This window comes from Pleurodeles waltl, chromosome 10 (assembly GCF_031143425.1).
Source record: "Pleurodeles waltl isolate 20211129_DDA chromosome 10, aPleWal1.hap1.20221129, whole genome shotgun sequence".
Classification (NCBI taxonomy): domain Eukaryota; kingdom Metazoa; phylum Chordata; class Amphibia; order Caudata; family Salamandridae; genus Pleurodeles; species Pleurodeles waltl.
Window position 1 is genome coordinate 200,843,796 of NC_090449.1, and position 72,089 is coordinate 200,915,884.

Sequence of the window (72,089 nt, forward strand, 5' to 3'; positions counted from 1 at the left end):
ACATTGTCCTCAAATTCACGGAAATGTCAAAAGCTTCATTAACTTTGATTTTAATGACTGCCAGATCTTCCACTGCCTCTGTAATGAGAATTGCAACAAACAGTGGTTCTGTTGTAACCACTTGGGTTAATTGGGAAATTCCTCCATCATTGCGATGCTCCATAACTTACATTATTGCTCGTTTTGTTGGGGTGATCAATATATAACATGCGATATGATACCAGGAAAAAAAGAATTGTTTTGCTTTATGTGAACATGCACAGAACCAGTTGAGGATAAATTATTTATTGTTTGTTTCTATCGAAATGGAGAATACAACTACAGCTGTTCAGTGTGAAAACTAAATATATGGTCGAAGATTTCCTCTCAATCCCATCATGCATTTAGATTTTTTCCTATTCACAAACATTTCCAGTGGTACCCCTGGAAAACGGCCCTAGCCGTATATTTTCAAAATCATTGGACTTGATTCTGTGAGCAATGCTACATAGCATAAAAATTCCACACAGGGAGAATGGAAAAACCTGTGCAAATGCATATTTTATCTTCGTCAAAAAACATTTTTCATCGTTTCCATGATGGAAAGAGTTTGGATCAAAAGTTGGAAATGCCCACAAATGTATGTTTGTGGGCATTCACACATAGGAACACCCACATCATAGCCCTTGAGAAGTATTTGCTAATGGAAAAGCTCTGCACTCGTGGCAGAGACATCCTTTACACTTTCCAAGAATTCCTTTGTGAATTTCTGGCAGATGTGCATCAGGTATTTTCGGCTGTAAACGATTGTTTGTGGCACAAAATATCTTTGTGAACAGGCCCGAGATGGTATGAAATGAATTCAAATCTTATATGGAAAGTATATAACAAGTATAGTATTTAATTATTCCAATAGTTTGTTGGCCTACACAATTTATTCAATTACAAAGTTCCAAGATAACCCCCTAAGTACCATAAATGTTGATAATTATTATTTCTGTGCTAGATATTCACCACATGTGAGGGATTTGAGTAACTTTGTTGGCAATTATATTTGTATTGAAACATATGAGAACAGTTGTCAGGGCTATGGGTTTTTTGTAGAGTTTGTTGGAAATGGGAAATCCACCCACAAGTGGAAGATGTCCCATCCTCCACATTTAGAGTACCATTTGCATCAATGTACTTGTAATACAGTGGGCAGGACAGTTCCACTTTTGTACAGATGTGCTACATCCACCAAACTCTAGTTAACCCCCTTAATATTTATTATTCTTAAGGACTTGTCAGGTTTGCTATAGTACACTGGAACAGAATGTAATTCAGTGCCCCACCAACCTTGGTGCAGCAGCCACGAATCGGAACTATGGCTCACACAGCAAGATTACTAGGGAAGTGATCAGGGTAGGGACTCCGGTGAATGCAGCCTGTGGAATATGAGGAAGAGTTAGTTCTATCTTCTTCATCTTGCAATTTGCACTTAATAATTTTGTCTGCTTGTGGAGGACTCTGGATTTCCCAGAAATTAGTTGGGGAATACTTTTAAGTGAAGGTGGGAGGGTGTTTAGGTGGCGCTGAGACCCTGCAAAAGACAGTGGAATTAGTAAAAGCACTACAGTTTTGACATTGACAGCCAAAGTATTTGTGTTATGCTAAATCCTGAAGTACTATGACTCACGTTGTCTTTTTCTTCAGACGGTCCCTCTGTAAGATTTCATGTTGAATAATGTTTTGTTGAATCTTCACAAGACTCACTCACCATAGTCTAGCAACTTTGTCCCTGCAAGTGGCCATCAAAATACCTCCTAAGTAACAAGTCAAGTTCCATGGAAAATACCTTTTGTAACAAACTTTCTTATTTCAAAAGTTACCAAAAAGTACATGGGATTCAACTCCTTTTGAAGCAGGAGGTACCTGGGAATCTTTCCTCTGACCTTGAATCCACGCCAGCTGGGGCAGTCACGCAAAAAACACAGGTTCCTTTTATAGGTTGCTATCTTTCTACTAACCTGCTGAGTGTCAAGACTCTGATGCAATATCCGCCTGGGGTTTTGATGAAGGCGGGAGCAAACTCCTCCACTCGCAATGAAGGCTCTCAGTAACTGGTAGATGTACCTGGGTGTTGCTCTCTTTTATAGTAGAACTTCATCAAAGATAGCCCGCATCATGAAACCATGCATAGGGTTACAAGAACTTGTGAATCTGGTGGGAGTTTTGGGCCTTCAAAGAAAATTGTATCACCATGTCTGTAGTTTAGCATGGGATACCGCTGAGCATACTTTCACACCACTAAAGGAGGATCCAATATGTTTCAAGCCACAATCTATTTGCTTTTTCCCACGCCCACAACATCCTTGTTGTGCAGCACGACTGGGCAATGCCCTTAACTGTGGTCTGGCCCTGCCCAGGAATCGTGCAAACTAATCAGACAATATCGGGGGCAGATCTGAGTCATGACAGGACCTCCACTCAATGATTGGTAATGGCCCCATTCATTTTGCACTATGCCATCTGGTTACATCTCCTGGCACCACTAACCTCGAAAACCGTCGCAGCTATCTTGTCACTGTGGAGCTTTTTATAACTGATTAGCATTTATTAAAGATGTTTGTTCTAAGATATGTCTCAGGCACTTTCACTGTACATAAAAATGTTAGATCTTGCAATAAAATAAAAGAAGGTTGAAAGAAGCATTCGTGGGTCTCCTCTTAGATGAGAGGGAATCCCAAGATATATTGCAACCCAATGTGGGATGGTACATGTGACTACGGACAGTTTCAGACTTTGAATTATATTTACCATTGGTGAAGAATGCATACAAAAGGTCTATGGTGGCTAGAGTTGGATTTGGGCCACAAATTTCACGAAGATTTACCTGCTGCTGGTGTCATCCCATTCAATGGGATTAAAACAAGGCTGCCTTGTATGACACACAGCCTTGCACCATGATGCAGAAGTGTGTTTCTGCTGACTACCATAGAATTTGTGTTGGAGGCATATTCTTACAATACTAATCTCTATGCATACGCACTCTTAGAAAGTTTCCACACATTAAGGGGAGATTAATCAACACTGTGCCTGGTTTCCATCATGAGAATGATGTGAACCCAATGCAGAATATTGTGTTGGGATTTACTCTCCAACTCAAATCCTGATTTGCTTTGGGAAGTTGCCTAAAATAATCCAAAGTAGTGCTATGTGCTACTTTCCACTACTTTGCTCCAAGGGGGCGTTCCATGAGTTGCTTTGGGTTGCTGCGCTGCATTGCACCAAAAATTAGTAAATGTGCCAGTGGATGTTTGTATGCAATGTGTCAGTTTGAACATATTTACCCTTATTTGTGTCTGCTTCAAGTAGAGTTAGGTTTTGACAAAAAGTACAACCTGACTATATTAGTAGTTTAGGCTTGCATCAAAACCTATGAGTTTTCTCACAAATATGCTGCAAAAATCCCCCCTTGAAGCTGAAATCTGTGGGCATATTTATCAGTGTTGCACAGCTCTTGCGCCATGCAACGGCGTGCAAGAGTGATGCTACTTCAGTTAGATTTACTTATCTATCCAAGGCCACCTTTCGTGGCCTTGCCTGGCTTGATAACTCTTGAGTAACACAATGCAGAACAATTTGCAGTGTTGCATTACTCTGCCCATTACTCTGCATTCTGAAGCACACATGGAAAGAGGAAAATGCCTCTGAGGATTGTTTTTCCACAGTAAGGTGCCTCTTTCTGCAGAAAAACGATCCTTTTTGTAACCCAGGCACCCCTGCACTAGGGTGGAAGGGTGTCTGCTTTTCTAATAGGCAGCACTTTGTGTGCAAGTACAGGAAAAAGACCTGAATACGCTGTACAATGTTAAGTATGGTGCATTCCTGCCCTTTCTCTATCGCACAGCACATCAAGGTGTCTTGCTGCGTGATTATTTGATGAATGTGCCCCTGTGTTTTTATGCTATTAAAACCGCACTTGTTGAGCGAAAAAAAACTTTTGTGTTGGATATTAAATAGCATCCACCACTTTGCTTTGCAAGGCCTTAGTAAACCTGGGCCTGCTTTCATTAGATATGTGCTGTGTTGCTCTTTGGACTGGAGGCAAACTATTTTTCCCAGCCTTTCTCCATGTGACCATATATCACTGCAACTACATTTGCATTTTGTGTTCTGCATGTTTGTATATAATGTTTTTTTTTTTTTAAACGCATGCAGAAGATAATGCAGGCATGCCTATCTCAATTTAGGAATGTTAAAAAGGTCTTGATTGCTGGGGATTTGTAAGTTCTTAAAAGCTGCTGTGAAATTAAGCAACCAAAATGGAAGTAGTTTTATTCAAATGGCATATTTAAAATCACTTTGTCTTATGTGTCGCAAAATTGGTGCTTCTGTCGAATTATGTGAGCACTCACATAAAATGTAATTTTGACATAAAAGTCCTGTTGTGCAATGATGGTTTTTAATATAACTTGTAAAGTTTGTAATTAATTTGGCATGTTTTAAGACTTTTAATATGTAAAAAATAAACAGTTTTTACTGGCTGACTGATACATACAATGTGAAACAGATTTTGTTATTAAATTAGGGCTGAGCAGTAATATCCTTTTGCTTACCTGGACAAATCATAATTCAGTGATATAATGTGCTCAGGTCTTTGTTCTTAAGAGTGAAATAATATTGAAAAACAATGAAAGCAATTTCCTAAAAAGTATTATTGCTTTTGTTTTCAACTCTGTTCATATGTAATTGTTTGTTAGATATCCCCAGAAGGTTTTTATGAGGTCTGGGAATGTTTGTGGTTAATACTCTACCAGCAACATAAACCGTATTCTTTTAGGCTTCGGGTATGTCATTCTTTGACAATGAATGTTTGACCTTGAAAAAGCATACTGAGTGTGAATTGTAAACCATTCTTTTTGCAATATTTATTGAAATGTAATACTTTTCAAAGATCCCCTCACACATAGGGGGTGATTCTAACCCTGGCGGTCGGTGTTAAAGCGGCGGCCAACCCGCCAACAGGCTGGCGGTAAAAAAAATGGGATTCTGAGCCTGGCGGGAACCGCCAACACAGACAGCCACCTTAACACTCCGCCCGCCACAGCGGAACAAACAAACAGCGCGGCGGTCCCCGCCAACAGACAGGCGGGAGACAATGTACCGCCCACACTATTCCAACTCACCAATACGCCACCGTTTCCGGGGCGGGAGCATCGCCGATAAAAACACGGCGGAAACAGACTACGGACGGGAAAACGCTCACCACTACGCACTCCAGGAGGAAGGAGGACAGCATGGAACCCGAATTAAACATCCTACCTGCTCTCGTCTACCTTCTCATCTACCACGAGTACGAAGTCCGGCGCAGACGACAACGGTGAGTACTGCACCTACGACACACGGGAGGGGGAGGACGAAAGGTCACGGGCACACACATATGCGACCCCCCCCCAACTATGTACTCACCAATGCAGAGCACCAAGTCACAGTGACACCACCCAAACACCCCTGAAAAATGCCAGGACGTAATCATATTTGGAATAAATATTTATGTACCAAAAAGCTCCAGAAAATTAGCGTACAACCATGAAAGATATCCACAACAAAACTAATGACATACACATCAGTGTATAACTGAAGTAACAAGTCCTGCACATCCTACGAATTCAGCATGTCCGTGGGCCAAAGTCTTGAGAAACAAGGGCAAAGCCCACACAGGAGACCTGAGTCCTTTGGAGAGAACACTGCAGGGGCATCAGATGTAAAAACTACAGGCACCTCAGGGGAAGGGAAGGGGGGGGCACCACAGCCACATGAGTCCACGACGCCAGATCCACGAGGAGCCACCATGCCCACTGGACCATCCTGGGGAGTGCAAAGCCACAGTCTCTCAATGTCTCTACAGTGGGTGGGCTGCCCACTGGACCATCCTGGGGAGTGCAAAGCCACAGTCTCTCAAGTCTCTACAGTGGGTGGGCTGCCCACTGGACCATCCTGGGGAGTGCAAAGCCACAGTCTCTCAAGTCTCTACAGTGGGTGGGCTGCCCACTGGACCATCCTGGGGAGTGCAAAGCCACAGTCTCTCAAGTCTCTACAGTGGGTGGGCTGCCCACTGGACCATCCTGGGGAGTGCAAAGCCACAGTCTCTCAATGTCTCTACAGTGGGTGGGCTGCCCACTGGACCATCCTGGGGAGTGCAAAGCCACAGTCCATCAGGTGGATGACAGTCTCCACTGGTCAAGGAGGAGGCATGGTGGGCACAGTGAACCATAAACGGTGCTTGAGACGGCGGTGCCCAGCGGAGCAGTGCTTGAGACGGCGGGGCCCAGCGGAGCGGTGCTTGAGACGGCGGGGCCCAGCGGAGCGGTGCTTGACAGGAAGGGCCCAGCGGAGCGGTGCTTGAGAGGAAGGGCCCAGCGGAGCGGTGCTTGAGAGGAAGGGCCCAGCGGAGCGGTGCTTGAGACGGCGGGGCCCAGCGGAGCGGTGCTTGACAGGAAGGGCCCAGCGGAGCGGTGCTTGAGAGGAAGGGCCCAGCGGAGCGGTGCTTGAGAGGAAGGACCCAGCGGAGCGGTGCTTGAGACGGCGGGGCCCAGCGGAGCGGTGCTTGAGAGGAAGGGCCCAGCGGAGCGGTGCCTCAGAGGAAGGGCCCAGCGGAGCAGTGCTTGAGACGGCGGGGCCCTGTTCAGCGGTGCTCTTCCCCACGGCGGGCCCTGTTCAGCGGTGCCTATCTCCACGGCGGGGCCCTGTTCAGCGGTGCTCTTCTGCACCGCCGGCCCTGTTCAGCGGTGCCTATCTCCACGGTGGGGCCCTGTTCAGCGGTGCTCTTCTGCACCGCGGGCCCTGTTCAGCGGTGCTCTTCTGCACCGCGGGCCCTGTTCAGCGGTGCTCTTCTCCACGGCGGGGCCCTGTTCGGCGGTGCTCTTCTGCACCGCGGGCCCTGTTCAGCGGTGCCTATCTCCACGGCGGGGCCCTGTTCAGCGGTGCTCTTCTGCACCGCGGGCCCTGTTCAGCGGTGCTCTTCTGCACCGCGGGCCCTGTTCAGCGGTGCTCTTCTGCACCGCGGGCCCTGTTCAGCGGTGCTCTTCTGCACCGCGGGCCCTGTTCAGCGGTGCTCTTCTCCACGGCGGGGCCCAGCGGAGCGGTGCTTGAGAGGAAGGGCCCAGCGGAGCGGTGCCTCAGAGGAAGGGCCCAGCGGAGCGGTGCCTCAGAGGAAGGGCCCAGCGGAGCGGTGCTTGAGAGGAAGGGCCCAGCGGAGCGGTGCTTGAGAGGAAGGGCCCAGCGGAGCGGTGCCTCAGAGGAAGGGCCCAGAGGAGCGGTGCCTCAGAGGAAGGGCCCAGCGGAGCGGTGCCTCAGAGGAAGGGCCCAGCGGAGCGGTGCTTGAGAGGAAGGGCCCAGCGGAGCGGTGCTTGAGACGGCGGGGCCCAGCGGAGCTGTGCTTGAGAGGAAGGGCCCAGCGGAGCGGTGCTTGAGAGGAAGGGCCCAGCGGAGCGGTGCTTGAGAGGAAGGGCCCAGCGGAGCGGTGCTTGAGACGGCGGGGCCCGGCGGGGCCCAGCGGAGCGGTGCTTGACAGGAAGGGCCCAGCGGAGCGGTGCTTGAGAGGAAGGGCCCAGCGGAGCGGTGCTTGAGAGGAAGGGCCCAGCGGAGCGGTGCTTGAGACGGCGGGGCCCAGCGGAGCGGTGCTTGAGAGGAAGGGCCCAGCGGAGCGGTGCTTGAGAGGAAGGGCCCAGCGGAGCGGTGCTTGAGAGGAAGGGCCCAGCGGAGCGGTGCCTCAGAGGAAGGGCCCAGCGGAGCGGTGCCTCAGAGGAAGGGCCCAGCGGAGCGGTGCTTGAGACGGCGGGGCCCAGCGGAGCGGTGCTTGACAGGAAGGGCCCAGCGGAGCGGTGCTTGAGAGGAAGGGCCCAGCGGAGCGGTGCTTGAGACGGCGGGGCCCAGCGGAGCGGTGCTTGAGAGGAAGGGCCCAGCGGAGCGGTGCCTCAGAGGAAGGGCCCAGCGGAGCGGTGCCTCAGAGGAAGGGCCCAGCGGAGCGGTGCCTCAGAGGAAGGGCCCAGCGGAGCGGTGCTTGAGACGGCGGGGCCCAGCGGAGCGGTGCCTCAGAGGAAGGGCCCAGCGGAGCGGTGCCTCAGAGGAAGGGCCCAGCGGAGCGGTGCCTCAGAGGAAGGGCCCAGCGGAGCGGTGCTTGAGACGGCGGGGCCCTGTTCAGCGGTGCTCTTCCCCACGGCGGGCCCTATTCAGCGGTGCCTATCTCCACGGCGGGGCCCTGTTCAGCGGTGCTCTTCTGCACCGCGGGCCCTGTTCAGCGGTGCCTATCTCCACGGCGGGGCCCTGTTCAGCGGTGCTCTTCTGCACCGCGGGCCCTGTTCAGCGGTGCTCTTCTGCACCGCGGGCCCTGTTCAGCGGTGCTCTTCTCCACGGCGGGGCCCTGTTCAGCGGTGCTCTTCTGCACCGCGGGCCCTGTTCAGCGGTGCCTATCTCCACGGCGGGGCCCTGTTCAGCGGTGCTCTTCTGCACCGCGGGCCCTGTTCAGCGGTGCTCTTCTGCACCGCGGGCCCTGTTCAGCGGTGCTCTTCTGCACCGCGGGCCCTGTTCAGCGGTGCTCTTCTGCACCGCGGGCCCTGTTCAGCGGTGCTCTTCTGCACCTCGGGCCCTGTTCAGCGGTGCTCTTCTCCACGGCGGGGCCCTGTTCAGCGGTGCTCTTCCCCACGGCGGGCCCTGTTCAGCGGTGCCTATCTCCACGGCGGGGCCCTGTTCAGCGGTGCTCTTCTGCACCGCGGGCCCTGTTCAGCGGTGCCTATCTCCACGGCGGGGCCCTGTTCAGCGGTGCTCTTCTGCACCGCGGGCCCTGTTCAGCGGTGCTCTTCTGCACCGCGGGCCCTGTTCAGCGGTGCTCTTCTCCACGGCGGGGCCCTGTTCAGCGGTGCTCTTCTGCACCGCGGGCCCTGTTCAGCGGTGCCTATCTCCACGGCGGGGCCCTGTTCAGCGGTGCTCTTCTGCACCGCGGGCCCTGTTCAGCGGTGCTCTTCTGCACCGCGGGCCCTGTTCAGCGGTGCTCTTCTCCACGGCGGGGCCCTGTTCAGCGGTGCTCTTCTGCACCGCGGGCCCTGTTCAGCGGTGCCTATCTCCACGGCGGGGCCCTGTTCAGCGGTGCTCTTGTGCACCGCGGGCCCTGTTCAGCGGTGCTCTTCTGCACCGCGGGCCCTGTTCAGCGGTGCTCATCCAGCAGGTCAAGGGAGCCAGACCTGGCCTCGACTCCCTGCTCAGTCGCCCTCGGACCGTGACGTTTCTGGACCCTTCGGGGACGGACTCCTGGCCTCCTTAGTGTCCTCCTTCCCAGCTGGGATGTGGCATGTGGGGTCCACCTTCTCCGCGCTCCTGCTGCCCTTCCGCTCCTTTGATGGGGCTCTCGGGCCCTTGCCTCCCCTAGATGGTGTGGGTGGTGAAGTGGCCGCACATTGCTCCTTGGGGGCAGCCCTGTCGGTCCTCGCACGGCGGTCCTTGTTTTTGCGGGTCCTCTTGCCGGGGGGGGGGCTGGACGTGTCCTTGCTGCTGATCGATGTGTCACTGCTGGCAAAGGGTGGGCTCCAGAACCCAGGCACAACAGTGACACCCGAAGCTGGGCTGGTGGTGGCTGCGGTGCTCTTGGGACTCTTTGAAGATGGATGGGGGAGGTCATCGGGGGGAAAGAGGTTAAGGTTAGCCAGGAAAAGTTTTTTAGGGCCAAGGTAAAGGGTAGGAGAAGTGGAGATGGAAGTGGAGGTAGAGGAGGTGGTTGTAGGAGAGTCAGGTGTGCTGTCATTGGGTGAAGGTGCTGGTGCTGTAGGCTGTCGTGAGGTGGATGGCTGTTGGGTGGGTGGCTGCCTGCGTTTGTGTGTCTTGGAAGAGGGGGTGACAGACACAGTGGGAGAGGACACAGGGGACGTGTACATGGCAGTGGGGGTGGTGACTGCACGAGTGTGGACTGTACTGGAGGGTGAGGTGGTGATGGAAGCACTGGCTGATGTTGGGGTGCATGCAGGTGTGAGTGTAGACGTCACAGGGAGGGAGGAGGGAAACGAGGAGGAGGGGGACACAGGGGTGGCAGTGGCTGTTGGCATGTCTGCATCTGGGTGTTGCTCGGGTGAGTGTTTGCGGGATCTGTGGTGCTTGTGTTTGGATGAGCTGCTCTTGGGTGTTGAGGTGTGTGCAGGCTGGTCTGATGGTGTGGATGGGATAGGCTGAGGAACAGGAGACAGAGACAGGCTGGAGGCAGTCAGAAGAGGGAGGCTGAAAACAGGGACAATGGCTGCCGTCAGTGCTGAGGCCAGAGCAGTGAACGCTCGTTGATGGCCAGCCTGACCCGAATGAATGCCCTCCAGGTACGCATTGCTCTGTTGCACCTCCCTTTGCACACCCTGGATGGCATTCAAAAGGGTCGTCTGCCCAACAATGAGCGTCCTTACCAGGTCAATGAGCTCCGCACTGAGGGCAGCAGGGGCAACAGGGGCAGGGGCTGAGGTGCCTGGTGCGAAGGAGACGCGCGCCTTCCTGGGCGAACCGGCACGGAGCGAAGACTGAGGGGCTGCTGGGAGGGCGGGGCTGGTGCGCTGGGTGGCGGCTGTACCTGTAGAGGCGGGGGGCACGGATGTTGCCGCCACCCCTAGGGAGCTCCCATCCGAGGACGTGTCGCTTTCGCTGCTCTCACCAGCGGTCCCCGTCGTGGTGCTCCCCTCGCCCTCCGGATCACTGGTGCCCTCGGTGTCTGTTCCTGGGCCCACCGGGGCCTTGTGTCCTGCAGCTCCCTCGTGCTCCGATGCCATATCTCCTCCGCCTGATGATGCTAATGCACACATGCACAAGAAGATGAAGAGAAAGGGTGGGGGGAGAAAAAAGAAGACCAGGTTGAGTGCATGCAATGTCAAGACCGTTGGCGGAGAGGACAGACACAGGTGCCTAATGCACTAAGCCGCGCATTCGGGGTACACTACTCAGTACTACTGACTAAGACAACAGGCCAAGAGACGTCAAACGCGCACATGGGAGATGCTGGACCTTCAATGGCTGTACTTGTCACCCTACAGAGGTGGGGGCCGGGGGCACAGGGCCATGCCTAAGGGAGAGGACTACACTACAGAAAGCGCCCTGGCCTAATGTCACCCACAGCCCTCCTCCCCCACCCAGACGCCTCCACTGCGCAGAAAGATAGGAGAATGTGCTGATACTCACCCCCTTGTGTCTGCTGTGATGTCTTAAAGCGCCCATCCAATTCAGGGTAGGCCACCGCCAGGATCCGGGACATCAGGGGGGTCATGGTGCGACTGGCACCCCTCCTAGGTTGGGAGGCCATCCCCAGCAGTGTTTCTGCGGTCTTCCTTGTTCCGCGGCGGATGTCCTCCCACCTCTTGCGGCAGTGGGTGCCCCGTCTGTTGTGGACCCCCAAGGTCCGGACTTCCTTGGCGATGGCACGCCAAATCTCGATCTTCTGATGGGCGCTGACCTATTAGACATGTACAGGGTGGAAAGGAGGAAATCATCAATGACCTGCATGTTAGATGTAATTGGCCCCCACCCACCCACTTTGCCATATGGCACATGCTCTCATCTGTCGGGCGTTGCACTCCTCATTCGCCACCCACCCCACCAACTTACATCCACCCCAATCCACACAGGCATAGCCCATTCCATTAGCACCCGGTGTACTCACTTGTTGGTCTGGAGGACCTTAGAGTAGCGCATACTGGGGGAGGACCCCATCCACGAGCTTCTCCAACTCTTCAGACGTGAAGGCAGGGGCCCTTTCCCCAGTCGCAGCAGCCATTGTATCTTCCAGACCGAGGTCACAGCAGCACTTGCAGTATAGGTCCTCTCCTGTGGATGATCAGGTCTCGAGTGATTAAGCTGATAGAAAATGGCGGTCACGCCCGCGGCGGTGCGTACCGCGGCGGTGCGTACCGCGACCGCCGGCGCACTTCGTCATTGGCTCCTGAAACCCATAGGCTTCAATGTTAACCAATGCGGCTTTGCGCCGCGGTCTTCGACCGCCTACCGCCACGGTGTGCCCCGCCAGCGCAGTGACCTCACATCCCATTGTCCCACTTCACAGGTCAGGCAGCCGCCATTTCAAGGGCCCACATGGCTTAATTTTGACTGCGACACACAGGCCTAGGCCTTGCATTGCCACACATACACGCCTTTCAACCCATTGCCATTCTTTAACTGTGCAAGCTGTCTGTACGTACCTGTGGTTTGCCTGACTCTGTGCTCCATGTTGTCCTTCCTAGGCACCGTCCGCTGGGACTTGCGAGGAGAAGGAGGAATCCTCGCGTGTACCGACCGCTGGTGGACCTGTCGACAATGGAAGAACGCCATATAATACTTCGATACAGACTTGACCGTGCCACTATCCATGAACTGTGTGCCCAGCTGGAGCCAGCCCTGATGTCCCCCATCCGCCAACCCACAGGGATTCCCCCTCTGGTGCAGGTTTTGTCAGTCCTCCATTTTTTGGCCAGTGGGTCATTCCAGACCACAGTGGCCATGTCATCTGGAATGTCTCAGCCTATGTTTTCTAAGATTTTGAGCAGAGTGTTGTCTGCCCTGATGAAACTCATGCGGAGCTACATCATTTTCCCCGAGGGGGGTGACTTGCCTACAGCGAAGGGTGATTTCTATGCCCTTGGACATATCCCCAACATCATTGGTGCCATTGATGGGACCCATGTGGCTTTGGTACCCCCAAAAGACGATGAGCAGGTGTACCGAAACAGAAAAAATTATCATTCGTTGAATGTCCAGGTGGTCTGTTTGGCTGACCAGTACATCTCCCATGTAAATGCCAAGTTCCCAGGGTCAGTGCATGACGCGTATGTGATGCGAAATAGCAGCATCCCCTATGTGATGGAGCAGCTACAGAGACAACGTGTGTGGCTAATAGGTGACTCTGGTTACCCCAACCTGCCGTGGCTACTGACCCCAGTAAGGAATCCCCGGACAAGGGCAGAGGAACGCTACAATGAGGCCCATGGGCGTACTAGGAGGGTGATTGAGCGAACCTTTGGCCTCCTGAAGGCCAGGTTTAGGTGCCTGCATATGACAGGTGGATCCCTAATGTACTCACCAAAGAAGGTGTGCCATATCATCGTGGCGTGCTGTATGCTTCACAACCTGGCTTTGCGACGCCAGGTGCCTTTCCTGCAGGAGGATGGTCCAGATGGTGGTGTTGTAGAAGCCGTGGAGCCTGTGGAGAGTGAAGAGGAGGAAGACTCAGAGGACGACACAGACAATAGGGACAGAGTGATACAACAGTATTTCCAGTAACACCCAGGTAAGAATCACCCACGCCATTTCACAATTGCTTATAGCCTCCTGCATCTGTACTTTCTGTAGTTCCCCACAGATGTTTTTCATTGATTTTTGCCTTTCCCTTCCCTTCTCAGTGCTGTCTGACTCAGTACCTGACTTCTGCTTGGTTCGCCCATGAAATACAGCATATTGACATTGGTATGTTGTCATGACTAATTGACAGAACAGAAATCGAACAGTAATATGTAATACATTTGTCAATAATACAGCATGACTCAAAACAGATTTGTGTGCAAAATGTGATTTATTTACAGTGCTAGATATCGGTACATGTGATTCTTAGGGTGATGGGTGGGGGTGGAGGAATATCCATGGCAGACTCCAGTTCTCAGTCTCACAGGTGCATTGTCCTTTTGCCTGTGGAAGGATGGAGCATAGGCAGTTCATGGTTGGACAGGGTGGCAATGTGGGACAGTGGGAAGACTTGAGGGGGTATGTCCTGCAGGCGGGGGTCTTGACATCCTACTCTGTCTTTTTCTTTGGTCTCAGGCTCCTCTTACGGGGTGGTTGTTCTTCAGCAGGAGGTGGGGTTCTGGGGGGCTGTCGAGGTGTTGGGACCTCCTGTCCACTAGCGCCGGCGGAGGTGGTAGGCTGTTCCTGGTCCGGGCTAGTGACAGGGGCCCTGTGTGGTGCACCATGGTCCCGCAACGCGTCCTCTATCCTGTGGAGGGCCAGGACGATGGTCCCCATTGCGGTGCCGATGATTCTCAGCTCCTCCCTGAAACCCATGTAGCGTTCCTCCTGCTGTGCCTGGATCTCAGTGAACCTGGCCAGTACCGTCGCCATCGTTTCTTGGGAGTGGTGGTATGCCCCCATGATGGTGGTGAGGGCCTCTTGGAGAGTGGGTTCCCTGGGCCTCTCCTCCCCCCCCTGTCGCACAGCAGCCCTCCGAGCTGCCCGGTTTCCCCCGGCCTCTGTCCCCTGGACGGTGTGCCCGCCACCACTGCCCCCAGGTCCCTGTTGTTGTTGGGGTGTTGGGTTAGCCTGGGTGCCCTGTAGTGGCAGACACACCGCTGATTGAGCTGTCCTAGAGACAGAGGCATGGGCCCGCTGGGTGGGAGCTGTGCTGGTGTCGGCAGAGGGGGTCGGGTCTGGTGTGGCCTGTGGCTGCCTGAGGGGAACCGACTGCCCAGAGGTCCCCGATGGTCCGGGCTGGTCATCAGGTTCACTGTCGACAGAGCTGCTATCCTCAGTGTGGGCCTGTTCCGGTGGTGGGATGGACACTTCTGGACCCTCCTGGCTGGTGTGTTGTCGTTCGGGTCCTGCATGGGGTAAGAGAGTTTGGTTATTATTTCTGTGTGTGCAATAGCATGCGTGTTGTGGGTGCCCTTGTCCCCCAGTGCAGGCATTCCCTGGAGGGAGGTGTTGTGAGGGTATTTAGTGGGGGGGAGGGGTTAGTGCAGTGGTCATGCTTAGGTGATGGGTGCCCATGATTTGTGTTGGCATGCAGGAGTTGGTGTTGGGATGGGTGGGTTGTGCTGGTGAGACATTGTCAGGGAGGATGTGTGCTGGGGGTTGGGGGTGAGGGTGGGGGGTGTGGGTTGGCATGCTGGTGGGGTGGGGGGGATATAGTAGTTGAGATTGGATTTACCAGAGTCCATTCCTCCGGCTACTCCTGCGAGGCCCTGAGGATGCAGGATGGTCAAGACCTCTTGCTCCCACGATGTAAATTCGGGAGGGGTGGGTGGGGGTCCGCCGCCAGTCTTCTGGACCGCGATGTTGTGCCTGGAGACCATCGATCGGACCTTCCCCCGTAGGTCGTTCCATCTTTTGCGGATGTCCTCCCTATTCCTGGGATGCTGTCCCACCGCGTTGACCCTGTCCACGATCCGCTGCCATAGCTCCGCCTTCCTGGCTATACTGGTGTGCTGCACCTGCGAGCCGAAGAGCTGGGGTTCCACTCTTAGGATTTCCTCCACCATGACCCGGAGTTCTTGGTCCGAAAAGCGTGGGTGCCTTTGGGGTGCCATGGGGTGGTGTGGGTGAGGTGTGGGGTGGTGTATGTGATGAGGAGTGTGTTGGTGAGTGGTGCTTTGTGCTACTATGTGGTGTGTGTGATGGTGTAGTGTGCCTCAGTGTGTCTTGCTGTGGATTGTCTGCTGTGTCTCTCTCTCCTTCTCTCAGTAATTAGGGTCGCAGGGGTTTGTGGGTGATGTGGGTGTGTGTTTTATAGTTGGTTGATTGTGTGGGAGTGGTGTGTGTATGTGTATCAGGTGTGTGTATTTCAAATTGTCCAATGTGGCTGTGTTTTGGTGATGTGTGTGTATTCTGACCGCGGCGGTGTGTACCGCCAATGAAATACCGCGTTTGAATGACCGCCGTGTGGATTCGTGGGTCGTAATGGCATGGGCGTATTTCTGTTGGCGTGACGGTGGAGGTTTGGTCATCTCCAGTTTATCGCTGCCCGCCGATGTGGCGGGCTGCAGTGGAGGACGGATTTTTGGAGGTTTGGCCGTTGTGGGTCAAAATGACCGTGGCGGTTGACCGCGGCCGCGGCGGTGTTATGGCGGTCTTTTGACCGGCGGTAAGGGCATTTTACCGCCGAGGTCAGAATGACCCCCATAGTATTCATGTTCTGTCAATGAATTTGGACCCTTTGAACCCTCTGGAACAATTTCTGCAGTCTTCATCAGGGCTGGGCGAAGCTCTGAATGTTTAACGGGATATTTAGTCACTAGAGTCACAATATGTTTCAAAACTCATACAGACATCAACAAACAACTGAAAATGCATAAATAATTATTGTTGGTGATTGTTAGAGGAGGAGAACTGCGTGAAGAGAGCAGTTATTTTTTCTTCACTAGATGGTCCCTTTAAAAGAAATGTTCAGTATGTGTTTCAGTCCAACGGTTTCTCAATATTTATGTCCCCATTACCATCACAAATGTCATTTACATGATTGAAAAGGACGTTTGAACCACTGAAGACGTTTTTCCTAGGTGGACTAGGTTGTATACTCTGAAGGAGAGTGGTAGATCAATAAAACAGATAGGGATCCCACAATTTATCCCGGGTGAAACATATGAAAACAAGTATGCTTTCACTCAACACCATAGAACTCTGACAATAAAGAATATTTGGGAAACACAGGGAGATCTTGTCAAATAAGTACTGACAGTGTATCCTATGAAGTTGCATGAGAGTGCCATTTAACGTCCGCCGCTGCATGAACTTAGGACTGGCCACATTGTAGGTGGAAAAAATAGCCAATGAACATTGTCACGTACTATCAAATCAGGTCTCCTAAAAGTTATTGGGATCAAAAGATGTGCAGTTTGATTGACCATTGGTGCTTGATAGAAAGAAGAAACCTCAGAGAGCAACTATATTTGGTGCATTGCTTTACCTTCAGAAATAGTATTTTGTGGAAAAATGAAGAATTACTTGCACCAACATTTTGAGTCTCTATTAGCCTTCAGTGTGCCCCTTCAATCAGTCAATCACAGATTTGTAAAGCACTGCAAGTCAGCCATGAGAGTCTCAAGGCACTGAGGTTGCTGCTTTCTTAGTGGTGATTCATTCATTTGAACAGCTAGGTCTTGAGTCCTTTCCTGAACTGCTGAAGCGATTAGGTGGTTTTGAGGTGCAGGGGAAGATCGTTCCACATTTGGCTGCCAGGTGTGAGAAGGAGCACCCTCTTCTGTTGCCTCAGCGGATGCAAGGGGTGTCTGCGAGAAAGAGGGAAGTGGATCGTATGTGCCTGTTTGGTTGGTGGAAGGTCAAGCATTTGTTGATGTAAGCTGGTCATTCGTTGTGAAGGGCTTTATATGCGGGGTCAACATCTTGAACTGCCATCTCTTCTGGATTGGGAGCAGTGTAGCTTCTTAAGCTAGGGTGTGATGTGGGTTTGGCTGCGGAGGTTGAAGATGAATGTGGTCACTTAGTTTTGTACTGTCTGTAATCTCTTCAGGAGGCGTGCAGTGATTCCTACGTAAAGTGCGTTCCCGTAGTCCAACCTGCTGGTGACGAGGGCCTGTATGACGGTCCTTCTGATGTTTACTTGGAGCCATCATCACCACCACCAACACAAGATGTTGTGGAGCATGTGGAAGGTGTGGAAGTAGGCGGATGTGACTGTGTTTACCTGTTTCTCCATGGAAAGCGTACTGTCCAGGATGATACCAAGGCTGCATGCATGGTCTGTCGGGTCAGGGGATGTTTAGCAGGCCAACATGCATTGTTCCAGGGAGATGTATTATTCTAGAAGCTAAGGACTTCTGTCTTGTCTGTATTGAGTTTGAGACAGTTGTCCTTCATCCAGTCGGTGACGTTCCTCATACATCTGCGGACGTTATCTCTGGTGGTGGAGTGTTCTTCTGACAGCAAGATGATGAGCTTGGTGTCTTTGGCACAGGAGAAGAGTCTGTGATATCTCACAGTGCAGGCTAGGGGGTGTAATTTATGTGTTGAAGAGGGTGGGGCTAAGGGATGATCTTTGGGGAACACCTCAGAAAATCTTGCATTCCAAGGTGAACAGTGGGAGGCTGATTCTCAGGGTTCTTCTGGTGAGGTAAGTGGCAATCCATTTAAGGGACTCTCGCTGGATTCCGATGTTGTGGAGTCTGATAATTAAGTTGTGATTGGAGACGGTGTTGAAGGTGGCTGATAGGTCCAGGAGGATGAGGGCTGCCATTTTTCTGTAGTTCAGGAGAGCCATGATATTGTTGGTGGCTGTGATCAGGGCCGTCTCAGCTCTGTGGTTGGCTCAGGATCCCGATTGAGAGGGGTCCAGGAGATTGTTGTGTTCCAAGTGTTTGGTAAGTTGCTAATTGATTGCCTTCTTGAGAACGCTTGCTGGAAAGGGGAGCAGGGAGATGGTTCTGCAGTTCATTGGTTCTGCTGTTTCGGTGGATGGTTTCTTCAGAAGGGGCCTTACTTTGGTTTGATTCCAGTCATCGGAGAAGTAAGCTGAGGTGATGGAGGTATCCAGGAATTTCTTGAGCTTGTCCCCAATAATTTTGTTCCTGAGGTTGAAGACATGATGTGGACAGGGGTCCGTGGGTGTAACCAAATGCAGGGAGTTCATGATGGAGATTGTGGCTTGTGTTGTGAGAAGGTCTCAGTGGGTGATCAGGTGTTTGGGGTTTGTGTTCGTGGGTGTGGGTATGAGCAGACTGATGCTGTCAATGGCAGTGGGTTGGGGTTTGAAGTTTTTGTAGATGACAGCGATGTTTTTGTGGAAGAGGTCTGCCAGGGTGTCACATTCCTCAGAATTGTATTATAAAGGACGAAAATATCAGAATAACATAAAGGGGGTCATTACAACCCTGGCGGATGGTGTTAAAGCGGCGGTGGTCTTTTTTTCAGTATTATGACCATGGCGGTTACCGCCATGGTCATCCGCCGCTTCACCGTTCCGCCCGCTAGGGCGGAGATGACCGCTGGGCTGGAGACCTGGGTCTCCAGCCCGGCGGCCGTCACAATACCGCCGCCGGTATTTCGACCCGGCTTACCGCCGTGGATTTCCAGCAGTAAGAACCGCCATGAAATCCATGGCGGTAAGCCCTATCAGTGCCAGGGAATTCCTTCCCTGGCACTGATATGGGTGTCCCCAACCCCCCACCCCCACCCCGACTCCCTCCCCTAAACCCCCACCACCCCTGCCCGACCCCCAACATCACATAACTCACACACACATGACACGCACGCAGGCACCACCAACACACATACACGCACACACACCAACATACATGTCTACATCCACACACTCAGTCTGACACGCACACCCATATACAGACATACACGCACACATCCATACAGACATACATACAGACATACATGCACTCATTCCCAACACACGTAACACACCCGCAAGCATCCACGCGCTCACACCTCCCTCTACATACACAGACGCACACCCCCATGCACCCACACAACACCCCCCACCCCCCCTCCCCTAACAGACGATCGACTTACCTGTTCCGTCGATCCGCCGGGAGGGGACAGGAGCCATGGGGGCAGCTCTGCCGACACCACACCGCCAACAGAACACCGCTGCACAGAATCACAGGACGTGATTAGCTGGGCGGTGTTCTGTTGGCGTGGCGGTGGAGGTGGAGCAACCTCCACTTCCCCGCCGCCTGCAAGTATGGCTGTTGGCGGCTCTCTGTTGGAAAAACGACGGAGGGCAGCCAACGGTCATAATACGCCGAGCGGCAAACCGCCACTACTTGTTAAAAGACCGCCGAGGTTGTAATGACCACCCAAATGTCTTGCTAGTGTGAGGTGTGGAATTTGGCATTTGACAGCTGGCAAAGTGTTTTTTTTTTAATTAGACAACTTTGGCTACCTTTACCAAGCTATAGTTCAGTAGTTCTGTATCCCTCACGTAAGGCAAAGCAATGATAAGTCATGCAAATTGGTGAGGGGTGTGGCCAGCCTGCATAAAATGACAGCTGAAAATTAGCTCTGTTCCGTGTTGGAGACCCAAAATCTGCATACAATCACTGTGATCCATGCTTCTACAGGCTAGATGAGTTGCTGAGCAATTCATTGAGTGGAAGAGGCAAGGACGAACAAAGACTGGGGCGGTGGATCATGCATGCAGAGTCTACATTAGTCACCTTGGCCTAGACCCACATGGGGCCTGCGCTGACTGAGGCAACCAGGACATGACACCCCTGATCTGTGCTGCCACTGATCTTGGAGGAGCTCAGAGCTCCCAAAGGTGTTGTAGAGCTGACCTTCTCCAGTAGAGTGGTGAACGGATGCAATTGGTCAGTTCGTCATGACTGGTTGGTGACAGGGAAGTGTGGTCCAAGCCCCAACCGGAAGACAGCAGTTCCGCAGCGAAAGGATGCTGATGGGAAGAGGCCTCAGGAGAAGAATGCATGTGCTCACCCGAAAGCATTGCAGGGTGCGCGGTACTGTACCGGGAAATCCCCTAAACTGTCACTGAGGCCCAGGACCCATAGTAGGGGACTTCTGGCTGAACAGGACCCAGGCGGCACCTCTGTAGGACACTGCAGTAAGTAGACGTTTGCCTGGGGAGCTGAGCAGCCAGACTTCTGGCCTGTGAGGCACTGGCACAGCCTTAACTGGACCATTGTATATGTCCTGTAATACGATGCATGGCCCCAGGGGACTAGCGTGTGCTGCGGGTATTGAAATGAGTTCCCCTCCAGCAGACTTACCCACGAGAGCAAGAAGAAGAGACTGATACAGCTGCCTTGATTGGCATATAATACCCTTGAGGTGACAAACTGGAGTCTGTGACAGTGCCCAGGGAGACCGTAGGCACTCAGCACTAAGAAGTCCGTTGGCTGGAGCTCACAGCCCGGGACCTGCTTCCTGACTCTGTAGAGGTGTATATGCATATATAGAGGTGTGATTGCAGAACAGTCCCCGAACAGATCTTGTTGACAGGGGCCCCCTGCTGCAGGCCTATGGACAATAGTGAAGGACGCTAAGGATATTGCCAAACATTCTGTAGGACCACCAGGGACAGTGTCTTCACCAACTTTCTAGACCCCCCCAGGTGTTCCTAGTGGCTGTCATGTTGAGGTGCCTAGACTGCTCATGCCCCCTTCACTTCCTGTTTTATTGGGATGCTGAGGGTGAGGTGGATTTCAGCTTGGTAGCAGCCCAATACCATTCACCAGCGAGATTTTACACCGTCTACTGATATGCTTACTTAGCGGTGCAAGACACAGTTGGCCCCAGAGCAACTGTGAAGAGTAGTCGTCAGCTTACCCTCCCCACCAGCAGCAGGGGAATCTCCTGGACTGTGCATCCCACCCTGTATCCTTACATGCTCCGAGGGGACCAGGGGTCTAGCGGGTTCAGTGAAGCTGTAATCACTGAAGGGGATCGGCTACCCCTCGGAGGAGAGGGGCTTATTTTTCAACCCAGAACGGATATCCACCCTTAGTTTCTCACAAGGGTGCTTGTAGACACAAAATGGGGTGAAAAGAAGCCACAGACTTCCTTTTCAAAATAAAGAAACCAACACCACCCGTCCGGAATTAGAAATCAAGTCAACAGAATCGTTGGCGTCATCCACTGAGATGAATCCGCATAAGACAGTTTCCACAATAGCCAACACCAAACAGTAACTCTATGGCAGGGTCAATGCAGTTGCAATAGAATGGGCCTGCTCAGAGAAGACCAAAGAATACTCACAGCCAGAGTGGACAATACTGAGAATGCCATTACCAATCTCAGGCCCGCACTATCAGAGCTTGCAGCAACAGTCAAAACCCTCATGGCCATGGTGTGGGAACTTGAACTCAGAGCCGAGATTCTGAAAGAAAATGCTGACGCAACAACATCCAAATAGTAGGTTTCCCTGAAGGAGCAGAGGGGTTGAACATAGTACAGTTTTTTGAAGAATGGCTGGACGATATAGTGGCGCATACCAAACTTTCCCCACACTTTCTGAATGAGCTACCCATTGAGTTCCCACCCAGGAACCACCATTAGTGGCTCATCCCAGGCCTATAGTGGCAAAAGTGATGAATTACTGGGAGTAAAAAACTATACTTCAAGTGAATAGAGATGCTGGATCCATCCACTATGAAAACATGAAGATATACCGCTTTCCGGATTACATGATAGCAGTACAGCATAGGAGATCCTCATTTTTAGGTGTAAAATGGAAGCTCCGCCAGGTTGGTCTCTGTTACACATTATTATTCCCAACGAAACTTAAGATCATGGCTAACAATACCAGTAATTTCTCCACAAGCCCTCAGATGCCTGGGACTGGGTGGAGCAATGTCAGTTTAAGGCAGGTCCCCAGTCCTCAACAACATCCTGTGAAGATAGATCAAGACAGAAATACAGCCATCAACACTGAGATCACAGACCTGTGCAGCTGAGTGGTACCTCACACATGCAAGCAAAAAAAGTTCAGTTTCAGGCACTATCTACAGCTACTTCGTGGTGGGCAGAGAGGTGCTCCCCACTGTCGAAAGTCGCAGATGACACCCTTTCAGAGGCAGAATCACGTATGTCACTCAGTAGTGCAGCGTCATTGATCCTTCCAGACATTACGCCTCAAACAGCCTATAACATGATATCAACACTCTGAGCTACACCAGCTACTGACATGTTTGCCATTGAGCAGTGCCCACTTCTACAGCCTATGTCGACAGATACTGCCACAGCATCTTGTAAGTTTTTACTCACATCGGTGGACTAGCACCAGGACATAGGCACTAGCACACTGGTCTGTGACAGATATGGGCTGTGACCTCCACAGCACACCGTCCCCCACAGATTGAGTGAGTGATCAACTGCCTTCATAACTGAGTCGACATGGGTCTCCTTCGAATCCCTTTCCTCCCTCACTCTTTCATTGCTCTAGTGACTCCCAATAGCTGGGGGTCACTTTCAGTAGCCACATGTATTACCCCCCTACAATCTCCATTGAGATGACATTGGCTTTGTAAGAGCATGCTACAGCTTCCTAATTATGGGACTGTTGGTTTAATGTTTGGGTAGTCGCCCATTTGGGAACTGCCCTTGGGGGGGAGAATTGAAGAGTTTTCTGTTAGTTCAAGTAACATGGATCGAACAATAAGAGCGAGCCCAGCAATTCATAGTGCCCCTTCCCGGGGATTAATGTGTGCAGGCATTCCCAGTTATGTCCTCCTATCCACTTGCCCTTCCCGTGCTAGCCTGCCACCTTTCCCCCCTTCCTTAGTTCCCTTTCCATGCTTGATTATGCCTGATTGGGGCTTTAACTTGGAATGTTTGGGGAATGGGCCCAACACACAATTGCCTTGCAGTGCAGCAATGCATCAGGAGGCGGGGAACGCAAAGAGCACTACTACAGGAAACCCACATAGCTAAAGGTGAGGAGATGCACCTACAAAAGCACTGGCGGGGCAATGGTATAGCACTACATATTCGGGCTTCGCAAGAGGAGCGCTTATCTGGATCAGGCCAGGAGTTCCCTTTCAGCATACCGTAGTGGAGGTGGACCCTGAGGGTCGATATTTACTGGTTGAGGGGGGCTTTGCAAGTAAGCTCCTACTCTTAGGGAGTATATATGCACCAAACACAGCACAGCCAGCATTCCATGTATGTGTCTTACTGCCACTCTAAACCACTGGGCTCATAAACCTTGGAGGGAAATGTTAATACCGTACTTTACCCACAGTTGGACATGTCACATCCTCCATTGCCAGCTTCCCCAGTATTGTCGACTGCCACCTCCTTTGCACAATGGCTAACCCCCTGGTCCTTAAATAACAGCTGAATCCAATAGTCAGAGAATATTACCACTATTCAGCCCTGCAAAAGTTGCATGTGCAGTAGGACCACATTCTCTGACACACTATTCTCCAGGCAAAAGTAATAGGAGCAGAACACTTGGGTAAAACATTTTCTGATTACACCCCTTGGCAGGTATTTCTTCAATGAGGTACACCAAGCTCCCCTGTCCTCATGTTGCTGCTACAGCCGACCATGTTGGAGGATCTAGGCCCTCATTACAACCCTGGCGGTCGGTGATAAAGTGGTGGTAATACTGCCAACAGGCCGGCGGTAATAAATATGAAATTATGACCACGGCGGAAACCGCTCAGACAGACAGCTGCTTTAACACACCGACTGCCAGGGCGAAACAAACAGGCACCACCGCAGTAACCGCCAACAGCTAGGCGGAAGACAATGTACTGCCCACAGTAATATGACCCACCTATCCGCCACCTTTTCCGGAGTGGTACCAATGACATCAAAAGCCTGGCGGAAACACTGCACAGAAGGGAAACAACTCACCTCTGGAGACTCAAGGAAGAACCATGTTGCCATGGAGCCCGAGTTGCATGTCTTCTCCGTGCTCTTCTACCTTCTGCTCCATTATGAACACCAATGCTGGCGAAGATGACCACGGTGAGTACAGCAGCCTAGCACACAGGGGAGGGGGGAGGAAAAAGAGAGTGACACACACACGCAACACACAACACCCCCACCCCCAACACCACACACACACAACCAGATGCAGTATCATAACATATACACCCCGTACCCCTCAGGAATAATGCAAGGACAACCACTATTGTGTACAAAGGCTGTAATCAGATAAATATAGGTGAAATTTGTGCATCCAAATCAAAAAGTATATACATATTTACAATGCAAGGGACACTGCCCAGTCCTCAATGTCTGTGGGCCACAGGGCCTCATCACAGAGTCCAAGGCCCAACCTCACTCCTTCAACAACACGGAGAAAACACTGCAGGGGCATCAAGTCGAAAATAGACAGGCACCTCAGGGGGGCAGGAAATGGGGGGGCACCTCAGCCAGAAGATGGTACAATGCCACTGGTCCTGGAGGGGGCAACATACCCATCACTCTTTCCTGGGGAGTGCAAGGCGACAGTCTCTCAAGTGGGTGACTTGCTCACATGCTCTGGAGGGGGCAACATGCCCTGTGCCTGGTCCTGGGGAGTGCAAGGCCAAAGTGTCTCAAGTGGGTGATTTACCCACTGCTTGGTCCTGATGAGTGCAAGACTACAGTCTCTCAAGTGGGTGATTTGCCCACTGTTAGTCCTGGGGAGTGCAAGGCCACAGTCTCTCAAGTGGGTGATTTGCCCACTGCTTGGTCCTGAGGAATGCAAGGCCACAGTCTCTCAAGTGGGCGATTTGCCCACTGACTGGTACTGGGGAGTGCAAGGCCACAGTCTCCCAAGTGGGTGATTTGCCCACTGCCTGGTCCTGGGGAGTGCAAGGCCACAGTCTCTCAAGTGGGTGACTACTTCCACTGATTCTGGAGGCGGCATTGTGCCCAGTGAGCTTCATCCTGTGGGAGGATGGGGTGAGTGGATGGCTTCTTTCACTGGTTCTGGAGGGAGTATTGTGCCCAGTGAGCTTCATACTGGTTAGGATGGGGTGAGTGGATGGTTTCTCCACTGGTTCTGGAGGGGGCATTGTGCCCAGTGAGCTTCATCCTGTGGAGGACGGGGTGAGTGCATGGTTTCTTTCACTGGTTCTGGAGGGGGCATTGTGCCCAGTGAGCTTCATCCTGGGAAGGATGGGGTGAGTGGATGGCATCTCCACTGGTTCTGGAGGGGGTAACATGCCCTGTGATGCAGATCTTGGGGAGTGTAAGGTCACAGTCTCTCACCTGGGTGTCAGACCCACAGGATTTGCTGGGGCCAGGCCGCACAACAGCCCATGGACACAGGACTACACACTGTCCGCCGGCGGTGATGGCTGCTCAGTGGTGGCAGTGGCAGTGCAGGTGTTGGTGCTGGCAGTGGTGTGGGGAAGCTCCAACCCTTCCCCTGCAGCCTCGGACGGCTGCCCACTGAGGCTGCTGCTGCTGCCAGTGGTGCTGGTGGCGGTGCTAGTGGCAGTGCTAGCAGTGGTGGGGGGAGGCTCCAGTCCTTCCCCTGCAGCCTCAGACCGCTGCCCACTGGGGATGCTGCTGCTGGCAGTGGTGCTGGTGGCGTTGCTGGTGGTGGTGCTAGCAGTGGTGGGGGGAGGCTCCAGCCCATCCCCTACAGCCTTGGACGGCTGAACCACCATAGTTGGTGGTTGGGGCTCCGACTGAGTCCCAGCATCAGGCCCCTTGTCCTTTTTGACTGCTGGTGCAAGCCCCTTGGCCTTCCTGCCAGCAGTTGGGGATGGTTTCTTACTCCTTTTGGCAGCAGCTGGGGACTGCTCCTTGCCCTTTCTCTCAGCAGCCGCAGATTTCTCCTTGCCCATCCGTTTACCAGCTGGGGGTGCCTCCGTGCCTTTCCTTGCAGCAGCTGGGCTGCCTTTCCTTGCAGCAGCTGGGGTGCCTCCTTGCCCTTCCTTGCAGCAGCTGGGGGTGCCTCCTTGCCCTTCCTTGTAGCACTTGGTGCAGGTACCCTATCAGTGTGGCTGCCTGGTGCCCGGGATCCTCTCCCACCTGGTGTAGCTGTGGACACTACTGTGGCCCTGGACTGGGTGGCTGAGGTGCTTGGCCGGGTTCTGACCACCCTGACCTGACGTGAGGGATGGGGAGGGCTAAGGAAGAGGTCAATGTTGGCGAGGAAAAGCTTCTTAGGGACATTAGGGAGGGAAGAGGGAGATGGTTTGGGAGTGGAGGAAAAGGGAGTGGTTGTAGAAGGTGTCTGTCTGCTGTGTTTGAGTGCAGGTGCATGGGCTGGATGCTGTTGTGAGGTAGATGGCTGTTAGGTGTCTGAGTGCTTGTGTTTGTGTACTTTGGGAGGAGGGGGTACAGACACAGTGGGAGAGGACACAGGGGACGTGTGTATGGAAGTGGAGATGGTGACTGCCAGTGGGGGGGGCGTGTGCTGATAGGTGTGCTGGTGATGGGAGTAGTGGATGAGGATGTAGTGCATGCATGTGTTAGTGTAGACGCAACTGGGAGGGAGGTGGAGGACGAGGAGGATTTGGCCACAGTGAAAGCTGATTTCTATGCAATGGGACATATCCCCAACATTTTTAGGGCAATTGATGGTACACATATTGCATGTGTCTCCCCCCTGGCAAAATGAACAGGTGTTCAGAAATCGAAAGAGCTTAAAAACCATGAATATGCAGATGGTGTTCCTGGTGGACCAGTACATCTCCCACGTCAATGCAAAATATCCTGGGTCTGTGCATGAAGACATTATCCTGAAGACCAGCAGTATCCCATATGTGATGGCTCAACTCCAGAGGCACAGGGTGTAGCTAATAGGTGAGCCATGGTTCCACCCAGTATATGTTTGTGCATGGTATGGTGTGGGCCCTAAGGGTTGGTGTGTGACTAACAGTTGTCCCTCGATATTTGCAGGTGACTCTGGTTCAATCAATCAATCAATCAATATATTTATAAAGCGCACTACTCACCCGTTAGGGTCTCAAGGCGCGGGGGAGGCTACTGGTCGAAGAACCATGTTTTGAGGCGTTTCCTGAACGTCAGGAGGTCCTGGGTCTGGTGTAACTGGAGCGGTGACGAGTTCCATGTCTTGGCGGCGAAGGGTCTTCCTCCGGCGGTGGTGCAGCGGATGCGGGTGATGTGGCGAGAGCGAGGCTGGTGGAGCAAAGACGGCATGTGGAAGCGTGAAAGGTGAGTCTGTCGCTGAGGTAGGCTGGACCTGTGTTGTAGAGAGCTTTGTGTGCGTGGGTCAGGAGCTTGAAAGTGATCCTCTTTGGTATGGGTACCCAGCACAGGTCTTTGAGGTGGGGGGAGATGTGGTTGCGGCGTGGGACGTCGAGGATGAGGCGGGCCGATGCGTTCTGGATTCATTGTAGCTTTGATTGCAGCTTGGCTGTTGTTCCTGCATATAGGGCATTGCCGTAATCCAGTCTGCTGCTGACCAATGCATGGGTGACAGTTTTTCTGGTTTCGATGGGGATCCACTTGAAGATCTTGCGGAGCATGCAGAGAATGTTGTAGCAGGAGGAGGAGATTGCGTTGACCTGCTGTGTCATGCTGAGAGTGGAGTCCAGTATGAAGCCCAGGTTGTGTGCGTGGGTGGTGGGCGAGGGTGCGGTACCTAGAGAGTTGGGCCACCACGAGTCGTTCCAAGCTGAGGGGTTGGGGCCGAAGATGAGGACCTCAGTTTTATCAGTGTTAAGCTTGAGGCGGCTTGATTCCATCCAGCTGGAGATGGCATGAAGTCCGTTGTGAAGGTTGTTTTTGCAGTTGTAGGGTCTTTCGTAAGGGAGAGGATCAGCTGGGGGTCATCTGCGTATGATACTATGTTGATGTGGTGTGTCCGTGCGATGTTGGCGAGTGGGGCCATGTAGACATTGAAGAGCGTAGGGCTGAGGGAGGATCCCTGGGGGATGCCACAGATGATCCTGGAGGCCTATGACAGGAATGGCAGAAGGCGGACTCTCTGGGTTCTGCCGGTGAGAAGTGATGCGATCCAGTTGAGAGCCTTGTCGCGGATTCTGGCGTTGTAGAGACGTGTACGTAGGGTGCGATGACATACCGGGTCGAAGGCTGCAGAGAGGTCCAGCAGGATGAGTGCTGCGGTTTCGCCTTCGTCGAGCATGGTCCTTATGTTGTCAGTGGCAGCGATGAGTGCGGTCTCGGTGCTGTGATTTTTTCTGAAACCAGATTGGGAGATATTGAGCGCCTTGCTGTCTTCTAGGAAACGGGAGAGTTGAGCGTTGATGAGTTTTTCGATGACTTTGGCCGGGAAGGGGAGGAGGGAGATCGGCCGGTAGTTCTTAGGGTCATCAGGGTCTGCCTTGGGCTTCTTCAGTAATGCGTTGACTTCTCCGTGTTTCCAGATTTCTGGGAATGTGGCTGACTCGAAGGAGCTGTTGATGGTGTCACAGAGGTGGGGGGCGATGATGTTGCTCGCCTTGTTGAAAATGTGGTGAGGGCAGGGGTCCGCTGGGGATCCGTAGCGGATGGAGGCCATGGTGTGTGGGATGTCATCTTTGTTGACAGGGGTCCAGGTGTGAAGGAGGTTGGTGTTGCTCGGGGTGTCGGGTATGAGGGTGTCTGTGGTCTGAATGGGGTTGAAGCTTTCGTGGCTTTCTTCTATCTTGCAGCAGAAATGTGTGGCAAGGGAGTTGCAGAACTCTTGTGTGGGAGGGGTTCATTGGAGCAGGTCCTGGGGTTTGAGAGTTCTTTGACGATGCCGAAGAGTTCTTTACTGTTGCAGGTGTTGTTGTCTAAGCGGTTTTTGAAGTGGGTCCTTTTAGCGGTGCAGATCAGCTGGTGATGCTTTAGAATGGACTCCTTGAGTGCGATGTGGTTGTGTTTGGTGGGATCTAGGCGCAAGGCCTTGTCTCTTTTGCGGCATTCTCGTTTGGAGTTTTGTAGATCTGGGGTGAACCAGCTGGGTTTGGTGCTGTGCAGGGTGTTTGAGGGTTTTTTGAGTGGTGCGAGGGTGTTGGAGCAGTCAGCTAGCCAGCGATGTAGGTTGGTAGCGGCTGTGTCGGGGTGCGTGGTTCTTGGCGGTGGGGTCTAAGCGAGGGTGGAGATTAGTTCTTCTGTTGAGATTTTGCTCCAGTTGCGTTGGGGAGGTTGTGTGCGGTGGTGGTCGGTAGCTGGTTTCTGGTCGGAGAAGTGGATGCAGCGGTGGTCTGTCCAGCCGATTTCGGTGGTGTGGCTGAAGGAGACGTGACTGTTGGCGGCGAAGATGGGGTTGAGTGTGTGACCTGCGGTGTGAGTGGGTGAAGTGACAAGTTGTTTGAAGCCGAGGTTGGCGAGGTTGTCCAGTACGTGGTTGGTGTTGCTGTCATTGATGTTTTCTAGATGGAAGTTCAGATCGCCGAGGAGGATGTAACCTGCTGAGGCAAGGGTGTGGGCGCTGATGAGGTCGGCGATGGTGTTGCAGAATTGTGCTCGGGGGCCCGGAGGTCTGTAGATCAGTGTTCCTTTGAGGTGGTGTTGGCGTTGACGTAGATATTGAAGTGGAGATATTCGGCAGAGTTTAAGGTGTCGTTGGTGCTGGTCGAGACTTTGATGGTGCTTTTGTGAACTATGGCGATTCCTCCTCCTGGTTTATTGGTGCGGTCCCTCCTGGTGATCTTGCAGCCTTCAGGGATGGCAATGGCAATGTCGGGTTCAGAGGCCGAGCTTGTCCACGTTTCGGTGAGGAAGGCGATGTCCAGTGATATGGAGGTCAGCAGGTCCCAAAGTTCGATAGCGTGTTTGTGGATGGAGCGGGTGTTGAGTAGAATGCAGTTGAGGTGGTTGTTGGCAGGTCTGTCATGATGCTTTAGGGTGCAGGTGAAGAGCAGGCTTGGCAGGCAAAGGGTCCTTTGGTGGTCCTAGGGGTAGACTGGAAACAGGTGGAGGAGCGTCCTGGGTCGAGGGCGTGGAGCTCGTTGGAGGTGTAATGGCGACTGGTGGTGTGGGGGGGCCGCGGGCCAGAGGGACTGGTGCTGGGCGCGGTCCAGGCACAGGCAGGCTTAACCCTGGCGCGCCTCTGGCGTGCCCGCTGCACGCGACCGCCATTAAGAAGGGAGGAGCAGCTGGGAGGCGGGAGGGGTAAGCAAAGCTGGGAGGCGGGAGGGGAAAGCAAATGGGGGCGCGAGGGGGTTGGGGCCGCAGGGACGCGGCAGTGGGAAGGCTCAGGCAGAGGAGCGCACAAGGGGCAAAATGGAACAAAATACCCTGAAGCAGGCAAAACAAGGCACCATAAAAACGATAGAAACAGTCACAATAAAACAATGCAGAAGTCTAGGGACGCTTACCTGCAGCCCACTAGACACCAGGGATGAGGCGCAGGCCGGTGCCTGCGGGTGGAGGAGGGCCTTGAACACGCAAACAGTAGCGTGGGTGGGGGTCAGGGACACGGGCCCAGCAAGGTGGTGCTGCAGCGTGGGGGAGTGAGCTCCTAACCAAACGCAGGTCGGAGGTCACTCCCAACCTCTCATGGCTAATGACCCCTGTGAGGAATCCTGTGAGGAATCCCAGGACAAGGGCAGAGGAACGTTCCAATGAGGCACATGGGTGAACAAGAAGAATTATAGAGAGGACCTTTGGCCTCCTAAAGGCCAGGTTTCGGTGCCTCCATCTAACAGGTAGATCCCTGTACTACTCACCCAAGAAGGTCTGCCAGATCATCGTGGCATGCTGTATGTTGCACAACCGTGACTTATGTCGCCAGGTGCCTTTTCTGAAGGAGGATGAGGCTGGAGATGCCTGTGTGGCAGCAGTGAACTGTGTGGATAGGGAAGATGAGGAGGCAGAGGATGAGGACAACAGAAGTGCAATAATTCGTCAATACTTCCAATGACACACATGTAAGACAGTGTAACTTCACATTTAATTGACAGTTTTGTGTTTGACATTGTCACTGGCAGGCTGATTTTCCCACTTCTATGGCCACTCACTGTAGCCTTTGGCATCTCTATTTGCAGATATTTATGCCCTCTATCGCTCCTGGTGTGTTGACTGCAGCCACCTACAGGTCATTCCTACGTATACATTTCTGTACAGTTGATTTTCAATGTTTGAACCTTGTTAAACGAATACATACTTAAATTATTTGACATGCTCCATACTTGGATTTCTTCAAACTGATTTTATTTGAGTACTAAGAGGTAGAGGGGGATGTGCAATGGGCTGGGGGGATGATGGCGGAAAGTCCAGGTTAGAGTCCAGTCTATTTGTATCACAGGTGCATTGTCCAAGGGGGCATAGGAAGGGGAACAATGGCAGTTCAAGGTGGACAGGGTGACAGAGTGGGACAAAGGGTGACAATCAGGAGAGTCTTATTTCCTAGCGGGGGACTTTGCAATAGTCTCTGGCTTCTGCCTGGATCACAGGGAACATTTGCGGGGGGGTTCACCTTCTGCAGGGGGACGGGTGCTGGTGGCCTTTTGTTCCTGTGGAGGGGCCTCCTGTCCACTAGCGGCAGCGGAGGTGGAGGGCTGTTCATCGGTTTGGCTAGTGGCAGAGGCCCGATAGGGTGCCACTGCCTTCCTCATCATGTTGGCAATGTCCGCCAGCACCCCTGTAATGGAGACCAGGATGGTGTTGATGTCCTTCATGTCCTCCCTGATCCCCAGGTACTGACCCCCTGCAGCCTCATGTTCTCCTACAACTTGTCCAGTATCTGGCCCAGCATATCCTGGGAATGTTGGTATGCTCCCAGGATCGTGGTGAGTGCCTCCTGGAGAGTCGGTTCCCTGGGCCTGTCCTCCCTCTGGCGCACAACAGTCCTTCCAGCTTCCCTGTTGTCCTCTGCCTCTGTCCCCTGAACCGTGTGCCCACTGCCACTGACCCTAGGTCCTTGACCGTCCTGTGTTTGTGGGGTGGCCTGGGGCCCCTGCAGAGGTGGACACACTGCTGATTGACATGTCCTGGGGACAGAGGTATGGGCCCGCTGGGTGGGTACTGTGGTGGTGTTTCCTGAGGGAGAGGCTCTGTGGTGGTGTGAGAGTGTGCCTGGGTAACCGACTGTCCGGAGATCCCTGATGGGCTAGGTTGATCATCCAGATCCAGGCGAGCAGAGCTGCTGTCATCACTGTGGGCCTCTTCTAGGGTGGACTGGAAGTTGGTGGCACCTCTTCTCGGTGACATTGGCTGGGGTACCTGTGGGGATGTAAATGCAGTGTTATTGTTTCTGCGTGTGACATCATGTGCATGGGTGTGTTGCCCTCTATGGTTGTTGTTGCCCTGGCAGATTTGCCTTTGAGTGAGTTGCTATTTGGTGGGCTAGGTGATTCTCTCCAATGTGCATGCAGTGGTGATCGGTGTCCATGCAGGTCTGTGAGGGGTGTCCCTGCATTGGTGTTACACGCAGGGCTTGGTATTGGGATGAGTGGGTTGTGATGGTGGGGTATGTGGAAGGTGGTGAATTGATGGGAGTGAGGGTGCAGGTTTGTGATGGCATGCAGGTAGGTGGGGTGATAGTAATAGGGATTTGACTTACCAGAGTCCAGTCCTCTTCCTACTCCTGCCAGGCCCTCGGGATGAATGATTGCCAAGACTTGCTCCTCCCATTTTGTTAGTTGGGGGGAGGCGGTCGGGGTCCACCCCCAGTCCTCTGTACAGTTGGTTGGTGTCTTGCTGCTGTGGAACGCACCTTCCCCCATAGGTCGTTCCACCTCTTCCTGATGTCGTCCCTTGTTCTTGGGTGCTGTCCCACGGCATTGACCTTGTCCACAATTCTCCGCGATAGCTCCATCTTCTTAGCAATGGATGTCTACTGCACCTGTGATCCAAATAGCTGTGGCTCTACCCAGATGATTTCCTCCACCATGACACTCAGCTCCTCCTCAGAGAATCTTGGGTGTTGTTGTGGTGCCATGAGTGTAGTGTGAGTGGTGTGGGTGAGGGTGTGTGGGGTGATGTGTTCAGGTGAGTGATGTAAGGTGCGTGGATTGTGTATAGGTGATGATGTTATGTGGCTCTAGTTGTGTGGGTGCTCTTGCTGTCTCTCTCTGGTGGCAATTCTTTCTAGTCATAAAGGGTTGTGGGTAGTGTATGTGTGTGTTTTATAGTGGTGTGGGTGTGGTGTGCGTATGTGTGTCAGGTGTGTGTAGTTTGAATTGTCCATTGTGGTGTAGTTTTGTTTGAGTGTGCGTATTTTGAGCGCAGCGGTATGTAGCACGAATGGTTTACCACCATTGAATGTCCGCTGCGGTTATTCATGGGTCATAATGCTGTGGGTGTAGTTCTGTTGGCGTAACGGTGTGGGTTTTGCTACCACCAGTTTATCACTGACCTTTGGGCTGGCGGACTTGTGTGTGTGGCTGTATAATGACGGATTGGTATGTGTGTGTCATATTATGCTTGGCGGTTATCAGCTGCGGCGGCGTTATGTTGGCGGCAGTCGGCATGACGGTAAGCGAGATTTATCTCCAACGTCATAATGAGGGCCCAAGTCTTCGGAGAAAATACGAGAGAAGCCATATCCCATTATTTTACAGAAAATTGGGGTTCCACCACTTCTAGGCAAGATGAGTGGGAGGCGCTGAAGGTGGCAATCAGGGAACACTGCTTTGAGGTGGTGGTGGGGTCTAGAGTAGATATTCACAGAGAACTAATGCAGACCGAGATGTTGCTAAGTGCTTTGGAGAGGGTGGCAAGGTCTAACCTAGTGGCATGACCAGCCTTCGCAGAACCATTAGAGCTCCATGCTTGCTTGATAGAACAATTGAGCTGCATGCACTTTAGCGCTTACCAGGCAAAGATGCATGCTGAGGGGTATAAATCAGGCAGATTGTTAACATGACTCCTCCACTCCACCACAAACTCCCATCACCAAAATCACCATGATTAGAGAGACACCGACATTCATCCTCACCAGGCAGGCATACACTTAGCCTTTACCACATATTACTGAAAGTTATACATCCCTCCCCACACGGATTGACAACCGCATATTGCCGAGTTCTTCCACGACATGGAACTGTCTACTCTAGACCCTGTTGTGGGTTCTTTCACTGTGAACATAGATGGCGCTCTTAGACGAAAGGGATGCTTTGATATTTTTTTAAGTTTGTTTTCTTATACTCCTTTATGTGCTTTTTGCAGGTTTTTTTGTTTCTGCTCTTCTCAAATCTTTCTTTGTTCTTCTGGCTTGTCTTCTTTATTTCTCTTTTTCTTTCTTTACAGAAAAGAGCGGCATTGATGACATTCCCCGAGGAGAGAGAGAAAATAAAATAAAGGTAAGGGTCTTGTTTTTCAGACCTTTTTATTTTGAGGGGTAGGGGGTGTGGGATATTTCACCGAAAAGCCAGTAGAGATTTCCCAGTGAATAGTCTTCAAAAAGAAATTATCTCTGCTTTTGGAAAGGAAAACGAACTTCCTTGGAGTGAAGACACAAAAGGGTCATCAGGGCTCATTAGGTTTAACCCTGTGTCTAAGCTCACATTCCTTTTTATCGACAGCGGTATGACAGGGGAGGAAGACAAACCCAAACAAAAACAAATACCCAGTGATTAAAGGAAAAAGTGAATTAAACAAACGTAGGGAAAAAGGAGCTATAAAGCCCCTTTTACCAATAATACCCCGAGGAGTTCAGCATGCAGGCACGTACCTGCCAAAGCCACATCCCTCCAGGGACATGGCTGGCACAGTGGCGTGTGGAGTTGTCCTCCGGTGATTCTTCCCCAGGAGTCGTCACAGGCATCGTTCTCCACTCCTCTTTCCTCTGATCCGCATTCGTCTTCCTTGTTCGGCGTCTCTGTCTTCTGCTCGTCAGCGGCGGTGGCGCCGGATCCTGGAGTTCTGATGATTTTAATCCGACATCCGGGTCATCGTCAGATGACGTGACTTCCAGTGTAGGAAAGTGCCCCCAGGGGAATGTTTCACACGTTCTGGGGGATCGGTTTGTAGCAGAGTCGCGTCGGCTCTGCTACAGACCGCTTGGAGAGTGTGGAACTAAATACCCTTCTCACTATCCAGGAAATTCGGGGGGCCATCAGAGGCATAGCCACTTAAAAAAAAAACTCAGGCCTTGTCGCCCTAACTGTCAAGTTCTATAAAGCTTATGAGACTGCTGGCCCTGAAACTCTTGGAATTATATCAGGCTGCTCTTGAGGAGGGCCATCTCCCGCAGTCTCTCTGGAAGTCGCTAATAGTGTCCCTTTCCAAGCCAGACAGATATCCTCTGGGGGTAACATCCTATTGTCGGCTATCAAAGTTGGGAACGGACTACAAAATCCTTAGTAATATCATAGCAGTCCACCTACTAATGCACATGCCTCACCTTGTACACTTGGACCAGAATGTCCACCGTTCTAAATACCTGCCATGGGAGATTCATCCTTCTAAATATCCACCAACTGCATAGGGTGATGGAGGTAGTCCAGGCCAGTTGGCCATAAGCAACTTGTTTCGGGTTAGACCTTGAAAAAGCCTTTGACATGGTGGACTGAAGCTACCTCTTCTCCACATTGACTAGGCTGGGCATTACTGGAACATTCCTGAGACTCATCCGCCTATTCTACATAGATCCCACTGCCCAAGTGAAAATAGGATAACTCAGCTCACCATCCCTTCTGGTGAGACAAGGGACCCGGCAGGGGTGCCCCCTCTAGCCGCTCCTCATTGCCCTGGTAAAGAAGCTGCTGGCCCAGCAGCTTTTTAAACAGGGCATGGAGTGGGGAATACTGTTGAATGAAGAGGTGCATATAGTCTCACTATATGCAGATGACATACTCATATATGTCTGTGACATCCGTGAAGGGATTTCAGGAATTACACAGATCCTTTCGGAGTTTCACAGAACGTTAGGACTAGGAGTAAATTGGACCACATTGTGTGTTTTCCCACTACAATCGACAATCGGGTTGCCCCCCACAACTGCTACAAGTGGACTCCCACCCCCTGTGCTGGGAACCCCGTTCCTTTCAGTATCTTGGCATCCGTAGTAAACATGATGCACAAGACCTAATACCGTTTGATCAACTGCAGGAGGAATGTGACTTACCGGTGGGGCATATTTTGCCTCATGGGAATCTAGTGGCCAAATTGGACCACCTATGGCACATGACAGATACTGAACTGGAGCAACATCTGCTCGTACATATTCTCCATATTATAGGCAGTGGTTGCCGGCTCAGCACCTGTTTTACCATAGCAATGGCACACAAAACCATATACCTCTTACTGGCAACATGGAGATGCTGAGAGAGGGATATTGGGTGTGAATTGACAACAGAGGGATGGGAAAGAGTGCTACACTACCGGCGATAACACTCACAAAATGCTAAATTTTCTATTTAGCATAATATCCTTCACAGAGGTTACCTTACTCCTGTGAGTCTACATAAAATGTATGGCTCCCCCTCCCATTACAGTGTGCCAAATGCTGATATGGAGTATTTGTTTTGGAGCTGCCTCGACGTTGCATCATTGTAGAGGGAGGTCACAGAAGCGCAGTCAGAATCAATGGGGCGCAGCAACCTACGCACAGTGGAAGGAGTGTTATTCAGTTTATATAAGAAGAGAAACGCCCAAAAAGCAACCAATACATTCATAGACCTTGCATTTCTCATCGTCCGCGCTCTGTAGCAATGCACTGGAAAACGAACGCCACCCTGTCCTTACAATACTGGTGCACAGCAATGGTAAAGTAGAGAATAGCTGAGGCCATAGCGCTGAGGCGAGAAGAGGTCCGAGGGTTGTGCAAGGTCCCTATCGCAACACCGTGGGAAACACTGCTGTATGATTTGCAAACATACCCATGTGCTCCTAATACCTAAAAAAGGGTCTTCCAATAGAATAGCCTTCACTATAGAGTTGTCGCCCGCCACCCACTGGCAGACCCACCCTTGCATAAACAAGTGAGAAGGAACAAGACTGTGGGAAGAGCTATTTTAAATCGATCTGCTTACATAATTGTAAAAGGGGCCCATTCCCTGGACTGGACACCTATTCTATGACATCCTTTTTTAGATGTGATCTGTAGTTCGAAAATGTTACTGTATTTTGTTTCTAAACCATCATTACTTTGTGTCTGTGTATATGATATCAACAGACGTGATATTTCCTGCACCGTATCTTGTCGAAAACTAATAAAAATGATTTAAAAAATGTCATGCAAAGTGAATTCAAATGCCATCGTTGAAAAATTGAGCACACAAATTATTTTCTGAGCCTTGATGTGAGTGCTGCGTAGTACCAAACAACCGATAATTCCTGTAAAGTTATTACTATGGAGTGGGAAAATTACAAAAATCGCCAGGGTTCCATTCATGGTCGATCATCTAAAATTGTGTGACCTAGCTTTGCGTGAAAGCCTAGCGACAAACCAAAACAGGTGTAAACAACGGACAAAAGGAAAATCACATGATTTCCCCTGTGCCATCTAATGTGTAGTGAATGATCCATATTGTGCCGTTATCCTTGACACGTGCGCCATTGCCCTTGACACTGGCTGATTTAGAACACTCTAGATTTCTGTTCTGCACTGCATTGGGTGAATTGTGGTAAATCTTGGACTTACAATTTAACCAAGTGTCACTTCCCACAGTGAAACAGGACCGTTGAGAGTCTTTTCGCAGTAACATTCTCAAAATACGTATTATGTGATGCAAACAAGTTATGTGAGTGGAAGTTTTCATGCGTTTCCTTCTTTTTGTGCTATGTTTTAAGCATGGACCTCAATTCAGCAAAATGCCAGGGTGTCAGAAATGGCATCACACTCCCTTCGATCTAAGTTTTCGCACACACATATACACCTGCACACAAATTCACACTGACTAGCACACTCTATTACGTAAGCACACACTCACAAGCAAAGCTTTTTTTCTTACCTCCGCTGCCATGGAAAGGAATAGTCCAGCTAATTGTACTCCACATATATTACACTCACAGAGAATAATATATTATGATTCGCTATTAGTGAGATAAAAAATTGTTAGACAACAAAGAGTGGAGTCCTTAGGTATGAGGCACCACTGGGTTCCTGGCACTGAATTTGCCACCTCTGAGGCCAGGGGTCGCAAAGGCAGCACCAGGAGTAGCAAAGGGCAAGCCAAGTGTCATAGCTGCGACCCCGGGAGGCCCCTAAATGACAGGCATGGTTTTAAGCAACGTGTATACATACAGTAGAGTTACTGATACAGTTCCATAATCACATAATTGCAAAAGGTCCTCAAGTCCGCCCCTGCCCCACCTTCTTACAAGTTAAGACAGGTATGCAAAACCTGTTGTATTAATTGTGATGCATGTTAGGGATAGGATACAATAGTGATAACATACAGCAGTGTCCAGCAGATGATAGTGATAACTCCTCTGTAGAAAATTAGAATAAAAAGAATCATAAGTACTAATCATTAACACGAGAATCAACTGCTAGGCTCAAAAACTGTGGCTTGAACATTTAAAAGCATGCTCCGATCTTTGCCTAACCCGTGCTGCATGACTTGCGAAACTTGCTAGACTGGCATAAAAAAAGCAAAAAATAAACACATTTTCTTCTAATTGTTACTTTTATAACTTCTTCCTGACCATATGTAATGACATCTTTGTGTAAAACAATATAAGCTGTATTACTTACACTCTTACCCACCTAGTAAATGGTTTAAAAAGTGGAAACATTAACATTGCATGAATGGTGTGAACGACGTGGTTGTTAAATTCATAAATACAAGTTGTTCTTTCAGAAACTTAAGGCGTATGAGAATGAAAGGAATGAAACCAACCTTGCCATCCAACAATTGGTATTATTTAATCATAGAACATCATCTGAATATTTTTTCATTGTAAACAAATGTATCAATCAAATAATTATAAAAGGTGTCCCAGAGAGAGCCAGAGAGAGGCCAGTGCGGTGTGATGCAATGGTTCTTGATTCCGAGACGAGAGAATATGGTGCTATGCAGAAAGACTCAGAGACGACTACTTGCTGCTGCTGCCGCCGATGTTGAGAGCAATAGGTGAATATATAGACAAATGAATTACAGAAAGATTTAGCCACTTCAGAAACAGAACATATTGAGCTGACTACATTGATTTAGGGAAATAGAACTGAGTGGAGACGACACTGAGAATTTTTCCAGCTACTGAGCTGTTAGATACAACAGAGGTATCAATTCTATTGCAAGATTGTATTAGGTCTTAGCAGGCGTGGCTCCTCTTCTGGCGGAGGAGAGTTGCCCCCGCCAGCAACAGCAGCTGCCAAACTTGTACAATAAAGTGATAATAATCTATGTTTATTATTATTTTATTGCAGAATGGGTGGGGCCACGAGCTGTGACAAGAACAGTGTGGGGGTGCTCAGCACTCCCCCTCAGTGCGCATGTATGTTTGGCCGGCCGTTTCGGGCTGGCCAAACATACATGAGCACTAAGCTCTGTTCAACCCAGCAATGTGTTGGCGGGTTGGAGAGAACTGGCAGACATTCCTAGTCTGCCTTGGGGCGCCCTGGCTGGGCGTTCTGACCAATCCGGAACCCTACTGTCATGCTGCCAGCAGTATGACAGCAGTGTTCAGATTGCCCGCAGGGCAGGCTGGGAGCCTGTGTCTGCATCTTGCAGCGAAGGAAAGAGGAGCGACGCGGCAGTGGTGGCCATTCAGGTAAGTTTTATTTTTCTAAACTACATTTTTCTTTCCCAATACCCCCCGCACACCTCACTGCCACGTGGCGTGAGCCACATCTGAGTCTTAGAGCGAGCTGATAAACTCTTTCAGTATAGTTTGTTAACTATAAGCACATGAGACAGATAACCACAAGAATCGTGTGTTTTTTAACAGATTGAATGTTCTTTTCCAACTTTCCCAGACAAAGAAACTATATTGTTCAGACATACCACATTTGTAAAGCAGAGGCGAATATGGTAGGGACAAAACAGGGATACTCTTTATGTATGTTTCTGTAATTTGATATTCCTAGTTCTTAAACTATGCTAAACTCTTTTGAGAGTAAATTATTCAAAACTATTAAAACTCTATTAACTTTAAGAACGTAGGCCCAAATGTACGTAGCATTTCCTAATGGATCGAATTGTCATTTCGGGCTGTTAGCAAATGCAAAATCCACATTCCTTATGTACAAATGCCTAAAACCCAGTCGCAAAATACGATTCCTACACTGTAGGAATCGTATTTAAGAAATTGCTAAAATAACAAATCGCTATTACCGATTTCCTATTTCTGAATCGCAACTGCATGCATGAAAAAATCGCAATTTTCGACTGAACCAAAAAAGGCCTGTTTAAAAATTAAATTAACACTGACATGACCTGCGTGGTAATCATGTGCAAACAATAAAAAGAGAGCCAAAATGCATCTGGCTTTTTCACAATGGCAGCATTATACATCCTAGCAAGGCAGAGAAGTATCAAGGCTCTGAGAGACAGGAGGAGGAGGTGACAGGAGAGGATATTTAGGGTGAGGGTCATCCTCTTTAATCTAACAGAGGAGGAGATAATAGACAGGTACAGACTGTCTAGCCAGGTCTTACTTGACCTAATAGCTGACAAACAGTCCCAGCTACAAGCCCCTACACTGCAGAGCAACCCCATATTGCCCCAGGTGCAGGAATTGTGTTGCCTACATCTCCTTGCATCAGGGAGTAACTAGTCAGGCCTAGTAGTTGGAAGGGGGGTGTCACAGAGCACAGTCTCAAGGTTCCTCCACAAGTTCATGGATTTAACAGCAAGTAAGCTGCACCAATAAATCTCTTTTCCAAATACCCCCCTGCTGCAGACAAAACTCAGTTTCTATAGGATGGCACAGCTCCCAAATGTCATTGGCTGTGTAGATGGATCAAATATTGCCATATGCGACCCTTCAGCATCAGAATATATTTACAGAAACAGGAAGAGCACACACTCCATGAATGTGGAGGTGGTGTGTGACGCCTCCTGTGTCATCACTGACCTTGTGGCCAGGTAACCAGGCAGCACACATGATTCATTCATGTTCCACCACAGTGGAATATGTTGGACTATATAATGCACTGACACAGGAGGAATTTGGAGATTATTTCTGTGTGGTAAATTCACCCCTAAATCATTGCACACACTGACTAGGAATGCATGAGTCAACTGACACAATGTTTCCCCACTCATGTTCCAAAGATGACAGTGCCTATCGCTCACCCCCGTGGATCCTCACACCTTACCTGTCCTCTGGACACCAAGTGAGAGACAATACAACAGGACACACAAAGCAACACAGTCAGTTATTGAGCAGACATTTGGCATACTTAGGTCCCACTTCAGGATCATCCACAAGACTGGAGGTGCACTTCTTTACATGCCACATACCTGTGGCAAGATAATAGTTACCTGTGCCATTTTGCACAACATAGCAATGCCGAAGGGACTACACAATATCATAATTGAACCAAAATCTGATGAAGACTCTGAAAATGAACAACATTCACTACAGGGACAACAGGATGGCACCCATGTGGCTGAGGGAAGTGTAAGACGCACAGAAATCACAACGATTTATGAGATAAGGCATGACATGTCATAATATTAATGCCACAACTCACACATGGGTTAGTAAATGGTGCACAATCCTGTGACCCCCTTTTTTTCAGGTGGTAAGAGACAATTAGCCAAAAATAAACATGTTTAAACAAATATGGGGCAACTGTGCCAAATGTGTTGTAACTGGAAACTGCCATGTGGTTTTACTTCTTCCATCCCCTTGCTCTGCTCTTCTTGCAAGCTACAATGCGTCCCTCCTGCGACTCTATCTGATTCAAACTGTAGTTGGGGAGTACGCCTAGTGGTGCAGGTCTCCTGAGAAGACACGTCACTCATACTTGAGCCATCTGTGCTCTTACGTGGGGGTGGGTTTGGGGCAAAACATAGATTGTGGACCTGTATGTTCTCCAATGCCATTGTCACCTGCACCAGGCTACTGACAACATCCTGGCAGCAGTGTGACATCTCCATTAGGATATTTATGGTACCCCTGGCCAGGCTTGAGGGTGCATTGGCCAGCCGGTTTGTTGCCCTGGTACATGCATCAATGCTGCCCATGAACTGTCTATGCTGCATTCCCTTCATTTGCATTCTGTGTTCCCGCTCCATCGCACAGTGCCAGTGCTCCTGCTCCTTCTCCTCTGTCCTGCTAAGGCGCTGCAGCTCCCTGATGACTACAAGAATTTTTTTTTTGAAGGCACTGTGTCCGGATGATCCCCCTCTCCAAGCCACCATAGATGCCTGGTGTTGCTACTGGTGTTGGCACAGTGGGCATGCTAACAGGACTGGGGTCAGCTGTGGTGTTCTCCCTTGTGAAGGAGTGCTCACCATCACTGTCAGGAGAGCTGGTCAGTGCTGTGGTCCTGATTCTCCTGCCTGGTAGGGTGGTGGTGCTTGGGGTGGTTGATGGCTCTGGTGCTGCCACTAGTTGGACATGGCTACCTACTGCAGGTTCTGTGTCATCTGGACTAGAATCTGTGGAACACATATGCACACATTAATAATCAAAAAAATTATACTGCTTTGGACTCAACAATGTTGTGACTTTGCTACATGTGTGTATGTGCTTTTGGAGATGTGGCTGATTGCAACATGTGCCCACTGGCACACAGTAGAGCATGGGGATTGTGTGCACCACAACTCCCATAATTCACTGGATGAGTGGGTCAGAAACTTGACTGGAGTAGTCCCCACTGTGTTGTATGTGCTGTGGTTTTTCCTAACAGTATAGCAGAGTGGAAACAAAATGGTATGTCACTTCCCCTGGCTGGTGCCTGATGGGAGGGAAGTGTCAATGTCTCCTAGTCGAGTGACACTGACAGATTACAGAGTCCCCTCAAAGAGGTGCTTAATAGCAGTCAGGGGGAGTGTATAGATGGTCCTCCTCCTGTCCCACATCCCTCAGCCATCCAGTTCGCCAGCTTGTCCTTTGTCCTGGAGCTCAGGTCATACCATCATTTACGCAGCTCTAGTGTGGTCCTCTGAGTGACCCGAAAGGAGTTCACCTTTCCTGGCTCTAAAGCCAGATTTAATTTTTTTGTGCCTCAGGAAAAGAAAAGGAGGCCGTGCCGAATAGCTGGTCAATTTTCGTGACACATTCTTCTGTGAGGACCACAAGCTCCCTCTCAGAAAATGTAATGTTGTGCTTTCTGCTGCCTCCAGCTTCCCTGAACTCCTCTGAAGCCATGGTGTGCTGTGCTCCGCCTTCACTGTGTCTGCAGCAGTGTGTCTGAGTCACTTCCTAAATCCTGTAGCTGTGTCAGACTATTAGGGAGTGGCCACTCCCTGTTCATCACTCCCACCTGGGCTTTCAGATGCATTTTGGCCTGGATTTCTGAAATAGCAATTTCTTCTTAAGAAATCACTATTTCGCGATTTCTCATTTAATGGCTTCTTTTTTGTGATTTCTACCCTGTAGAAATCGCAAATAAGGAATCGCTGAATACATACATCAGGAATCGCAAATCGCAAATACCGATTTCTGTGGAACCACAATTTGTGAGTCGTAATTTAAGAATTTTGTACATCTGGGTCCTAATGTGCTAAATAATTGATTGTTGTTGCAGCACTGTAAATTCTTTTGCCACTCTTAGACAAAGATCCATATTGATGGTCCATATAGAAATATATAGAAGAAGGGTAGTGCACCCAGCAGTAATTCTGGTAGAAGAGGGAATGGTTGAGTGCTAGAAAAGAAAAAATAATTAAGCTGCAACAACTCAAAAGAGATGCTAGAAGTTGATTGAGATGGAATAGAAAGTAATGCTCGAAGCCCGACTTCGGTGAGTGATCGAGGAGCAGTCAATGGTGGTCACAAGAGGCAGCAGCTGACCGGAAAAGGCTTGCGGCAAATGTAATTTGCAATAGGGTTGTTACGCAGATGAGTATAGACATTTTCGAATGCTTCTGTTGTTCTAAATGAGAAGCGGTTATTGAACTAAGAAGTAGTCCAAGATACTGGCATAGATATTAGAATTGTTTGTCTGCTAGGGTAAAGTGTAAATCATGAGATGTCGTTGATTACACAAGAATAGTGATCCAATGTCTTTTGTATGAGTGTACTAATAAGAATAGGGTGATTGAGGAATCTGATGCCCAAAGGTCACTCGTCGCTAATAGGGTGATTTCCCTCAGTTTGAGAAATCACTTGGATACATTTGACAGGTTGAGAAACTATCTTCTGATTTATTTAGAAGAAGCAGACAAAGATTTTGTATTTTTCAAATATTAAATGGTTTCTTCTTTAGAAGGGAGAAAATTGTAAAGGAGGGGTAGCTACTGCAGAGAGTAGGTTGTGATATAATAAGGTGCTGCACTGCTATTGGTTGGTTGGTGAAGGTTCACACTGTAATAGGTGGACAGTCGGAGAAGGAGACGTTCTGATTGTTTTAACTAATTTGAGTTCTGGCAATAATGAAGATTCTAAAAGCAATAAGAAAAAAAATAAGAGAAGGGGTGGTAATTACTGTTAGAGAGGGAGAAGAGAAACCTCCATAAGTACATCAGGTTACTATATGATTGTAGAGAGGCGGTAACATATGTCATTGGCTTGGAGAATAGAGTAGGATCACAGAAAAGGAGGATGCTTTTAGTTTTCCAAGATGGGAATGGGAACATTTAATTTGGCAATAATTAAGATAAACACTGTTTGATTTAAAACCACCTGCTAGATCCACCAACTTTGAAGCATTATGCAAACGGGAGAGAATGACTTTAAGGTTTGCTAGAGAGAGCTACATTAGAAACACCAAAAGAGCAGTAAGGAATTCTGAAGATGCAATTATTAAGCACAGATGTGGAGGAAAAACATATCTGAGGGGGCTAGCTAGATTAGATTAGATTAAAGTTTTTATAGAGAGCATGGCTACCCGGGGGCCTCCCAGCGCTAGTTCGGACCACTGCAGACCAGTGAAAAGGTTAGTCTCTAATAAGCAAGGTTTTAAGCGATCTGCGGAAGGAGAGTTCGTGGCTGATCAGACGGAAGTCAGGAGGGAGGGAGTTCCATAGTTTGGCTCCTAGATAGGCCATGGACCTACTGCCCCACCAGGCTCTTTTTACTGAGGGAAGCCTGGCTCGAGTAGCCATTGAGGATCTGAGAGACCTGAGTGGGGTGTTGAAGGAAACAACTGATCTTAATACAAAGGGCCCTCTGTTGTGTAGAGTCCTATGTACCATGCACAGGGCTTTGAACTTTATTTGTTGTTCCATAGGGAGCCAGTGGAGAGAGGAGATGGCCGTTTTAGCAGATTGATGTCTGGGAATGTTCAGTAGGAGCCAAGCCGCGACATTCTGAACCACTTGGAGTATTTGGATCACATTAGGGGAGCTAAGATACAGAGCATTGTCATAGTTTAGTCGTGAGATGATCAGGGCCTGGACTATGAGCTTTTTTGCCACAAATAGAAGAATTTTAAAAACTTTCCTTAAAGGTCTAAGAAGGCTAAAGCAGGTCACTGCTATCTTTTTTTCTTGATGGTGCATAGTGAGACGAGAGTCCAACCAGACTCCTAGGCTGTTTATGATATCTTTAGGAGGAGGCAGAGCCTTTAAGGAGTCTGGGATGGATATTTGACACCCATGGAGGGAGTAATCCCCAACAGCATCACCTCTGTTTTGTCTTCATTTAATCTAAATGTACTGTCCGACATCCATCTGGTTACTGACTGAAGACAAGGAGTCAGAGAGGAGTGATCAGTATTGGACTTGGTGGAGGAAGAGACGACCATCTGAGTATCGTCCACATACGATACCAGAGAAAGACCATACGGTTTTATGATCTCTGCTAACGGGTAAATATAGAGTTTAAACAATGTGGGGCTTAGGTAGGGGCTCTGAGGCACCCCACAATTAACCAAGACACATTTGCGAGGAAAGAACAGTAAAAAACCTGAAAAGTCCTACCCTCCAGAAAGGAAGAAAGACATTTCAATGCATTACAAGTGATCCCAGCCTTTGCATTCTCTGGATCAAGGTGCAGTGGTCGACCGTGTCAGAGGCTGTGCTAAGATCGAGCAGGATGATAGCTGCTGCACCACCCTGATCGAGGCGTCTTCTAACCTCTTCCATAGCCGTAAGCAATGCTGTCTCAGTGCTGTGTAGAGGCCTGAAACCCATTTGTGTGGGGTGGAGGATATTGTGGTCCTCAAGAAAGCCAGAGAGTTGGGTATTTATTTGTTTTTCAATTATTTTAGACACAGCCGGCAGCAGTTGTTAAGTATAGTTGTTCAGAAGGGCTACGTCAAGGTGGGGCTTCTTCAGCAGTGGCTTGACTATGGCGTGCTTCCAATGGTCCGGGACCAGACCCATAGTGAGGGAGGAGTTGAGAAGGTTCGTGAGGACAGGTACAGGTACAGTAACTGATGACCACAAGACCATGGTATGAGGAGGTGCTGGGTCGAGTGGGGAACCCAAATTTAAGGAGATATGTAGGTTATTGACCAGGTCATCTGTGAGGGGGAAGAAGTCTGAGATAGTGTAGTGTTGAAACGTGTACTGGCCCATGGGGTCAGGTGGTTGGTGGATCTTTTCTAGGAAAGCCAAATAGATGTCTAAGATTTGCCTTTGGAAAAAAAACGCTAAGTTGTTACTATGTTCTTGTGATGCATCCATCAAATCACTATGTGTGCATGGCTGGACAATTTCTTTGAGAATCTGAAAAACCTACTTTGGAGAGTTTGAGGACTGCCTAGTTCTGGAAGCGTAGTAGGATGCCTGGGCTGATTTGAATAGTGAGCGGAAATGTCTAATCCCTTTCCGATACTCAGCTTTCAGTGAGTTGTCATAGGTCTTTCTCCAACTCCTCTCAAGCCTCTTACATTCTTTTTTTAACAGATGTAAATGAGGAGAAAACCATATTGCGCCTTTGTTGCGTTGACATCCTGCTGTAGTGGTTCAGGGGATGATTTATTGGAGGAAATGTTATTAACGCATCCTCCACCGTATGCTGAATACTCTACAGAAAATGCTGGAAATAGTATGACAGATGCCACTGTTCCTGTAAATCCCGCAGTTTCACTGCTTAGTAGCCAATTGCAAACACTGAGGCCTGTAAATACACCATTAGTAGTGGAACAAGAAATACTGCCACAAGTAATGAAAGCCCATCCGATTGCTCCACAACCTGTTGCTATGCAACTTCTGACACTGTGAGCTATTGTTAGCACTCCTGATAAATTTAGGACTACTCAGTTGATACCTCCATCTGAGGTGTCAGTTGGATAGTTTACAGTTACTCAGACTGCTGGACTAGTGTCACAGCAAACAAGACCTACGCAGGTCACACCGACTGAAGAGACACAGCAAGCTTCAAGGGACAATCTAGTAGATAGGTTTGTATAAACTTCCCAGTACTCACAACTCAAGTTTGGACACCACCACAGAATGTCACACCTTTCTGTAGTGGTGTCCAAATTATGAGTTGCAAATTACATTAGGAGAGGGAACTTGAGTTGCCTTCAGGACACAACCTGCACAGGGAACATCAAGGGAAGGAAGTGTCCCAGAATAGATTCAGGAATTTATTAGGAAATACAGGAAAAAAGAAGGAGCAGAGAAATCAAGCACTAGTACAGGGTAATTGGTACTGAAACAATCACAGAAACCCAAAAAAAGAGACCAGTGAATATGCTACAGTTGAAAGTAGAATTGGAAGAAATCTTGAGAGGGTATTTAAATATTGAGCATGTTGAACAATATCAAGAAGAGGAACTGGTCTACTTATGTGAAGAAATTACGAGAAGAGCAGTTCAAGTGCAAGACCAGTTGACAGAGTTATCAAATAAATACAATATAGACATTTCAAGGAGTGTACCTCTCAAGAGAAGCTTTAGAGTACAGCTGAATGACAAATCAATTGGAAATATGCGCACACCAGGTTTGGGAATATATCTTACCAAATTGGTGAGGTCTGTACACAAATGGAGTGAGATGGAAAAGTACAAGATTAAGGCCCTCATTACGACCCTGGCGAACGGTACAATGATGGCGGCAGGGCCGCAAACAGGCTGGCAGTCATTACCGCCCATTATGACATTGGCGGTTTGGCATATGTCAAACCGTCAATGTACCACACCGTCCGCCACGGCGGTAACAACCGCCAGGCTGGAGACAACGGCCTCCAGCCCGGCAGCCGTCACTAGTCTGCCAGTGGTATCAGGACCCCACATACCGCCATGGATTTCGTGGGGTTTTGAACAGCCACAAAATCCATGGCGGTAGGCACTATCAGTGCCAGGGACTTCATTCCCTGGCACTGATTGGGGTCTCCCCCTCCCCTGAGTCCACACCCAACACCCACAACCCCCCTACCACTCCCCAAAGGTAGTAGGACGCCCTCCCCGCCCCAACCCCCATAGACCCCCAAACATACTCCCACACCCCCTTCACGCACGCTCACACCACTCACACACATACACGCACACATACATACACATAACATTTTCCCTACATACATTACACCTCCTGCATACATACACGCACTCACACACACCCTCTACACACTCACACGCACACCCCAATGCATGCACACACCACACTATACCCCCTCCCCTAACGGACGATCACCTTACCTGTTTCGGTGATCCTCCGGGAGGGAACGGGATCCATGGGGGCTGCTCCCCCGCCAGCACCCCGTCACCAGAACACCGCCACGCCGAATACTGAGATGTAATTCCTTGGGAGGTGTTCTGATGACGTGGCGGTGACAGTGGAGCAGCTTCCACTACACCGCAAAAAAGGGCGGAGGGTCACCAGCAGTCATAATATGGTTGGCGGAAAACCGCCAACACTTCGGGTCTTTGGCCTGGACCACCGAGGTTGAAATGAGGGCCTAAGTGGGCAGAAAAACAGGAAAAGAAAAGGAAGCTAGCTGAGGAAGCTGAGATAAAAAAGAAAATTCAAGAACAAACAGAAAAGAGAGAACCCACTACTTCATTCCAATTAAATGAAACCCAAAGCGGAATATACATTCATGTACCATGGAGGAGAGGTGACTTTCTGTCATTTACTAGCAATTTCCTGAAATTATGGGACAGTCCCATGCAACAGTATACCCATGTTGAGAGGTTTGTGAAGTTGTCAAAGGTTTTATGGGTTGATTTGAATACTTTCTTTGACATGGTGGTAGAGAGTGATTTATGGGCTGAATGCAAAGTAGAGGTTCAATGGCCAACCTCAGAGCCTCAGAGGGAAGTTGGTACTAATGCACCATATCCTATAGTAATGACAAAGCATAATGAAGTGATTGAGTTTTTCAAAAGGAAGATTCCTCCCAAGGATCTAAATTAATTTAAATTTTAACAGAATGGAGCAAGAAGTTAAAGAAACTGTGTATGAGTTTTATGAACGATTGATGAAATGATGAAAGCTGTTCAGCAACATAGAGGGCAAACACATTTAGATCCAGGAGATATGGGTTTCTTTATTACATCATTTGTGCTTGAATTGCAACCTGAAATTTCTCAGCATATACAGCAGAATGTTATTTTTTGGCAAATGAAATCTTTGGAAGAGATTTTGAAATACGACCAGTATTGTAGTGATGAACAAGAAATGAAACAGCAAAAAATTAAGGAGAAATTCATGTTAGCCCAGACAAAGTTGGCACAGTGAGGGTTTCAGAATCCCGTAAGTATGGACAATGCAACAGCGATTCAAGGGATGAGAGGAGTGGTGCAGACAGGGAATCAAATGGTGTTGGGAAGAGGAAGGAGCGTACCTAATGATTCAGGCACAGGTATTGATATTGCGAACTGAAGAAGACAACCACCTGTTATATTTGCAACAAGATGGGACACTGGAAATGAGAATGTTGATTTAATCCTGATACAAATCAGGGTAATCACATAAAAAGGATGAATCAGATCCATCTGTCAAATGCCCCCATTACACAAATACCAACCCCTATAAAGAATAAAAATCAACTAATACCCATGCCACGGCCTCCTGTGATACGGTCTAATGTGAGGGAAGTCCGATTTAATCAACATCATTGCCTTGAATGACCCAAAATGTAACTCACAATCCTGAACTAAGATCACAGTTCCCAATGTCTGATGACGATAAGACACCAAGGGGCATATTTATAATGCCCTAGCACCACCTTGCGCCACATTAACTTTATTATTTTCTTTGTTAATGTGCCTCAACAAGGCCTAAATCCCCACACCATATTTACAGAGTGGCGCAATGCATAGATTTCGGCACTCTGTAACCCTTTGCGTTACATTATGCCTGCCCCATTTACGCAAAAATGCACAAGGAAATCAATGAGATTTGCTTGTGCTCATTTTTATGGCTTTATTAACGCCTACTGAAGAGCAGGAGTTAAAAGGGGGCTTCAATTCTTTAAAATGGGGCCCTATGTACTCTGCAGGAGTAGCGCCAATATTTTGGCGTTATTCCTGCAGAGTACATCAATAGCGTCATTAGAAATCATGCTATTGCCCCCTACCCTGCACCATGGTGCGCCGTATTTTAAATATGGTGCACACATGGTGGCGGTAGGGGGGTGCTAAGGGCAGCAGGGAAAGTGGCACTGCACTTTCCATTAATCTGCCCGAAATTTTGGCACCTCATAATGACGGAGCCTGAGAGTGGAGGCAGATTGCATGCTTGGTGCAATCTTATCGGTGGGCCAGCATGGACCATATTTAGATAGAGTTGTAAATGGTCACTCAGTGGTGTGTTAATAGACACTGGGGCTACCCGTTCTACTGTAAGAACAGCGGAAGTGCCAGACCTACCCCTCTCGGGAAAAAAATATAAGTAATAGGTGTTGCAAATAAACTGGTTACAAATCCTATTTCAGAAGCAGTCCGGGTAACGATAGGATCTTTCAGAGACAAACATCAGTTTGTAGTGTGTGATTCAAGACCTGTTAACCTGTTGAGAAAAGATTTGTCATGCAAGTTAAATTGCACCATCAATTGACTCTGGATGGAGTTATTTTTCAAAATTGATAAAGGCAAAAATGGGGAAATCAGACCAGGTTTGCGAGAAAATGCAGATTTCTTCCAATGTTAGGATTAAATCATTTGCTAAAATGCTGATTAAAAAGGTGAAGATGGATGTCTGGCAAGTTACTGGGTCAGACTTTGGATTAATAAAAGGAGTTGAGACAGTACGTGTAAAAATTAAGCCAGATGCAATTTTCCCTAGAACACTTTCATACTCAATGACACCAGAAACAATAGCAGGAGTCACCCCCTTGATAAATGAGATGTTAGAGAAAGGAATTAATAGAATTGATTGGAATTCCATGCAACTCACCAATTATGGAATTACATAAACCAAATGGCAAATACAGAATAGTGCAGGATTTAAGAAGAATGAGTGAAATCGTACAACCATATTGTCCTGTGGTACTGAATCCAGCCACCATATTTTATCAGATATTGTGCACAGCTGAATGGTTCATTGTGAGTGACCTCTGTAATGCCTTCTTCTCCATACTTTTATCTGAAGACAGCCAATTCTGATTTTCCTTTGTGTTCCAGGAGAAGGTAATCACAAGGTGCCGTATTCTATAGGGGTATACTGAGAGCCCATCGCTTTTTGATCAGATTTGAAAGAAAAATCTACAACAATTGAATCTACCAGGAGTCCTAATCCAATACATAGATGATTTGTTTATTGCGTATAGTACTGAAGAAAAACGTCAGGAAGCTTCTATAAGCATTGCTAACCCATCTAGCTGAAAATGGACACAAGGTGTTGACACAGAAATTCTAGTACTGCCAAAATAAAAAGTACAATACTTGGGTCACATAATAGAGAAAGGTGAAAAATGAACACACTGAGAAGTGTGAGAACATTGTGATGGGATTTCCCTTGACTGTTATACTCTCACATTCTGTTGAGGTGTTACTAACCAAGGCTAAAACACAGCACCTCACAAATTTGTGACTTACTAAACATGAACAACAAATATTGTCTGGAAACACTGTGGTGTTAAAAAAATGTGTTTTAAATCCCAGTACATTGTTGCCATTACCTGATGGAGAATGTGATCATTATGAACACGATTGCCTTGATGTCACAGATTTCTGTACCAAACCCAGACCAGACATAAAAGATGATCCTTTAATTATTCCAGATTATGTACTTTTTTGTTGAGGGCTCATGTTTAAAAACAAATGAAGAATGCTTAGGATAGGAGCAGCATATGCAGTCTGAACCAAATGAGAAGTGGTTGAAGCACCATGGTTGTAGAGAATTACATCTGCTCAAGTTGCAGAATTGATCAGTCTTACTAGAGCCTGAAAACAAACCAATGGAGCAAGGGTGACAATTTTCAGTCAATACAGGTTTGGAGTGCTTAAAGACCATGGGCAATTATGGTCACAACGAGGTTTCGTGACCTCTGCTGGAATGTCTATTAGAAATGGACAACAAGTGAAAGATCTATTGTAGGCTTTAAAATAACCCATTGAAATTGCCATTGTACAATGTGCAGCGCATAGGAGTGACTGTAGCCATGTCACCATCTGTAACAGGTATGCTGATGAAATGGCATGTTGCTGTGCAACTATGTTATGCACTTACAGCGGATCATGCATGAATGGAAATCAGGATTTGTGGCCTTCTTGCAATGATTCCTAGAACAGCAGACAATTGGGATGGATTGAGATGAATGCAAGACAATGCACCAGTTGAAGAATAGCAAGGTTGGATTAAAGCAAGATGTGGAATTGATGACAATAGTGTGTGGGTTTCGTTAGAAGGATAACCAATATTGCCAGACAGTTTGCGTATTCCAATGACACAACATTTGCGTGGCCAGGAACACTTAAGTAGGAATGGCATGATTCGAACATTCAAGCAGTATCCGTACAATCCAAAGTTTAGAGCACAAGCAGAAGAGGTTTGCAACAGATGTATTGAATGTCAGAAAATGCATGAGGGGAAAAGGACACATGTGACACTGTAATGTAGGTAAATCTGGAGGACTCTTCATCAGAATGCAGATGGATGTCATTGAGAAGCCCCATTGCAATGGGCTAAGGTACATTTTGGTGATTGTCTGCATCTTGTCCTGGTGGATGGAGGCATATTCAACGAGAAGAAGCAACAGTCTAGCACTAGCTAAATTACTACTTAGGGAGTTGATAGACTGTTTCTCTGGAATCTGATTGAGTTACTCACTTCAATAGCGAGATAATAAAAATGGTGCATGCAACATTGAGAATTGATCAGAAACTTCATTGCAATTACAGTCCAGAAGCTTCAGGAATTATTGAGCAAGTGAATGGTACTATTAAATTAAGATTGGCTAACGTCTGTGGATCAACATCATTGAAGTGGCCAGATGCTTTACCCCTAGTCCTGATGAATTTGCAAAACACACCGGATTGGAAAACTGGGTCGTCGCTCCACAAGGTAGTGATAGGAAAAGCCATGAGATTGCCTGCAGTCCCAGTAAATGTGCTTTTGAATATAATAGATGACATGGTGCTCGATTATGGCAAAGGTCTGGCTGAAGTGGTACATTCTGTGCCTCAAGAGATTTAAGCTGCAACCGAGAAGTCAAGCCAGACAGTGCCACAATCTAACTCCTGGAGACTGGGTTTAAATGAAAAACCATGTGAGAAAGTCCTGTTTAGAGACTCACTGGAAAGGCCCGTTTCAGATAATTCTGATCACAAACACTCCAGTAAAGTGTGCTGGAGTTCCAAACTGGATTCATGCCTCTCACACTCAGAAGACAAGAAGTCCAGAAGAAGAAATAGAGCCTAGAGCTTTGGTGCATGTGCCACTGAACGTTGCACAAGAAGAAATCAGTGGTCAGAATGGACTAGGAGAAAGCTGGGTGGAAGAAACTCTAACAGGGGAATTGGTCCAATTGCTGGGCATCTCACAGAGTGGAGATAACTTAAAAGTAATTGTCAGAGACCAAGGTGCAGAAGGAAGATCATAGGGAACTTGATGACCCAGGAGAAGGTACAAGTTCTAGTGAAAGATATAACATCAAAAGCACAGTAACTGAAATTTGGCGAAGATGTCCCAAAAAGAAACTACGACTAAGTGCAAACAATAATCTACCACCTCTGGAAACAATCAAAGAGGAGGAAGGGTGCTGGTGAAACAGAAGAATTATCACAGGCATAAAGACGATCAAAAAGAGCACATGTACCTTGTTGAAGATATTTATCACCTGAATGGACATATTATCTGGGACAAAGACTGAACATACCAGTATCTGATATGCTTGAACAGAGCACAGAGTAATCTGAAACTCCCTGAAGGAAAAAAAAATACAGAACGGAAAGTGAAAAAGATAATTAAAAAAGTAAAGAATCACAACTAAAAATAACTAGAAGAAAAACATACCTAGACCCGATATCACAAAGAATAAATTTAGGGATAACAATTAAGAATGTCAACAAGGATTAGGGTTTGTCTAATGAAGATTTGCTAACGAAGAACTTTGAAAAAGACAATGTTCTTGTATTTTCCTCATTGCTGTTACTAACAGATTATTTTGGTAGCAGATCTGATTATAGGAAAGATGTCTACTGTAACCAGAGCCAGAATTAAGATATTTCTTGGGACACTACTTATATTAATAGCAATTTACCTTGTAATCTACTTTACACCAGAGACCGATAAGATGATATCTTCACTACAGACTGCAACACACCATCCCACAATAGATGAAGACAGACTAAAGACGTCTTTTGTAAACTACATGAAGGATGATTATGCAGTAAATGTTTAACATAAACAAGAAATGGTGGCAACAGTCCTACAGTGCCTGCATATCCACAATAGCCTTATAGTTAGGGGTAAAGATGTACATAATCAGAAGTCTGCAGTCACCTTGTATCACAAACAATAGGTGCTAATAGGGTATGATCACCTTGCCACCAAGGGTGAAGGATAGCCTGGTCCTGCTCGCCAGGGCAAGAACTGCAAAAAAAAAGAACCCAAAGCACATTGCATAATGAATATTAAGACCAAATCAGACAATTCCGTTCCTTGTTAAGAAGTGCGGGTTTATTTTCATGTGGCAGTCAATCTCAGTCAACGTGCATTGTTGGAGAAGGGCACCGACCATGATAAACCTTATGCAGTGAACTGGAGACCAAATAAAGGTGGGACCAAACCATTATTTGGTCTCCAGTTCATGGCATTAAGCTTATCATGATCTCCAATACTGCGCACTGATTGGGAATGACCGTCACATGTTCTGTTTTAGAGGTTTCCTATGAGACTCACTTCAGGCTTACTAGGGTCACCATGCTCTCAGCAAATTATGTTCCTTTGGTCGCGCTACATTGAACTCCAATGTATGACTTCTCAGCCTTGATAAAGTCCATGGGACGAACCATGTGTCCGCTGCTGTTCCAGGAAGATTTTGCCTACACCCATTGTGGTGCTTGAAAACAAACCAGCACTTAAAAAACAAGGAACAGTATTATCTGATTTGGACTTAATATACATTACACAGTGTGCTTCAGATTCCTTTGTATATGCAGTAAATGTTTATTCAAGATTAGTCCAAGAATACACTAATGATTTAGATGTTAATAATTGTTATGTTTGTGCACACATGCCTTATTTAGTAGATTAACAAGTTTCATATGATTACATATTGCTCATGTGCGCTACTTCTTGCAGATAGTGCTTCATTTAATTTAATATATAGACTGTGACATTATGAATATTATTTTTCCAATTATTACATGGTGCTTTCAAAAGTACCATTAATGAAAGACATGAATTTACACCGAAAAGCTAAAGACATGGAAACTGCTTGGCATTATTTTAAACCCTATCTTCCAATAAACACAGTTAAGGCACATTAGAAAAATGTAACCTGCAAAATGAATAGACAAGAACATTTTTATACAAATGTTAGAAGAGAGAAATGAAAAACTTATGAAGGCTGAAAATAAAAATGATGTACAAAAGAATGTGTGGAAAGGAGAAGAGGATGAATTCAGGAAAAAGATGACTGTACCTAAACTAAGGCAGGATGAGAGATTAACTGGAAAGATATGTATATGCAAACTACGAATACAGGGGAAGAAAATATTAGTGGGGAATAGTAGATGTGAACACACTTTTGAGTTGTCTGGGGGAGAATGGCAAATACTTAAAAAAAGATGATACAACAATACCAGGAGTGTATTTTATTTGTGGAACAAATACTTACTTTAAATAAACTACTTTTGGGGTTATTTTGCATGAATCTTCCCCAAAATGTATCGTGTTGATTCTTTAAATGCATTAACAGTGACACCTGCAATAAAGAGGTACACAAGAAGTGTGACTGAGGGGACACAAATGATGGGAGATAAAATTGTAGTAGTTATTCCCGCTGTAGGACTATTACTGAATAAAGAGAAAATAGGAAAACTATCACAGTTGTGGATGGATTAGTTTTTAGTATATATGAGGCTATTTTATTAGCTGTTAGTTCAATGGTTTTGCAAACTTGATATGCTTTAGACATTCTTTTAGCTGTGAAAGGCAGAGTCTGTCAAATGCTAAGAATTGAAACTTGCTGCGCACACGCCCTGATGCAAGTTAAAACATAGAAGCATCTGCAAACAATATTACTGATTTGAAACTAGATTAAAAATCTTTAGAGACTCCAAATATAGCTGAAACCACCTCTAAGGTTTTGCTGAAGTGGGAACATGGCTGAAAGGCCTGGGAGAAGGAATTGTTAGTTTTTTACTAATCCCTATAACAACGGTGATAATTTGTATTATTGCCTTTTTTTTGCATCCATGTATTATTAGCATTATTAGTAAAGAAACAAAAAGAAAATAAGTTGAAGAAAAGAATGAAAAAAGATAAAGACATGAGTGAAAGTGTGAGTGAGGAATATAAGGAAATAAAAGAAAGAGAACAGCTGAAGCAAAAAGGGAAGAGTCTGAAATAATTAAAGAGCAATTCTAAAGGAAATTTATTATGGTTGATAAGGCCTCCATAGAAAATTAGAATAAAAAGAATCCTAAGTATTAATCATTCATGTGGGAATAAGCTGATAGGCTCAAAAACGATTGCTTGAACATTTAAAAGCATGCTCTGAACTTTGCCGAACTCATGCTGCATGACTTGCAAAACTTGTTAGACTGGCAAAAAAAAAATCCTCTAATTGTTTCTTTTATAACCTCTTCCTGGCCTTTGTAATGACATCTTTCTTTAAAACAATGGAAGATATATTACTTTCACTCTTACTCACGAACTAAACTGCTGTGGAATGCGCTGAGATGTATTTAGAAGTAACAGTGGCTTAAAAACTAGAAACATTAACATTGCATAAATGGTGTGAACTATGTGGGCATTATATTCATATATAAAAATTGTTCTTTCAGAAACTGAAGGCCTATGAGAACGGACAGAATGTAACCAACCATGCCGTCCAACAAGAAAAGGTATTGTTTAAATGTGCAACATCATCTGAATATTTTTACATTGTAAACAAATGTATCAATGTATAAATCAAATAATTATAAAAGGTGTCCTAAGAGGGGAATAGAGAGGGTGGTGTGGTGGTTCCTGATTCTGAGACAAGAGAACACTGGACTGTGCCAAGAGACTGAGAGACGACCACTGTGTTCCTTAAGTCACTGACCCTTGTTGCTGTTGCAGCCAAGGTTAAGAGCTATAGGTGAATATACAGTATAGACACATGAATTACAGAAGGATTTAGACTCTTTACAGATAGATCATATTGAACTGACTACATTGATTTAGGGAAATAGAACTGAGTGTAGAAAACACTGTGAGAGCTTTTCCAGCTACAGAGCCATTAGATACAACAGAGCTATTCATTCTGCTGGAAGACAGCATTGTGTCTTATAAAGAGTTGCTAAACTGTTTCAGTATAGTTTGATAGCTGTAAGCACATGAGACACGTAACCATAAGAATCTGTTGTAATGTAACAGACTAAGGGGGTCATTATGACCCCGGCGGTCGGCGGTAATATGGAGGAAAGTACTGCCAACAGGCTGGCGGTACTGTTCTCCATATTAAGACATTGGCGGTTTGGATAATGCCAAACCGCCAATGTACCACACTGACCGCCATGGCGGTAAAGACCACCAGGCTGGAGACTTCACTCTCCAGCCCGGCAGCCGTCACTTGCCCGCCTGCGGGATTATGACCCCGCCTACCACCATGGCTTTCGTGGCATCCTTACCACCACGAAATCAATGGTGGTAGGCACTATCAGTGACAGGTAATTCCCTCCCGGTCACTGATAGAGGTCTACCCCACTCTCCTCCCCTGGTTTCCCCCTACCCCTACTTCTGTTCCAGACCCCCACACCCCGTACACGCCCCTCCCGTCACATATGCACACACGCATACACACACCCATTCTAACATACATCCACGCATGCATACATCCATTCACACACACACCCGCACATATTTACATGCATTCACGCACACACGCATTCACACAACCCAACATACACGCACTTACACATCCATACATTCACACACACACAACACACACCAGCATACACGCACACACAGACATACACACACACATAACCCCCAACCTCCTCCCCTGTCGGAGCACCCGACTTACCTCTCTTCAGGGGTCTTCCGGCAGGAGACAAGACAAGACACTGCTGTCAGCAACAGTGTCCGCCAGCAGAACACCACCAGGCCGTATTATTGTCATAATATGGCTGGCGACGGTCTCCTGGTGTTGCGCTGCACCACCTTACCACCATCTGCTGGCATGGCCACAGCTGGATTTCTGTCATCCTTCTGGTGGAAATCCGGCTGTGGTCATAATCCGGCAGACGGCTGGTAGCAGCGGGGATGGTCTTCAGGGGGCTGGCGCCGTGCCGGTAGGCGGATTTTTACCGCCAATGTTATAATGAGGGCCTGAATGTTTTTTTCTAACTTTCCCAGACAAAGAAAGTGTATTATTCAGATGTACCACATTTGTAAAATGAAGACAAATAGAGTAGGGACAGTTTCAAGACACTCTTTTTGTGCGTTTCTGTAATTTGATATTTTTGATTAATAAACTATACTTAAAACTCTATTGACTCTAAGAACCTAATGTGCTACATAATTGATTGTTGTTGCAGCATTGTAATTCCTTTTCTCACTCTTAGACAATGGTCCATATTGAGGGTCCAGATAGAAATATATAGAAGAAGGGTAGTGCACCTGGCAAAGGTTACCATGTGATTTCCCCTCATGTTTACTGTTGTGATTTATACATCTATTTTACTCATTGATGAGGTTCCCTGATGGGCAGGGGGAAGAGTATGAAGTGACAACCCACAGTCTCATCTCAGGGACAGCAGCAGGTGGATGTGGTAAAAGTGTAGAGCCAGGCAGACAGTCAGCAAGTATTGCCCAGGTACTATGGTCACCAACAGGTGCAAGAAGTGGCAATCACTGATGGACCTCTTTCAAAAACTAGTGGCTCAAAAAGCAGAATTGAAAAGAAACTGTAAACAGATTGACTACCATGCAGAGCACTTCGGGGAGGCAGACAAGCATATTTGGAAACCACTACACAGTTGACATACCTCTATCAGAACATGAGGGAAAACATCTCTCTAGCAAACTGAAACAGGAGCATCAAGAGGTGAACAAGCTGGGATGGAGGATATGTTCTTTGGAAGAATCGAGAGACAACAGGGAGAGGACCAAGACTACTTGAAGCAAGAATTTATAACTCTGAGGGATCAGAACATAAGCCTACAAACTGTTCATAAAGAAATAAAATGTAAATATGTGAGGTCCCATGAGCTGGTCAAGACGCTATGGGGCATATTTATGAGCCCCTAGTGTCACCGGAGTGTCACTGTTTGTGACGCTTCAGTGGCGCGATGCCCTGCTCTGTATTTACAAGGTGTCGTTAAGCCACTTTTTGTGGTTTAATGCCAAGTTGTAAATACAACCCCTTCACATGCAGCCCTTCTCATGGAAGGGGCATCCAATGAGCGTGCCACAGCAATACCCATTGCATTTTTGCTCTGCCTCAGATTTACGGGTTTTAGTAAACCTGAGGCAGCGCCAAAATCTAACGCCACCCCAGAGGTGGTATTATCAAGGTGCGACAGGGAGGAATACTTTTATTTCTCCTTGTTTTTTGCTTTTTATACATGTGCTGCATTCTGCAGCATGCATAGATAGAACAAAATGCCAGAATGATTGTTTATGTGCGTGAAGATGTCCCTTCCTGCACATAAACAATCAATTGAAAATGACGCTTTGGCACTTCTGTGTGTGCTAAATTCTGCAGCACACACAGAAGTGCCAAATATCCATTAGGGATTGTTTATGCAGGAAGGGACATCTACCCACACATAAAGAATCACATCACTCAACGCAGACATCCTTGCACAATGGTGCAAGGATGCCTGTGTTGGCGCTGGCAGCTGAATATAACGCCAGCACAGGGAACAACACAGGGCTGCGCCATATTTAATGAAATATAGCGCATCCCTGCATTGTGAAAATGATGGAGCGGAGCCCCACCAATTTTGGCGCAGCGTCGCGCTTCGTCATTTCCCATAAATGTGCGCCTTTGGCCTTTGTACAAAGGCTACACAAGAATCTGTTAGAAACACCAGAAACAGAGGACATCCTACTGGACCGAACCCACTAGTCAATATCAAGATCCTTGCCTAAGGCACCCAAATACATGACATTCTCAGAAGTGAGCACTTCATTCACAAAAAGAACAGATGATGAAGATTGTGAAAAAGGGAAATTACGTTACATTTTAAGGCTGACCCATCTGGTTTGGGCCATCTGTCTCGCTAATTTTCACATGGCAAGGGAAAAACATCCCAGTTAAATGTCTAAAGAAAGCAATGACAGTCCTCCAACTTTTAAATGATGTACAAGAGAAGGTAGATGCACAAACAGATGCTTTGCAACCGTTCCACTCACACCGTTCTAGAAACAAGTGCAAAGCAGTCACTAGGAAGAGGACCAAGTTAAACCCAATGCATCAGCCATGGATAAAAAACAGAAAGCAGTGAAAGAACAACTGAAACAAGCAAACTCTGATGAGAGACAGATAGCTAGCCCTCAAGCATTTGGAGGAGGACAGTGAATAAGCATTGGGTAATTTAGAATGGGGTTATCAGAGAGATCCTAGAGGTTAATAATAAACAGGGGTGGGTATTTGGGTTGCTCAGAGGCTAGAGAAAGGAATGGATAGTATATCACATGTCCAAAGTATTTTTCTGGAAAGCGATAACTCTTTTGGTGTCATACTGATATCTGGCAAAACCAAAATAAAACAGTGGACAGAGTGTCGAAACTTTTCAAACACTGATCCCAGTCTCAGATCTGGGTTTAATCCATCATTATTTTCTCACCACGTCACCCCAATTTGGACCCAGCCATATGCAAATCAGTATTGACCTAGCTCACCGTGGGCACAGTCCAGCCCAAACTTCCAAGATATGTATTCCCTTATCTGGAAAAAAGAATCCTTGTACCGAATTTGGGGTATCACCCTGTTGCGTAGGCTCTCATTATCCTAAGGAGACTACTGGGTTTGGGAGGCAGAATCACTTGTGCGGTGGGGGACTGAGTCTAAACCCACTTCAGATGACACCTGTTGGCCTAATCCAGGTTTTGCTCCTGCTAATTAGCAGTGCCTCATCTCCACCCAAAAGCAGGAATGATTGGGCAGCCGAGCTCATGACACAATTGATTCCTCAGGGAAATCGTGGTCACTCAGATCGCAACCGTTTCTCTCAATTACATTAGACTCACATATACAAGGACAATCAGAAGCAGTATATATTTCAATAAGATTTTAATGAAGTAACTGCATCTTAGATAATAAAGCATGTACTGCAATAACTAGGACGATGGAGCATGGCAGGATTAAAATTGTGACAAGGAGAGTAAAGCATAAAAATATTGCTACCATATTCTCACTAGAATCATTAAAATAATTCCTACCTAGGCTATGTTAGAGCACAGCATGTTAAGCTCTGGTTCTGCCCTTCAGGTTCCCCTGGGAAGACATCATCCCTCATACCTGACCAAGAGGCCTGTAGTCTACATAAGTAGCTGTAGCGAAGCATTCAGCAATCAGCATACAGTCGTGGTCATCTGGCTGGAATCTCGCTCTAACGTGTATGGGACAGAGAAGAGTTTTTATAATGAAACAGCTAATGTTCTGAGAAAATGTCCCTACATAAGGATGTGTATGTTTCTATGAACACTAGAGGCAAAGTGTTACCACGTTTACCAGAAACCTATCTTACTGCAGCCTTGAGAAAAGCACAGAGTGAAAGAAATGTCTTGTTCAAGAACGCAGTGCTGGCCTAGGCAAAGAACAGTTAGATAGAGAGAAATAAAACAAGACCGCAAATGTGGCTATTGTTAAAATGATAAACAAAGCTGAATAAAATATATCTAGGTTAAAGTGCACAGCGGCGAGCCTAGTTTGCTAAAAACGTGGATGAAGCTATAACTAAAATGGCTACACAACACCCTCCCCTTGCTGGTTAAAAGCCTAATTATATATAAAAGCTTCTTAAAGTCAACTTAAGACATATATATAAAAATGTCAATAATGACTGGTTAAAAGACACTTGAGCATGTGTAAAAAGGACAATTTAAAATGGTAACTGTGGCGTAAAAAATCAGAGTTTCAAGATCAGAGTCACTTTGGAAGTTGCCAATTGAATCCAGTATAATTGAGGACAGAAAATCTTCCACATCAACAGGTGGTAAAGTAGGAAAATTATTGCCAAGGAAAACCAAGGAACGTTTGTGTTCCAAAGCCTGAGCTCCAGCCAAGACACCAGCTTTCCGTGGTGTGTGCCCAACAATGAGTTTAGAGCTGCGTTCTCCATGAAGGGCAACTCATAAGCAGCTTCCCGTAGCCACCCTCAACGCACATGTCTGGTAATGAGCCCTCAGCAAGAACATCAACAGATCAGTTTCCAATGAAAGCAAGCGTTTTGTAGAAAGACAAACTTGCAGTGCATGCTCGAACAAGCACCAGAGGCACCGAAACATGGGCTGCATACAATGCATAACCGATCTGAATGGCAGAGACCAGTCACACTCCAATTGCTCCAGCAGTGATGCTCCAAAGTACTGCATCATGTATTCATGACACAGCTGCGCTGGTGGGAGTGCTTTCAGTCCTCCTTTTTGCGGCAGGACAGCCTTTGTGCAGAAAAAGTAGCAATAGCAAGATGCCACCTATTATAGCCCAAATTATCAGAAATCCCCCAAAAATGCTGGAGAATACTGAGTGGATGGTTGATGGTATTAAACCGAATATAGAAGAGAAGGTGTGAATGAAACCAGAACCAACAGCCTTAAAGAAATTTGCGATTCCAATAGTACTGGACACATTAAATATTCGTCCCACGAGCTCACCAAGGTGTCTCGGAAAGTTAATACTTAAAAGGGACTATATCTCTGCTGAGGACTGTGCCACCTGTAGCACATAGATCTCGTGTGCAGTTGTGAGCACCACATGTTTTTGAAACAATAAAGCCTTGAGTCTGCTCAACTTGTCAAAATTTACATTCGAAGTAGCGAATGGGGCCAAATCTCAGCTACTTACCTTTGTCATGTAGGAGAAAAAAGTATGTTCCCGCAGCATGTGTTTTATCTTAGAGACAGAAACAACATAAACTATTCCGGCTTGCATCCCACAACAGTTTTCACTATTGAGAAGGACACAGCTGCCATTTCAGAGCACCTGGAACGCAGGTGTAGTCAAGGGGACTAGAACTCCCTTCAGATAACAAGCCAAGTTTGCTGCCGAAGCGATACACGCCCCGTGCAAGGACAGCTGTTTACAAACCATCGAATGGCTGACAAGTCTCGCATTCACTACCGCTAAGAAAGACCTCTTTCATGCCACTGAGACATTTGTATGAGAAGGGTAGCTCCCACACCTCATGAATGTAACTATCTCCTAGCCTTTCATATCTGCCTACTGGAATGTGGACGTGAATTGAAGTGTTGAAATAGCCAGATTAATGATCCTGTGTATTAACCACTCAGCAGATGGTATTCCGGCCACAGTAAAAGGCAACTTTTCTAACATTACAATATTCAACATGACTAAAGTTGCTTCTTTCTTAGCCATTAGTTGTTGTTTTCGCGTTAAATTAAATGTGGAAAATGTGTCACTTGAGCTAATGTGTTGCCAGGGAACGCCACCTGCCTTCAATGTTTGTAGTCTCCAACCCAACTGCATAATGGACCTTAGTTGACTCTGTCCATGGCGTAAAGAAGACATGTCACTTTGTATTATGTCTATTGCAGAAGAAACAATGTTGTTTAAGGTGTATATCTGGTCGGACAGGGTATTAATCCCATAATCTACAACAGCTAATTCCTTCTGTAAATTTTCCTGATCTATTTGCCTTAACCGGGCAGCGGCTTCTTGTTATGAAAGCTTCCAAATTTCATTATAAACCGCATGTAAGAAGCGCTTTCTGAGTTGTTTTCTGGGGCCTAACAGGAAATCCTGTAAGTCAATGTTATTAAACAGGAGATTGAGGTATTCTCTAACGGCATCTATTAAGGAACTCTTCAACCATTGCTGGCATAGTTTCCCTACACTGTATGTTGTTACTATACCCGCATGTTCGGATGACATATAGCTAGAGTCCAGCCTACTTATTCTAAAACCCCGTGGAGTTTATAAAACATTTATGACACCCATTGGTATCTATTGGCCACAATAACCACCCTCCAGGATGTGACAGTGAAGCATTAAACGTGCCATTCTGGACCCATTTATCGAGCTGATCTTCAGTTGCATTTACATTCTTTTGCCATTTGTAAAATTTAGCAGGGGCAGGAATACTGGGTGCATTCAATTCCTTAATCTTTGCTTACCCTAAACAACTTGTCTGTTGTACAGTTTCATTTAAAAATATCATTTGAACAGGTTTTAGGCATGCTCTAACTAAGTATGTACCAAATGTGACTTTATCCCAAACAATCCCATCAGTAATGGGTGTAGCAAAAATGTTCACGAAAGACAAGTCTCTGCTGACCTTGTGAGAAGAAAATTGGGGTTTTAGGACCTCATCCACCAGTTCAACTGTTGATCTTTCAGGAAGGTAATGACCATGTATTAATAGAAAGAATGTTGTGAAATTTATATTAAGCCAGTTTATCAGCTTACGTGTCTTTGGCAGTTCAGATGTAGAAGAGGCAAATTAGTCCGAGAAGGTGTCGTCGATGTCGGCAAAGTATCCAGAAGTAGTTTGTGCAAAGGTTGGAGCAGTATTTGAAGTAGGAGAACTGGGAGGGGTCTTCTGCGGTGGTTGACAGTAAATTACGCCATCCGTCTGTGTTGAAGTTGTGTCAAATCGATCAGTAATTTCTGTATTGTTTGTTGTAACAGATGTTAGTGGAACTGTTAGACCTGACAGCCTTAGGGTGGTCACCCCTAACCTTTTGCCTCCCTCTACTTTTTGGACACTGTTCTTGCTGGTTTTAGGACTCTGCACACTTTACCACTGCTAATCAGTGCTAAAGTGCAAAAGCTGTCTCTTTAAAACATGGTGACATTTGTTAATACCAAATTGGCTTATTTAATCTACTTGTAAGTCCCCAGTAAAGTGCACTACATGTTCCCAGGGCCTGTAGATTAAATGCTACTAGTGGGCCTGCAGCACTGATTGTGCCGCCTACCTAAGTAGCCCCTTAACCATGCCTCAGGCCTGCCATTGGAAGGCCTGTGTGTGGAGTTTCACTGTCACTTCGACTTGGCATTTAAAAGTACTTGCCAAGCCCTAAACTCCCCTTTTTCTAAATATATGTCACCCCTAAGGTAAGCGCTATGTAACCCTTAGGGCAGGGTGCTATGTAGATAAAAGGCAGGACTTCTACATGTGTAGTTTATATGTCCTGGTAGTGTAAAACTTTTACATTTGTTTTACACTGCTGTAAGGCCTGCTCCTTTAATATGCTAACATTGGGGCTACCGTCATATACTGTTTGAGTGGTAGGTTCTGATCTGAAAGGAGTAACAAGGTCATATTTAGTTTGGCCAGAATGGTAATACAAAATCCTGCTAACTGGTGAAGTTGGATTCAATATTACTGTTTAAGAAATGCCTCTTTTAGAAAGCAAGCATTTCTCTGCACTTAACTCCTTCTGTGCCTTACAATCCACATCTGGCTGGGTTACTTGACAGCTTCCTTGTGCACTTCACTTAGACAACCCCAAACACAGGATGCTCAGTCACACCTGCACACATCTGCATACTGAATGGGTCTTCCTTGGCTGGGAGGGTGAAGGGCCTGACACTTACATGTCAAAGAACAGTGGCCTACCCTCACACAATGGACTACCAAACCCTCTACTGGGGCCCTGGCAGACAGGATGGAAATGAAAGGGGACCTTGTGCACTTCTAAGCCACTCGTTGAAGTCTCCCCCCACTTCAAAGGCACCTTTGGGTATTTAAAGAGGGCCTCTGACCCTACCAACTCAGAAACTTCAGGACAAGATAACACTGGTGAGGAAACTCTGAACCAGACCCTACAACCTGCCAAAAAGAACTGCCTGGCTGCCCAAAGGACTCACCTAACTGCTTTTCTGCAAAAGACTGCTGCCCTGCTGCCTTGCTGCCCTCTGGCTCTGCTGAGAAGTGCTCTCCAAGGGCTTGGATAGAGCTTGCATTCTGTTCCTTGAAGTTTCAGGACCAAAAAGACTTCCTCCTGCAAAGAACTCCTTGTGCCACGAATATTCGATGCACAGCCTGGCAGAAACCACACACAGCCTGCATTGCGGTGGGAAAATCGCTGCATGCTGAACCAGAACGCCGCAACCTGGCTCCCCGAGAGGAGATCAACGCAGCTCCAGCGCTGCGACCGGAACTTCGACGCACAGGCCACTGGATTGACGCATAGCCGAGCCGGAACGATGCAGCCCGACTTCCTGCGAGAAGAATCAACACAGCACCTGCCGTACAACAGAAATTTCCCCGCATCGCCCACCGGATCGACGCAGCTCCTGTGACTTCGTCCTGCACGCACATGATTTCTCTGCATCGTTCCCGGGGCATCTGAAAACCCCACAACCCAAAGAGGATCCAAGTCAGCGCACCGGAAATCAACGCAAAGCCTTCCCTACATGATAGCGTATCGACGCATCGTCTGTGTGTGCCCGGAGAATCCGACGCACACCTCCCCATTTTCCAAGCATCTCCTCCTCTGCGGTCCCTTGCGGAGAATTTGAACGCAAACCAGGTACTTTGTGCTTGCAAGAGACACTTGTTGCTTTTTAAGAACTAAAGACTCTTTTTATCATTTTCTAAGTGATATTTCAATGTGTACTTATTGAATCTTGATTGTTTTGACCTGCATTTAGCCAGATACATATTGCATATTTTTCTAAACACTGTGTGGTGTATTTATGTGGTGCTATACTGTGTCATTGCATGATTTATTGCACAAATACTTTACAAATTGCCTTTTAAGTTAAGCGTGACTGCTCAGTGACAAGCTACCAGAAGGTGGGCGCAGGATAATTTGGATTGTGTGTGACTTACCCTGACTAGAGTGAGGGTTCTTGCTTGGATGGGGGTAACCTGAATTCCAACCAAAGACCTCATTTCTAACAGGAACTAATGCAAGATCATTTTCCACCCTCCCCAAGCTCAGAGAGGTGTCAGCGTTGCTGCTCACAACTTACTTAGAAACATGAAGATTTAACCAAGAACAGAGATATGATTTAACCCTAATCCCTGGGGATGCTGTCAGACAACGCAGGAGGCACCTTGGGGATTCCTGACACCAGGGACCTTCTAGGCAAATTGTTAAGTGCTCTCTGGACTCCATACAGGTGATTAAGCCAACTACGACCCGTACCTAATACTCTGGTTGTTAAGGACTGCTTTAAATCACGGTTTCGTCGTTCCACAACACTATTTCCCTCGGGATGAAATGAAGACGAGTAATGGAGTTGGACCCCTAACGAAGCCATGGTGTCCCTGAATGCCCTTGAGGCAAAAGCAGGCCCCTGGTCCGAGTGGAAAGCCGCAACTGCATATGTGCCGATAAAGACTTGCACATGTTTAATAACAGTCCGAGCATCAGCTGAGCATTGTGACCACACCTATAGACATCTGGACCAAGAGTCAACAGCATCTAAGATGTATTTGAATGCACTGTCCGGTATTAGGGGACCACAAGTGTCCAAGTACACACATTGTAAATGTTTGTTGGAAATTAGGAGGGGTGTCTGCGGTGGGCGTTTGATGGCAGAACCCTTAATTTGTTGGCAGATGTCACAATGAAGGACATACTGCCTGGTCTGTTTGTATAAATCTGGCCACCAATAACGTGCTTGCGATAATGATATTGTAGCCACCACACCAGCATGGGCAGATGCAACCCCCTCATGCGCTGCTTTAATCAACTCTGATCTTATTTCTTTGTTGGGAATTACTCAAACTCCCACAACTGGTATTTTGACTTCTGTGTCAAGGAAGCCTCCCACTCGGTAGGAATATTTAGCAGGAAATGATTTTGGATAGGGTGTATCTTCAGCCTTAGATTTCACGGCAGCCCATATGTCATCGTCCGGTTTCGTTCCAGAACGAGTTACTGCAGCAACAGCAGCCGTAATTACTGCTGATTTAGCTGCTTCATCAGCCAGTGTATTTCCAGAAATGTGTATTCCAACTCATTGGTGTCCAAGTGTATGTACAACATGGACGTTTCACAGTGTTTCCTTCGGATCCGCTACTTTACCCGAGAAGTCTGTGTTTAATGGTGTTGCCTTTAGAATTTCTGAACCCATTCTGGTGCCAGTAATGCAGGTGTTCATTGAAAGACTGGACATAGTAATATGAATCACAGATGATCAGTGTTAGCTGTGTAGAATCCGTGTGTTCCAGTGCCATCAGCTGAGCCTTTAGCTATGCTAGTTGTGCTGTGCAATCCCCTAGGGTTTGCATGAATGTCTGTTGGGGATAAAATATATCCTCCATGTAGCCACTTACGCCTGCACGAGCAGCGCAGTATTGATGCTTTGTGCCTATTGCAGGTTGTGCTGAGCCATCGGTGTACATGATTCTTTGATATTGATCAATAGGCAGTGTATTTGCCGGAACTGGGTATTGTAGTTCATATTGCAAAAATCCTTGAGTTTGGAACTTTGGGTAAAAAATGTAGTCAACATCTGTCCCTGTCAAAGACGTTGCCCATTGAATCCAACGTGGATGTAATGCTTTAGCGTTTGGAAAGCTGGCTTTGGTAATAGCTTCAAGGGCTGGAATTGGAGATACAACAATAATTTGTTTCCCCTGGGCTAGTGTTCTTTCTTTAATGACAGCCATCTGAACAGCAGTGAGAATTTTCTCAGTGGGAGCATTGTTCTGTTGCTGAATACAAATGTGATTTGTATGCAGTCGGGACTATCTCACCCTCATTGAAAGTTACATAGGTGAAACCAATGGCTCCAGCAATTGCTCTGATGACCAGATGTTTTTTGTTGTCCCTTGTGTGTAAGCATTGTGCTGCAAGCATGTCTGCTTGCAAAGCTCTGAGAATGTGTGTGTGTTCGACTGTTCAGATTTTACTGCAAAAGTCAGGATTTATTAAGTCATGTAAAGGTTTTATGCATGATGCGTAATCTGGAATGTAGGTTATGCCAAAATTTTGAAAACTCAATAGGGATTGAAGTTTTTTAATGGTATTTGGAGATTGTAACTGTGCACATTTCTCCAAGAATTGTGGCGCTAGGCTCTTTCCTTTACTTGACAGCTCATATCCCAAAAACAGGACGCTAAGAAAGGCTATTTTTGTTTTCTTGAAGTTGAATTTACAGCCAAATTAGGCAAATCCTACAACAATGCGGGCTACCGGTCTTAGATGTTGCAGTAATTCATCATCCGTGAGATAGATATCATCTGCATAGGACAATGCTTCAGGGTCAATGTCGTGCAATATTGAAGTCACACGAGCCACGAACAGTCCTGGACTGTTCTTGTACCCCTGGGGTAAACAACATAATTTTTGCTGGGAGTCTAGTGCTCTGAAACTTGTTAGGTCTCTACTCTCAGGCTCTATATTCTGGCAGAAGAAACCATTGGAAATGTCCAGTGTTGTTTTGTATTTTTTGCACACTGAGCTGTGTGAGTTTTGTATAGCGTATGTGCGTGTATGACTGTTTAAATGTCTAGTCAAAGACTATTCTGTGCAAATGGTCCGGTTTAGCTACTGGGAATAAAGGATTATTCATTGGTGAGACACAGGATTATTGGATACTCTGGTTGAGGTCGATTTTTAATTGGAATTACGTGATGGGGGAATCTTTATCCCATCCTACGTGGGTGTGGTATAACACTGGTGCCTGCGCCAATGCCCAATCGATGGCGTAGGATTCTGCAAGCTCATCGGGAACAAGAGGCGAGAAAGAAGGTTTGATAACATCTTCCCCATATGGGCAAGTACGGACATGTCGGACAAGTACGGACAAAATCCCTTTCGGCCAGTGAATATCATATCTATTTACGACACGATCCCAAAAGATTGCGTTGATTGTGCGCTCAATGTCGCCTTCAAAAGGTAACGTTACTTTGTGCACCCTATCAGGCGTGGAGACACGCATGTCTGCAGTTTCACTTGTAGGAAGTCATCGTTTGCTTTCACCTCCAGATGCTCTAGAAGATTCCGACGAACTATTGTTACCTCTGCTGCGCTGTCTAATAGCGCTCTTGCCCACTTCTTGTTCTTCAATAGAGCCCTCTTCTTGATTGGCATGTCAAACTTCAACTGCTGCCACTGTTTTTCTTATTGAATTGGAGTTTTTGCTGGGGAAGTTTCTCTTCTTTTTTAACAGATACTTTTGTTGAGCGTTGTGATTCCTCAGTTTCACGTACTCAGTTCTTCGTTCTTACCACCCACCTCTCTCACTGCTTTTTTTCGGTGACTCCTGAAAGGAATGAGATTGGCGTGTATCAGTATCTTGATATCTGTCAGGCACTTTTATATTATCTGTATTTCTGAGAATATATCTATTCTGTGGTGTCTCCGTATACAGAGATTCTCCCCTTTCTTTTTTAGGTATTTGTTACTTTTTATCCCAGCGTTTCTTAGTACCCTAAGGGGCTTGCTTGGTAAAATCTTTATTAGAATTACACTGTAGTTGTGGTTTTGTGGGTCTGGCTCCGAGACTATCTCGACCAATACTAGATTAGTTCTCCACGACAATCTTTGGCAGCTAATGTTCTTGATCCTGCAGAGGAACATCACGGAGCCGCATGCGCACTGCTAGTTCAACTGCTTCCCCTTTAAGGTTACTTAATATAATTGAGGACACTGTGGCAAAATTGCCCATTAGTTGCATCCCCAAGTCCAGGGACGGGGCAGCCCCGTCTTCGTATGGAATTTGTTTCAACACATCCAGTAAATTGGCAAGTGTTGGTATACAGTGTGCGGTAGTATAGAGCATGGCAAATACCATGCCCCATGTATTGTAGTTATCTACTGTAGGAACCATCCCTAATAGCAAGCACATAGTTTATATTCTATGCTTATCCTGAGGTCCTCTATTGGGAAATACTGCTTCCAGTGCATTTATTTTTTGAGCTAACCAAAATGAATTTCTTCTCGTTTGGCAAGTACTTTACCCATGATCGAATGTACAGTTGCCGGATTAATGCCTGGCGTTACTGCTTGTGGTTGCCCCGGAGCAGCACGTGCTGGGTTTGTGTTTAATGTTTGCATTACAAACTGTACTAAAGTCTGTATATTGCCATCAGCTCAGCATATAAGCGACGGACTTCAGCTGCCGTTCCGTTCGCTGCAGAAGGTTGAGGTGTATAAGTGGCAAATAATGGCCAGGTAGGACCATCATTACTTAGAGGACCTAACCTAGCATTTAAAATTTATGTTCTTGATAAGATAGAGGTTTTTCTAGATATGCGTATGCTCTGTATTGTGTAGGTATATTTGCAGGTGTTTATTGATGAAATGTATTTGTTTTCCCATCAGCTGCTGGAAATGTGACCCAAGAATAAAAAAATTCTGTTCTATAGGCTGGATGAGCCTCAACAACAAATGTAACTGGACCTGCCCTGGGCCGTTAGGCCATGT